General features: G+C 30.2%; 1 protein-coding gene across 1 annotated transcript; it reads right to left on the bottom strand.

The window, feature by feature from the left end:
* Nucleotides 1-15524: 15524 nt before the first annotated feature.
* LOC130441274 (probable inactive serine/threonine-protein kinase scy2) lies at nt 15525-50151 on the bottom strand. Its single transcript, XM_056774874.1, has 4 exons — nt 50116-50151; nt 49606-50043; nt 48478-49152; nt 15525-15599 (listed from the first exon to the last, which is right to left on the bottom strand). The coding sequence occupies exons 1-4, from the start codon at nt 50149-50151 to the stop codon at nt 15525-15527; spliced, it is 1224 nt and encodes a 407-aa protein (XP_056630852.1).
* Between the last annotated feature and the right edge of the window lie 21938 nt (nt 50152-72089).

Genomic DNA, 72089 nt, shown 5'->3' with positions numbered 1-72089 from the left:
GTTCCTTCACGTATTATTGGTCAATAATAATAATAGTAACAATATAAAATAATTTATAAAAAAAAAGGAATATTACCTATACTTACGTTGACAATGGATAAAATTCCTTATTTGTGAGGTTAAGATTCCTTTTCCGTAGAAGTAATATGAATTGTGTAGTATAATTAAATTTTGTTCAATGTATCATATGTAATCCTTCCACAGAAATAGAACTTCTTGATTATATCATATAAAATTGACATAATTTTTTAGTATTTTCCTTATATTGTACATCTAAATAATAGAATATTCATCTGAGTCGATTTATAACAGAGAACTCTGTAGAATTATCAAATTAGAGGAACGGCTAACTTCAGGTTAGACTCATAGGCGTACTCAACTACATTTTATTAAACTTTATTTGAATTAAAAATAATACAATTAACTTTCAACATAAAACTTTTATTGATTTGTTAAAAGGAAAAACATCCATAAGTTATTTATTTATGCCAGAACTCAAAGAGAGAATCAGTTTCATGCCCGGCAAATAACGTGCTAGCGACAACAATAGAAAAATAAAAACAATAATAAAAACAATAATAGAGGTAGAAATAAATAATTACAATATATATATATATATATATATATATATATATATATATATATATATATAAATTTCTTCAATTTATTTCCTAGACCTTTTGATAAATTAATGCATCTAAATATTCTTGATTTTAGGTGTTTTCTGTTTAAATTAAAAATTTTATAATAATTTATAATAATTTTTGGAATTTCACACATTGACATTGACAATTTGAGTATTTATAATGAATGTACTGTGAAACTATAAATTGTTCAAGTTCTTATAACTGTTGCTCAACATTGCAGTAAGTGAAGCAATAGACGAAATTTTTTGGATGCAGCTCTATCCACACTGTTGAGTCTACTTCACGTTTATCAGAATAGTTGGTTTCTAATAGGTAACACATAGAAGTTGGTTTATTATGTTTTAGTAACAACACTGTTTAGTTTAACTACATAATTTCTGTTTTTACTCTAACGATAATATTATGTGTTGATATTATGTAAGAGAAAATAATGCCACGAAAACATCTTTCTGGGCTGAAAGGTATATGCACAAAAATATTCTGAACGAGGCTATTCGTAAGAGATAAATTTTAAAACGGTACTTGCAAGATTTCGTGCTATAGGTAGTATTTTTACACGAAACAAAAGAAAACGATGACAATTACCACCGACGAAGACAATGAATTCTTGGTGTTATATTTACAGCGATGACGCTTACCACAGACGAATCTATTTGCCACAACAATGTTTAATAAATAGTAATAACTTTTACTAATACTACACTTAAAATAGGCACTTTCCATACTGTGGAGAGATCCTGCACGAAGATACGAAATTGCCGAATTAGGAACGTTTTTGCTGCAGTTACGCCTGACACATTAGACGTTAGACGTTAGACTATAGTTTGAGTGCAGGGTTACGCTTTGTATTACAGCAAATGATGTTCACAAACAACTGTTGTAATGTTTTTTATTTACCTATTTTATTACTTAAAAATTGAGTTCTCTCACGAATTTGATTAAAGAACAAAAAAAACGACAAAAAAATTCGCATACCAAAAAATGTTTTTAATCATTATGTACAATTTTCAAGTATTGATTGAAATTTTACCCTCTAATTTCTTAGATTCACCAATGAAACAGGGAATCTCACGTTTTTGTGTAATTAGAGTGTGAAATTTCGATGAAAATTGTACATAATGATTAAAAACTTCTTTTTTCACCTTTTCTGTGAAAATTTACCATACTGATACTGATACACCATCAGAAAGTAGAGGTATCAACGAACAAAAAACTCACTTTTTAAAAAAAGGTGATATTTTGATGGGAGAGATTTCGATTAAAAATTACGCTGCTCTTTCGATATTGTTATAAATTAAATAAGTTTAAAAAATAAATATTTTAAACAAATAAATTACAGTGTATTTGGGACGTGAAAAGTAACTTCTTACCATTATTCGTGAAAAAAAAAAATGTTTTTTGGAAAAAAAAGAAGAATTCAAAAACTTGGTTTTTCAATTTTTCACATAAAATTTGAAGTTATGTGTGAAAAATCATGATAAAGCGTTTTTTACCGTTAAAAATTCACCTCCCTCCCTTTTCCGTCCTCAGATCGCCTCTAAATTATTATTTCGTTCCTTTCTATCATATTCTCCAACCTAACCAAAAGAGTTTTTCCATACTATTATTTTTTATGTTTTAAAAATTATCCACCCTGGTCTATATCGGAAGTATATTAGTATAAGATGCATTACTGTATAAATTAAAAGTTGTAAATTTTTGAGCATCTACCAAAATTAGTGTACAACCAATTGCAAAAATGAAGAGTGAAGATGTGGCCAAAGTTATTCTGACAACGATAATTGAACAGAAAAAGTGGAATGGTAAAAAGCAGTACTAGTTATATAAATTTTATTTAAGAAAAGATGGGATCGCAAAAAGTAAACCTCAAACGGTTAAGAATAAGTAATGAAAAAGTAAACCAAAATAATCTTAATGTGTATAGACATAGAAATCTACATAAAAATAATATGTAGTAGTAACGATATTGTGCTATTAACTTCTGATGGAGATATGTGTTCACTTTATTACTAAAAGGAAAGTACTGGGTAACTAAGCTCCTCTCCTACAATCTCCGCTATTTTTTTATTCCCTGTAAGTGCAGCCATAACCTGATCATCGCTTCATTATGTATTTCTTTACTGTTTTCTATTTCTTTACTGTCCCTATTCACATTATCCATTAGATTTTATTTGTTAATTTATAGTAACAAATCTATCCAAGTTAGTGCGTTAGTATTTGTTATACCAATATGGTAACAATTGTTTGTTCAACACTCAAACATAATTAAGAATATATGTTATACAAAAAAGGAGGGTCAATATTGAACTATGAATATTTATACAATAAAAGAGAGTCAATGGAAGAAAGAATGGAAGGCATGGAACAGTTGCTTAGAGAAAGGGCAAATGGAAGGAAATGAATCGAGAAATGAAATGTCGAACAAGAAAAATTTAACATATTTCTAATAATCTTGCGACTTCATATTTTAATGGACTTCAATTAATTGCGTATTGAGAATACTCAAATGAAAATTAAGTTAATTATTTCTTTAGCTATTTATTAAATACTTTAACGTACTGTGAGGGCTGTAAAGTTACACAAATATATAAATAAATACTAGAATTCCGAGTTGATCCTCTTAAAAAGCAATAAAATTCTATTTTCGTTACATAAAACTGAAATGGTTGCTTTACTTAACGATTTATAGAAACTGGAAACAGTGCAACACCTTTATATTAAACAGACGCCATCTGCTTACGGTTTACACACGTGGTAATTTGAGAAATCCATTATTTAAGAGAAAAATATTGCCATTAATGGTTTATTTCGATTTTCTCCATTTCTGGTGAGAGATTTATAACTAAGAAAACGTGGTAAATGATTGTTTAACGACGACATTTCCACAAATAGTAATTAACAAACAAATACTTCAGATAAAGCTATTTCTGCAGAAATTAAATAACAAAAAACCACCAAGCCTTGAATACAAAATATGAAATTCTCCAGTTAATACTTCTTTCATTAAGTAATTTTATTTTTGTGAAGAGAAAAAATCGGCTGGAGTTACATACGCCGCTTATCAAGGAAACTTAAAAGCGCAGCAGAAACACTATACTTTCTGAGAAATTGTTATTTAACAACATATGCAGATAAATCTTACTTTCTTGTAATATCATTTAATAAAATTCATTCTCTGTTCAGATCTCTAACAATAAACTTGTAATTGCTAGAATAAATATATTTTTTAAAAACGAATTTTTCGTAAAGAAAACCAAAATTGGCGCAGTCAGTAGGATCGCGCAAGTCGTCGAAATCAAAAATCACTAAAACGTTTACGGGCATACAGTGCGTAACAAAATTTCGGATCGTGCGAAATAATTTAGTGACTTCACGGCTTTAACGTTTCAACGTTTTAAGTGCGAATCCAACGAACAATATTAGACTAGCAATTATCGTGCAATAGCCCTTTAGTGGTGAACATTGGAGGCAGCAGGGAATCATCGAGGGAGAAGATTTTAAAAGCCTGTTCTTCAGAAACGTAAGTGCCTTATTGTCCTCTTCTTGCCTTTCCTACCTTTTTTTTGGATTTTGGAAAGATAGTATTGATTATTGAGTTTTAAAGTTTCAAAAACGTATACAATTAATAAAAAAGAAATTATCAATTTATGAGTGAATTAAACTCTAGTAATCTCGATAACATAGTTCAATTGTTCAATAATATTTCTTTAGTCGAAAATAACGTAGAACAAACTGGTACTAACAAAATGGCTCCTCCTGCAATGAATTGGGATCTTTTCAAATCCAAATTATCAAATATTAAACCTTTTAACGGTGACAGTGAATATTTGAATAAATTCATTACAAGGTGTGAGCATTTAATAGAGTCATATAGAATTTATAATGATGCAGAATTAAATTTACACATTATAGAATGTATTCAAGAGAAATTAGAAGGTAGAGCAGCCTTCATGGTCGGTAACAGAGTTGAATTAAATACTTGGCCAAAATTAAAAACGGCCTTATTACAGTGTTTTGCTGATAGAAGGGATTTAAATTGTCTTGTGCAAGAGTTGATTAGAGCCAAACCATTAAAAAACGAGCATCTTATTGATTTTGGAAGTAGACTTCAATTAATTCGTAGTAGTGTAATTCAAAGAATTAGCAATGACCCTAATATAACTGCCGAAGAAAGAAATTGTCAAATAAATCAATACGATAAAACTGCTTTAAATACGTTTATTGCAGGGTGCGACGGTACTCTGAAAAATAATATGCATTTACGAAAACCACATTCTTTAGAAGACGCGATGGCCTATGTGGCCGAATTCGAAAATTTTGAAAGACTGTACGGTTCTTTAAACGATAAAAATAATCGACAAAATACACCTAATAATATTAATATACAGCATGCGAATAGCCAAAATTCTCAAAGATCCAAATCAAATTTTTATAAAAATCCTAATACGTATCAAAATTTTGTACCAAATAACAGACCTGTTAACAATTACCCGAATTATTATAGCAATCGACAAAACTACCAACCAAATTTCGTACAAAATAGAGAAAGTTGGCCAAATCAGCCGATACCTATTCAATCCATACCACAAAATAAAAGATATTTTACTAATCGACAAGTATTCGGCCCTCCCAAAAATGTATTCAAACCTAACCAAATTCCACAAAATCAATTACCAACACCTGAACCGATGTCCACGACATCACGTAATTTTACTGAACGTACTCGAAAACCTATTAATAATAATAATAATAATAGATTTTTCCGATCAAATCCAAACGCTAAACCAAACTTCGTTTCCGAAGAGTTATACTTAAATCAATATGCTAATTCAGACTATAATCACGATAATCAATATGACGAATATGACGAAATAGAATTTGACGAAAACGACGAAGCCAATCGCGATGAAAATTTTCAAGCAGCTCGTCCATCAGACGGGAAAACATAGAAATAAATATACTTTCAGTTAATCCGCTACCATATATAGAAATTGCAAATCCAAAAATTAAATTGCTAATCGATACTGGTAGCTCTAAATCAATAATAAGACCTTCTATTGCCGAAAAATACTTTCCAGATACAATTTATCATTCTGATACTACTATATCTACTAGTCTTGGAAGTAAAAACGTTAGGTATCGAGCGCTTATTCCTGCATTTCCTGAACTAAAAAATAAAAACTATCAAATCGATTTTATACTATATGATTTTCACAATTATTTTGATGGAATTCTCGGTATTAAAGATTTAATAGGTATGAATATAAATATTGATCTAACTAATCGAGAACTATTAGGACCTCACCTAAGATTGCCTTTTAAGTATAGAAAAGTAAACGATATTGAGTTTTCTTTTTCAATAGACCCCGGAGAAAAAACGATAAAGAAATTACCCGTAAATATAGATAATGGGGATATTATTGTAGACGCTCGAAAAATAGAAAATATAATAATTCCACAAATTTTATCTACAGCGAGAAACGGTTTCGCACCAATAGAAATTCAAAATCACACAAATAATTCGATAACGATAACATTACGAGAACCAATTCAAGTTACTCCATTTAAAAATTCACAATATGAACTCTTTAAATTTGAAAGCTTTGCTAATGATTTTGATGAAAATAATTTCATAAAACCTAATGACAATATTACCGAATTAATTCGTACAAATCACATGAATAAAGAAGAAAAACAAAAAATTATTTCATTGTGTAAAGAATATTCTGATTTATTTTTAAAACCAGGGGACAAATTGACTTTCACTTCAAATGTTAAACATATTATAAGAACCAAAGACGAGGTACCGGTTCACACTAAATCTTACAGATATCCCTACGTCCACAGAGAGGAAATTAGGAGACAAATTCAAGAGATGTTAGATAAAAACATAATTAGACCGTCCTGTTCCCCTTGGAGCTCCCCGATATGGATTGTTAAAAAGAAAATGGACGCATCAAATACCCAAAAATGGAGACTGGTAGTTGATTACCGGAAAATTAATGAAAAGACAATTGATGACAGGTACCCGCTTCCCAATATATCCGATATATTGGATAAATTAGGTCGAGCTCAGTATTTTACTACCCTCGACTTGGCAAGCGGCTTCCATCAAATACAAATGAGCGAATGTTCTATAGAAAAAACGGCTTTCAACGTAGATGGAGGACATTACGAGTACCTTAGAATGCCTTTCGGTCTTAAAAATGCCCCTTCTACATTTCAAAGAGCTGTAAATGAAGTCCTTAAAGACATCCAAAACAAAATATGCATGGTATACATGGATGACATTATCATATTCAGTACTAGCCTTCAGGAGCACATACAAAATCTGAAATTAGTATTTTCAAAACTACGCCACGCAGAGCTTAAGATACAACTAGACAAGTGCGAGTTTCTTCGCAAGGAAGTAGAGTATCTAGGTCACGTTGTAACTCCTCATGGGATAAAACCTAATCCGAATAAAATCAAAGCAATTCAAAATTTCCCTATCCCAAAAACCGCTAAAGATATTAAATCCTTTTTAGGACTAGTAGGTTACTATAGAAAGTTTATAAAAAACTTTGCTCAAATTACGAAACCGATGACGATATGTCTAAAGAAGGATCACATAATTAAACATACCGAAGAATTTATTAATTGCTTCAATACTTGTAAAAACATTTTAATTGCAGAACCAGTCCTTGCGTATCCCGATTTCAGTAAACCTTTCGAATTAACTACTGACGCTTCTAAATATGCCATAGGTGCTATTCTATCTCAAAATAATCATCCTATTTGTTATGCTAGTAGAACACTTAATTCCGCAGAAATAAATTATTCTACAATTGAGAAAGAGTTACTTTCGATAGTCTGGTCGTGTAAGTATTTTCGACCGTATTTATTTGGTCAAAAATTCACAATTTTTTCAGATCATAAACCATTGCAATGGCTCATGTCATTAAAAGAGCCCAATTCACGTCTTGTACGCTGGCGCCTTAAACTTGAGGAATTTGAATACGATATAAAATATTTGAAAGGTAAAAGTAACAAAGCAGCTGATGCATTATCTCGATATCCCGATATAAATGCATTAGAAACTGCATCAATGGATGTCAATTTAAGTGACATCGATGAAATAATGAATGAAGAATTTGAAAGAATTAATTCCAGTACTCTCCCGAATTTAGATAATTTAGATCTTACAAATATATTAGATTTAAATAAATTTAACCAAAACGATTCAAACATAGAAAATCTCGCAAACAATAATTTACCAATATTACCTATAACGGAAGAACCAAATCCTAATAATAACGAAGACATTGAAACAGTACATACATCTGTTGAAAATCCTATTCTATCAATTCCAATTACCGAAAAACCATTAAATATGTATAAAAATCAAATATATCTTACTAATGGTCAAATAAATACCTTTAAGGTTAGAAGAGAGAAAGTATTCGAAAATATTCGTCTATACGTTACATTACCGGTAATTGACATCGAAAATAATATAATAAACTTCATTAAAGAATATATTGACCCCAGGAAAAATTATGCACTTTATTTCCAGAACGAACCCTTATCGAGAATATTTATTGTAACTGCACAGAATATGTTTAAGAATTCTGCATTTAAATTTACAATGTGTACCAAATCAGTAACAGATATTGAAACAAAAGAAGAGCAATTAGAAAAAATTAAATATCATCATATATATAAATCAGGTCATAGGGGCATAAACGAAGTTAAAACATCTCTTAGTTGTAGATACTACTGGCCGAAGATGATCGAAGATGTAGAAAACTTTATCAATAATTGCGATACATGCTTGAAAAATAAATATGATAGGAATCCCCCTGTCGTCAAATTTAGCCTAACACCCACAGCGTCTAAGCCTTTTGAACATGTACATATGGATGTTTTTAAAATTGCAAATAAAATTTATTTAACAGTAATTGATTCCTTTTCGCGTTACGGACAAGCTTACCCCATAGTAAGTGTTACAGGATTTTCCACAGTAGACTCTTTACTAAATTTCATAACTCACCATGGACTACCTCAAAAGATAACAACAGATAGTGGTTCTGAATTTAAGAATTTCGATTTAGAAGACTTTTGCAAACTTCACCATATAGAATTGCATCATACCACAGCGAAAAATAGCAATTCCAACTCGCCAGTTGAACGATTTCATTCAAGTATTTTAGAACATTATCGATGTATACAGGAAGATAATAAGAATTTGACACCGGATCAAATAATGAAACACGCGATTCTTAGTTATAACAATTCAGTTCATACAGTAACAAAATTCACGCCTTTCGAAATTATAAAAGGACATATAAACAATCCTGACCCGTTTGACCTGAATGATCATTTAGTTATATCTCAATACGTTCAAAATCACAAAGAAACCAGTAAACGCTTATATGAAAAAATTAAACAACAAAACGAACAAACTAAACAAAAGGTTATAGAGAAATTAAATAGAAAAAGGTCCGAACCTTTAGACTATTCAAATCAAAAAACCGCCTACGTAAAAACTAAATTAAGAAATAAGAAACTCCCTAAATTTAAACAAACTAAAATAATCAGAGATAAAGGTATTCTGCTTAAAACCGATAAAGGTACGTATCATAAAAGTATTGTCCGAAAACCAAGAAGTAATGTTCGGAAATTGTTACAGGATGTCGACGAGCACGCGAATCCTGATGCTTTACCTGATTCTTCGCGTATTTCAAGCGACCTGTAGTGTAGAAGACATACAGGTTACGAAAATTCAAAACTTCCTTCTTCCTATCCAATTAGGAAACGCTAGATTAGTATATAGTAAACATACGTTTTTACATTATTTAGATTTAAGCCAACTTATTAAGCAAATAGATAGTCTAGTTACGCATTTCAATTACATAAAAAATAGTATTACAACTGTAACCACTACAAACACTATATCCTATCACGCTTTAGCACAGAACATGTTAATAAGAACCGAGTATTTGATCAACACTGTACAGAAAAAATTCGAAAATTTGAATCCTCATATCAGAAATCGAAGAGGTTTGCTAAATGGCGTTGGTAAAATAAACAAATGGCTATTTGGAAACCTCGATTCAGATGACGAGATAAAATACGATAACGCAATTACTTTATTACAACAAAATCAAAAGAACATTATCCATGAAACTAACCTTCAAATTTCTCTCTATAAGAAACTCATTGATCATTACAATAAGTCAATTACTACTTTAAATAAAAATCAAGCAAACTTTAATAATGGGTTACAACTATTTTCAGCCTCTGTATATAACAAAATTGAAACACTAGAAAGTTATCTAACGTTTCAAGGTATGTTGTATCAGATTAATTTAGACTGTCAGTCAACAATAACGTTTATAGATAATATTGAGAACGCAGTTGTATTTTCGAAACTTAATTCTGTACATACGTCTATAATTTCTAGTTACGAGATACTGGACATAATGCAACATTTAGGAAAACTATATTCAGAAAAACAGATTCCTAAATTTTCTAACATTTTAACATACTACCAATTTCTTGGAACTCAAGTATCAATCATTGATTCGAAATTAGTCTTTGCTATCCACGTACCTATACTCATCTCCGAAACATTTGAATTTTACCACCTTTTTCCCATAATCCAAAATAATAAAATGTGCACTCCTAAATTCCCTTACCTGGCACGAACGCAAAATGAAACGCAATCAGAAAAAGAAGAATGTCCACCACTCGAAGGTACCTACTATTGCCGTCAAAATTTTGTCCAAAGGGATAATTGCACCCTTAGTCTACTTGAAGGGAACACTCTCGATGATTGCCAAATTCTAGAAGTCAATATCGAAGAAACAATCATTCAACAAGTTACAACAACAGAAGTCCTGATAATGCCGATTCAACGAGAAAAAATACTTTCAAAATGTCAATCCGATCAATACCTCGAAATAGAAGAACCATCACTTGTCAAAATCCCAAAAAACTGTGAACTATGGATCAATAATCAACGATACATCAATGACGACGAAATCAGTTACGGTAAACCATTTGTCCTGCCAAAATTAGAAACAAACAAATTATCAACTTCAAAACACTACGAAAAATATAACATAACAAATCTCAATCTCGATGATCTTTTCCAAATCAACGAATTGTCAAGAAAATTGAAGCCGATCCAAGAAACTTCCAATACACAGAGTCATGTAACAATAATCGAAAGCCTTTTAGCGATAATATTCATTATTTTAATAGCAGGTGTTTTGTTCAAATTCAAATCAAAAATTTTAGTATGCCGAAAACACACAAAAGAAAAAAGTCAAGAAAACCTGGAAAGGGCCCAAAAATCGAAAAGTCAATCCATACTTTTCGAGACTTAAGGAGGGAGGAGTTACATACGCCGCTTATCAAGGAAACTTAAAAGCGCAGCAGAAACACTATACTTTCTGAGAAATTGTTATTTAACAACATATGCAGATAAATCTTACTTTCTTGTAATATCATTTAATAAAATTCATTCTCTGTTCAGATCTCTAACAATAAACTTGTAATTGCTAGAATAAATATATTTTTTAAAAACGAATTTTTCGTAAAGAAAACCAAAATTCTGGCCTAGTGATAGTCAAACAAGCATTAAAAAAGGTACAAGTTATTTCTTGCAACGATAATCTCTCTAATTTACATACAAAGATTTTGCATTTTAACGCACGTCAATAAAGTCTACACGGACTATGGTAACCTTTAATTGTATACGGATTGGAAACAGTAATTTTCTTTTCGTTACTTTGCATTATAATCTAGTATTGGCGAAGTAAATTTTTGATTTCTACTAAAAACAGTTTCTGCTGTTGAACTGGACTACTATACCCTACATTTTCTATTACTCCCTTCTGTATGATTTCAGGTAATTATATAAATGAGCAATTATATATCGTTTGCTATACCATCGTATTCATATGAACAGGTCAAGATTATATTATATATTCTTGACTCGGCCATTATTGATAGTAAGTCAGTAACATCAGTCTAAGTTTTCTCTCCAACAATGTCACAGTTCGAATTGAAGTTCCCTACCTATTTAAATATATATTCTGGCGTGTGGCAATTGCTAGTTCTGTGAGTCTAGCCACTCTTAATAGTTCATTGTATATTTTTGAAATGTTGCCTCCAAATGAACACAAAAATAGCAAGAAATCAATGGAATAATATATTCCCATAATTCTTATTATTTATGTAATCTCATCTTAGATTATAATTATCCAATTGAAATACGGTGAATAGTTTTATTAAAAACACATCGAGAAGGTAGAATGAACTTTGAATTATTTTCCTTCAAAGCACTGCCATTAGATGCATTTATCCCAATGTGAAATGTGTTACTGAATACCATTTACTCCAGTGCTGTGTTGTAGCTTTCGTAAAGTTAGTAATAGTGTCAAAAGCGCCAGAAGTCATATCGTTCCAAATCTATTGAGTAAAGTAGAGGTTGACAAACAGAAAGACTTTTAGTGGGCGAAAATTCATGATTCAAATAAGTTGTGGTACGATTACTTTGTAACAAGCCATTCGGCTTGTTATGTTTGTCTTCAAATATTTTCAATATTCTTTTGTTCACGTATTGTGGCTCAGTAGTGACTTCTATTTTTATTCTAATATTCGAGTTTTTGAAGAAATTAATTTGTTATCCACCTCCCACTCCATTCAAAGCATTCCATAAAACTGCAGCTTTTATGCTAAATCGTCCTCTATATATCTACACACTAAGTATTCAAAGTAAATTTAATGAAGTTTATGATGATATTATACTTAATATTCGTTGATAAATTTTTCTCAGTTGTTTTTAATTCATAACTACTTTCTATTCGTTGTGCTCTTTTGGATGAACAGTTGATGGGAATTTATTTTGTTTAATAAATTCATTTGTTCCAAAACTTTTTTTATTGTCAAAGTAAGGTTACAACTTATCATGATAAAAAAGTCATTAGTCTATTCTCCAGGTTTCTTCACTTTCTTGTCCTTTGTTTGTTTAGTTTTTAGTTGTACCCATTGGAACGAAGTGAGTTCGCTCTAATCTGTCATAACCAAAGAAAGCAATGATCAAAACCTTGATGTTTGACTTTGATTAACGGGCCGTTTAAGGCCACTTTAATATCGCTCATACTACTTCAAAGTGACTACATCATTACAACAGATAAATTCTAAGGTCCTGATTTCTCACTACTTGTCTCTGCGCATGAAGAGCATATAGAAGAAATTAGGTATAATGAAAAACAAATGAAGGGAAAGGCAGATTTAACCTTTGCTAACTGGAATTTCTTATATCCATATTCTGCAATGGTATATAAACTGTAATTTATTATCTTATCTAATGAATAACTATTCATTTCCTATCAATATACGTAACTCATCCATTGCTATTTGGAAATGTATATTTAATAAACCAGACATAACTAATCATGCTAGGTAATCATAGTACTTATAATATTATCAAATATAATCAAAGCCATAGGTACAATAAAAAGATAAAAATAGCATTAAATAACCAAGAAATAACAAAAAAAAATTTGTTTAATAATAAGTTTGTTCCAGCATTATACTCTGATTTTATTTCGAACTCTTGAGCACTACCCATGACTTAACTATAATTTATAACGAACATGTATCCAACAATTGCTGCTGGAACACCACCACCACCTTTAACCCAGGTAGGGAAAAGAAGCAAATCATCATTTTTGTCTTTATATAGTTACACTGGTCTATTCCTTTTCATCTCCACTACACTAAATACTCTATCTCCATCTTAAACATATTTTACAACCTGATAAAGCAGAATACACAATCTAAAGTATGTTTTGACAAACGCGGATCGTATGTTCCAAAATTTATTAAAAACATTTTTGCTAGTCTCGAACTAGTACGGAACAAGTTAAATTTGTACAAAATGAACAAAATGTTTTACGTTCATAAAACATTTTGTTCATTACTTAAACATGATGCTGTTTTCATATTGCGCTTTAAGTAGTTGCAGACAACCTGCTGGAACAAATATAATAGAACTACATAAATCTTTGAAACAAATACAAAAATGGGAATTATTTCTTTGAAATTTTTTTATGAGTAATATGAACTGTTCTTTGTCTTTGTCTACTATGTCTTCAAAATATGCGTTTACGTTTAAAATAGTGTCTCGTCTAATGAAAGTCTCTCACCTGTAAGTAAGACTTTAAGATTAGGAAACAGTAACAAGTCGCTGGAAGCGATAGGTGACTAACCAATTCGAAGTGCAATCATTAGGTTTAGCGATGGCGATAACCGAAGTGAGACAAGGTGCGTTGACCTGATGGAAAAGCACTTTCGTTTTCTTCAAGTACGGTCGCTTTTTACGAATCCCCCTTTAACCTTATTAAACAATAGTGTTTAATATTATCCTGTTTAATGGTTTCTAAGATTACCACAATAAGAAAACTATCTCATAAAACAGTGGCCATCACTTTTCCGGCCAGTGAAGCCTTTTTCGGAGCAAAATAACCCATTGCAATCCACTAGCCTGTCTTTTTTCGTTTCAGGAGTGTGGTTGTTGCTTCAGTTTTCATCTACAGTAAAATTCGACTCATTTGGCTCAAAACGCCTCAATAAGACCTGGGATGTGATCATTCGATTGCGCTTTTCAATTTCCAAAAATATTTTCACAACCATTTACTTATACAATTATCATACAGAAGTTTAGCGTCTAAAATAAATGAAATTAGTCATTTTAAATGTTAATAGGCGTTATTTTGTTACTAACTACATTTGATGAAAAGTGACAAGAAAATTGGTTAACGATACGAGATCGCTACTCGTTTTTTAAATTCAACAACATCGAGTTGAATTTTTGAGAGCCGCGCCCTAACTTATCTCTTTTCCATGGGTTTGGTTTATGATTCATAATACATAATTATAATTTTTCAGTTGTTGTAACCAACGAAGAAATCCACGAAAATTTCATTCAGCTTGACACTACATTAATTAGTCATATTAGTTGACGTTCAGATTTGTTAACTAAGCGCATAGCATTCCAATGATACGGAGAATTAATCGAACATATTTTAAAAATAAAATCGAAAGTCGGCTTACAATGTCTGTCTGCTATTCTTGATGCATGTATGCATTGGCATACCTAGAATTTAGTAGAGAGCACTGCGTCCGGAATAAGTTGGACTTTTTGTTGCTGTGCTGCCGTCATTTATCAACGTCGACCGTGCCAGCGAGATGCCGTTCTCGTTCTCCATCTCACCATTGCATTCATCAGAAGAATACAAAATTTTTAGATTCATACAGAAACGTACCGCAAAAGAAATTTACAGGATAACTGAAGAAGATATATATTGGGTTTAGATTGTATTATAATAAACTATTCATATTATATGATACATTGGAATTTTGAAAAAATTGAGGTTTGTGGGAAATTGTAATATCATTATCCTATATATTTCAAACAACCTAGTATAGTGGTCGGCAAGGTTTTGTAGAGTCAAAAATAACAATTCACAAAATTTCAAAGTTTTCAAAGAGCTACAAATTTTTTTGTTACCCATAATAAATAATACTCCCATGATTCAAGTTTTTTGGTAAAAAACCAATATTGTTTTCAGAAGAAAAAATATATTTTTATTCATTTGTAGTGTTTTTAAGAAGATTTACTATGAAGGATAGTTGGTTTTGAATTGCTCAATTCTGCCAACAAATTTATCTTCTAATTTTTTATGTGTGCTGAAGTAATTCGTGTCAACAATTACACTGGTTTTACCACGTTATTGCTTTAAAAACTGAAAATGAAATAATTTACCGCTCTGAATATCTTCTGCAAAAATGATTAATTTTTTTTAAAACAAACCAATTATTCTACCAAAACATAGGATGGGTTTCCTCTCCTTGTAATTTTAGATTGGGATCTTTTAATTTGGCTGTGATATCCACCTTAAAGTAACATTTTTGCAACCATTTGTCGCTCTTTAATTCGAGGTGTTTAATGCTTTCTGCATTTAGAAATGAATGTATTTATTTCATTTAAGCACAAAGTAAGATTTTTCAACACCTTACCTTTGGAGAGCCATTGCATTTTATTATGATGAGCTCGGAATATTGAGTCTCCATTTCCAATCACAATTCATCAAACTGAAGATGTGCTTTTGACAAGATGTTATTAACAATTTTCTTTTTGCACAAAGCGCTTCTTGGTTTATTTTGCTCTGGAAAATTGTTGTTGTCCCTCTATTTTTTCATGTCATACTTCTGACTCCATCTGTTCCTATTGAAACGATTTAATTTAAATATATCTAACGAAACTAGCAGCTGTGCCGTAACTTTTATGCCGCATGACTCTGCGATACCAATGATAATACAGAAGAAAGTTGTGTACCTTTCACCTGCAAATATGTTACATTAGAAGACATTTTAGCTATTCTATCCTGTTTTAGCGGATATATGCAACTCTGTGTTCTTTATCAAATTTCCTGGTTTGTTTTTAAAATCACGAAACAGATGCACGTATGAAGCAATTCTTGACGTGTTTCACGAGGAAGGTGGCGAAAAAAGAGATGGAAAGAGCCGTAGTTTCACATCCAAAGAGCAGCATGTGGCTCGCGAGCCGTAGATTGCCCTGACCAAGTAAGATGTTGCAGCTTCATTTTTCGAATTGTTGTGAAAATTATCATAAGAAAAAATCTTGAGAACACTTATTTTCCACATATTCAACATTGCTTCTTTACATTGAAAAATATTTTTATATTTTCTGTGTGTGAGAACACAACGTATTGTCTCTATTTCTTACTATTCTTTTGGTTTTTTTGGAAAATTTATTATGTATATTTCGGATTTAGTAAAAAAAGTTTTATTGCAGCTTCTACAAATATTTTATACTTATTATTAATATTCAATTTCATGTTCCAGACTTACGTTGATAGCATTAAAAAGACCAATACTGATCTCTAAAAACTATGAGGAGCACTATTAGGCTGCCTGAAAAGTTTTTTGAATACGATTATTTTGACACTTCTCAAAGTCTGATTGATATAAGTACCACGTTTAAAAAAAGTCGGTATATCATCAATAGTGCATGTATAAATTTATATTTCACACTTCTCGTAAAGAACTGCGGAGAAGATGTGTTTTAATGTAAATAGTTGAAGGATATTTTCTATTTTTAACCTTTTTTCTTTATAGTAATTTTCTCTGTTGTCAAAATGAAGATAATATTGATAAAAAAAAAGTTTTTCGACATACTTCGCTTACAAATTCTACATTTTACTATTTGAACTGAACCATACAGAACTATTATAGTAAGCAGCAGCCTTAAAAGTGAGAATCGATTTGCTTACAAAAGTCAATGTATTCGAAAGATGCCTTAATTTATAGCAAAACACCTAAAATTACCAAATTATGATGTCTACACTGATCATTCTTATCGAAAAATTAAAAAGAGTAGGGGGGTAGAAAGTAAACATGAAAAACCAATAAAAACGTTATAAGCCAAAAATTACTTGTCTTAACACAAAACTGAATATTGCATTAGAATTAACGTATCTAAATAAAAAAATGTTCAGAAAAAGCTGTTAAGAAGGCCACATACAGAACAGATATGTTGAATATTCATTCAAAAAATGGCTACATGTTTTTTAACGTGGTGTAACCGACTATATTTGTATAATTGGTCTTCTTCTTCCTTTTTTTGGCGGTTATATCTTTTCTATTTAACCACCATTAATTAATCATCGTCCTTAGTACCGAATTTCTATTGTTTTGATATCTTGGTGGAAACTTTTACCCTGTCCATTGCTCAAATTCTAAGGAAAAATGAGAGTTAAGACATTCGGCAGCAAAGCGATTCACAGAAATCTAAAAGTTAATTAACTAGCTGTTTGTACATTGCATTCAAATTTTGGGCCAAAAACAAAAATACCCTCCTTAAAGTTGATGTCACATAACTGGGTTAAGGTTTGTCTTGGGTATTTGATTGCTTTAACCTATTTATTAATAGTCTCCATGAAGTTTTTCATTAGAACATGTGAAACGTAAAACGGTGGCAAAAAGGCATTTTTGGATCTACAATAATAATTATTCAGCATTTTGAGGTCTCTGTTGAAATTCTCACTTTCCGCCAAATTTGCCTGGTATCGTCTTTATTCACTGCACAACTTTTCCACAAATAAAGAAACCAGCTGTTACATAAAACCTTCATGAATTTTCACTAAAATTATCTGCCGTTTGTAGAAGTTGTATTCCATGATTGGCATAGATGCTTTTGAAATTGCATTATGTAATAAAACAACTTTTAAACTATATTTTGATGAATATATGAACAAGCCCCATTCAAAAGAAGTATGCGAGATATCGAGTTCCTGTATTAAACCATCGATATAAGTATAGGCATATAACGAGTTTTACACAATGTAAAAGACAAGGCATTTCTTTTAATTTTCGTTTCTTTGACAAGTAAGTTCCACTTGTCACTAAATCATTTAATTATTTTTGACTATCAGATGTCGCTGGCCGGAACTAAGACCAGGCGTGAATGTGGTATCGGCATACTTATCCATGGAGTTTCATGAAGAACCATTATAATTACTTCCCACAAAAATATCTTGCAAATACGAAGGTGCCGACGAGATGGTAGGCAGTTTGGGAATCTGAATGTTGTTCAATCACGTTTCTGTTTTGAAATAAACGTTAGTCGTTGTTATACAAAAAAAGTAGAAATTTAAACGACCACCAAACTCACCGACATTTTAAAAAAAGCTGATTTTAAACGAGAGAATATTTGATTGAAAATTAGGGTGATTCTTCGATATTAAGTCAAAATAAGGCGAAAAAATAAATATTTTCAATCAAATAGTCTACAGTGTGTTTGGGGAATGTAGAGATGAATTTTAACCAAATTTCGTAAAAAAAAATGTTTTTTGTGGCAGATAAAAATAAAAAAACAAAAACTTTAATTTTCCACAAAAATTTTGAGGTTATGTTAAAAAAGTATGATTACAAAAGTTGTAGATCTTGTAGTTTTGCAGGAAACGAGGTAAACCGGTTTTTACTTGGAAATAATTTTTTCTTTCATTTTTATTATATGCTCCTCTTCCATTGAGTTTTATCCTACAATTCTTCTTCTTTCACAGGTTTTAAAGGCTTCTACCCTGGTCTACTTGGTTTTAATTTTTTCTCTCTAATTAAACAATGGTTTAATTTTTGAGATTTCACCAAAACCATCTAAATAATCACTATAGGATAAATATTCACATGAAATCAGAAATTAAATAATTCATATTATTGCAGTTTACTTTTTTTACGCTTATATTGATGTTTACCCGACATAATGACATCCCAGTGGATTTCATATTTAGAGCCAACATGATATATTTTATGAGTTCTTTAATAACTGTATTAAAGCCGCAAGTTAAATAATGAAATAGTTCGTTTAGGAGTATAAAAAATAATTTTTTGACAAACAAAATAAATATAACAAGAATTTATCTCACTTCGATTAAAATCTGATATTTTTCCAACAAATATATGAAAATTATAAGAAATAGATTTGTATTTAATAATATATGGAAGTTTTTGATTTTATGACTGTTTGTTGATATTTAACAAGTTCGTTGCATTTCTAGGAAAATTCCACGCTGCTGCTTTCAAGATCACTTGCAGTTATCAATAAATTCCAGTAAATAAACCTAAAAATTCTAAATTCTCTCATACATTTATCATTGAGGATGTAATTATTGATTATTTTATAAAAATATGCGTTATTGCGCCTAGAAGATTTCAATGAAAAACCATTATTTATAAAATATAGTACAGGCTCTCCACAAAAGGAGAAATGTATCTAGAAAAGTTTCTACTTATTTTAAACTAGAATGCAAATCAATTTACAGGATATTGCTTGAGAATAATGTCAGCTACATTACAGGTCGATGCAGAAGCTTATTTGATTTGTGTGAAGCACAACGAATATATAGAGGTATCAACCAATAATAAACAAAATATTGGGAATAATTTTCTTCAGTCGACTACCCTTGTAGAAGTTGTTAACAATGAGGAGAATAATGGAGCAAGTACCAGTTAAATTAATAATAATATGTAAAAAGCTTTATTTTAGGGTGGGAATTATTTTTAACAAGACAACACAATAAATAATTATATTCTTTAACATTTCATATTCACATTATGTATGAATAATTTTTCATGCAATAAGAAACAAACGATTAAAATCCATTTCAATTATACAGAAATTGAAAAATGTGAATAGCAATAATAAACACCTTCGAGCAGTAATAGCTTCTAATAGCAAAGAAACATGATTTGGGGAAAGCTGTTTTGTACTGGTATGTTTTTTTACCAATTGTGTGATAAAATTGGTAATTACGGTGATGTGGGAATATACATTTAAAACCAGTTGTATTGCTTATTGTAATCGAAACCTTCCTATGAATGCCTTCAATTTCATAATCTGGTTATCGTATAAAAAAAGAGTGACATGAATTACCTGGGTCTATTAGATTTTACTGTTATTAGATTTAAAATATAATTTTCATAATGATACCTTTATCAATCCTAAACCGGTTGTGGTTACAAATTCAATTTTTTGAAATGTTCATTAATACATTCAACATTGGGTAATAGTTAATATCAAATATCTATCCTATCTTGGGAATCCGGAATTTTCTTCCATAACGAATAGCGCCATAAATTCACTCGTCACAGTGATGTAGAAATATTTTACTATTTTAAAATTTTAATGTATTATTTCTGCTTCGTTATTAGAATAGAATGGACTCCATTTCTAAGCGATTTCTAGTAATTTTCTGTAGTGGGTTGGTGCCCCTAAATAATAGTTTCACACTGACTGGTCGATGCATTATTAGATCCTGTGTTAGTGTGGTGTGAGGTTATTTCAATTTTGAGATATTAATTACAATAAATTATTATTTTAGGCAAATATGGACAAAACATACAAATCTACAGAAGAAATTTCTTGGAAAGACACTAAAAGTGAATGGATATAATTGAATATATATATATATATATATATATATATATATATATATATATATATATATATATATATATATATATATATATACATATAACCATTCATGGAAATCAACGTAAACCTAGATGTCCGTTACAGATTCAAATTGATTGAAATTTTAATATAATAGATCCACTATTCCCTACTATAATCTTCCTGATTATGGGAATGGCCATTCCCAATAAATTGGATTAATCTGAAAAATGATTTCTTTTTCCGTTGCTGCATGCCACAATATTCCGGAACTCTCTTCCTCAATAGCCATATGCTATAATTTGGCATAGGTTTCTTGAGGACTTGATAAATGATTCATTACGGTTACTACATATCCAAAAAAATTTTAATTTCGGTTTGTCGATCAATGATTCCATAAAAAGCTTCCTATATGTTCTAAATCAATTTAACTTCAAAAAAGAATATATTCAAAATCTATCGAGTTATATATTAACATTTTAGATTATGTGTAGTTTTCTATGGATTTAGGTATTTTCTAATGTTTGTGCATATAAAATAAATACTAAAGATGTCAATAAAATATTGATAATAGATGATAAATAAGATTTATGTCTATGCCACATATTCCTAATAATACGATCACCGTATGTTTATAAGTACAATTAACGCAGCATAAAATCTTACGCTTGGTTGTGTTTGATTGTAAATACGAGCTTTTTTGACCTTCTTTCAACTATATGACAGTTCCTTGAAATATAGATATATATGTAAACTTGCTAGTCCTAAAATTCCTGTATATTCTATTTGCTAAATAGAAAATAGAGCTCAGAGTCGAATGAAGTTTATAGATTGTAGGATGTGCTGAAATAATATCTGTTGACGATGGATATTTACAATATAAAAAGTTTCATTTTTCAACATATTTATGCCAGAAACGTGAAGTTGTGGTTCCACTAGATACTTTACTAGTGCAACAATACGTTTGTTGAACTATAAATGGGATAAAAATGATTTGCGAGCTTCATTTTTATATGTAACCATTATTGTAACCAATGCAGATGTTAAAATTTGTTGTTATAAGTATATCCACAAGTTACCGTTATTTATCGTGTTAGGTTTTACTATTTGTCTCATTACGTCACATGTAGCAAAATAAAATCTCCACTACTTTCACTGTTTTCACAAGTTTGAATCGCGAACGAATCAGATGGAAATCTCAACGGAAATGGGTGTAAGACTAGATAGTGTCACCGAATATTCGGTGATAGTGTGTAGAAATGATCAATAAGCCTATAATCGATTAATGATAGAATTGCATAATTAATATCCAAATTTCTATAAGAATTTTCTATTCCTGGACAGAGATGATGTTAATTATTTATTGAAACCAGTCTCGGTGAAAATGAAAACATGTTTAACGAATAAGCATTTCTCATTAAAAACGACTTGGTGTACCTTCGCAATAATTAGAAACTGGTAAGATAATTTTCAGAATTAAACTTCCATAACTTCTCATATATATTATAGAAATATGTGAGAGCTATGAATAGTTAATTTTCATCTTGGTAATGTATTTGAACTTGAACTATGAAACAAACTATCCTATTACAAGAAAAAATCCCATTTACTAATGCAATTACAACAAACAACTCTCTGTGTTTAGAAAGTCACTAAATGTCATGCATGACAATTATCATCCGAATCATACCTATTACACTTTGCTTGTCTTCGAAATAATTAACAATCGAATAATGGAAGAATTTTTATGAGGAAGGATTATAACACAGAAAACAAAATCAGTCAACAGTAAGCGAAATATTGATTTTTATCGTTTGGCGTTTCCGCACCGTGCCTACTAAATAGCTACTAAATATTTCAAACATGGTAAAATGTTGCTTTGTAATTAGCTTGATTTCTCTTGATTGCCCTCTTAATTAGCCTTATTAATTAAATTTATAATTACTAATTAGATGTTTTCATTGGATTTTAGTAACGTTTTTTGTAGCTTATTATATAAAAAATTTACTATTTATATATTTCCATATTTTGTCATGTCGTTGAATTCTGTAATATTTTTTTTTGTTTTCATCTCATTAGGAATCTCACTACCAACCAAGGTTTGGTGTTATGGTAATTTGTGTGGGTTTTGAAGGATTTTCATCAGTTACAGTTGAACATGATGAAAAAGTGACTATTATCAACAAAAAAATAAATGTGTTTCAATGTTGCCGTTGTTGATATTTTCAAAAATAGTTAATAAGTAATAGTTGTATCAGGTTGATCCCACTAATTATAATTATCAGTATTAAATAATAACAACATGATAAAAACTCCCAAAAAACTATTTAGCACTTGAAAAATACTATCAATTTCTGAAAAAACACTAAATTCAAATTGCAGCCTTTCCCTATTAATTTTGACAGTTCTAATATACTTCATTTGATCAAATTAGATATAATATTTGAGGTTGAATTGAGTATTTGAATCAATACAACATTTTACTCCAGTTTATTAAAACTAAACAGATTTCGTTATCCTTTCGTTGAAAATTATACCAATAAAGGTATATTCTCATAAATACTGATAATATATACTCTCGGGTGCCAGACCCCCAACCCCCATCGAGGGCGCGAAAGCCGCAGGGCCCCCAGAGCGACCCCTCAACGACAGAACTTTTTTTCTGCAAAATAGGGGGCACTAAGAGGGGAGTTAATTTTTCCTTATAAGACGGAAAACGCTATAATATTTGCACATTCCATATTGTTACAACGTATTTTCTAGGACGTATTTAATTGGTGCGCGCCAGAATATAATTTTGAACATTAGAAATGCCGACAGAGCTTCGAGAAAATGACTTATTACACATTAGGGGGGAAAATTAAATGGTTATTCTATGAAAATTGTTGCAACAGATTTTTAAAATATCATTTTAGTTATTGTTCGTGATTTTATCGACCTGATTATCCGCGAAAATAGTTTCTGCCTTCGGGAAAATCGACAACTTGAGACAACAATTCGTAAAAAGCAACTCTTAGGGTAAATCATATTCTCACAGGTTCTCACGACTCTGTACTGTTTGAGAATGAAAACCATTTTTGGCACTGGCCGAAACGACAATTGGTGACCAAGAATATATATTGCAAATATTTTTAGAAAGTGATCATTTGATTTTCACTCCCTTATGAGTGAGGGGATGAGTAATGGTATTTTGTGAATTATCTGCGCCCTAGAAAATCATTGCAACAATTTGCAGTGTGCAAATATTTGACTGGTCACCAGCACCCTCTATTTTGTAGAGAGAAAGTTTAAGTTTAACAATGTGGGTAGCTCTCAGTCCATATTTCAGCATTTGGGCTTTAATAGAAAGCGTATTACTTTGTTATAAGTTGCAATAACTATTAGTTTATACTTCAGATTCAGTTAACTACCAAAACGGGTTCTAAAATTTAAGTTAAACTTAGAATCATATCTAATGAACTGAAAATCACAAACAAGTAACAATTAGGAATTATAGAAGGTGTATAAGACCCTAATACTTGTTAACTACCTGTCTTATTTCTGTTTTCTCTGTGGGTTTTTATGATTACTAAGAGGTAGCAGATATATTCAAAATTATGTCAAGCTCATGATAGCTGAAGCTCAATATATTTAAACAATTGGGGAAGTGTTTATTGTTGAGAACATTTCTAATTCTAGTGCTATTAGTTAAATTCTGATAACATATAGTTATGATTCATCTTTAGAAACAATATCCAAATATAAATAGCTTGAGAGATGATCAGAAAATATGGTAATTAAAAAAGATGTTGTTAAGAATATAGTATTTAGGGCCATTTTTAATGGCTAAGTTAAAACTTGAGATTAAACTAAAGTTTAAACTATATCCTTGGACTCTAGTTTAAACTAAAAATGAACAAAATTTATCTATTTTAGAGGTCACAGATAAACAGACATTTTTCTGTCAGTTGTCAGTCGCGCGAAAATATAACCAACATTTTTCGGATATTTGTATTAAAGTTGATTTGTAACTTGTCTAGACAAAAATAAACAAAGATCAAAAAACATCGTACAATTTGTCTGAAGTACTGCATGGAACGAGAAGGGAAAAGATCGGGAGTAGTTGACAAAGGAATTAAATGATGAAAATAAGAAAAACGGTCATGTTTTTGATAGAATCACAACAAATTTCAAAATAAGTGAAACATTTTATAAATTTGCTCTAGAACGAATAACTTTTTGTTTTCTCGGCGTATTGACAATGTTAATAATTTCATCATCATCATCGTCTAGTTTACCAAATATAAAGTGTAAATCTCCAATCATTTTATAATATCATAAAAATGTAAACAATTTGAAAAAGTTAGGTTAGGATCCTCCTTTTCATGTTAAACTGAAGTTTAAACTACCCCCAGCCCGCAGGTAACGTTTAAACCGAAGTTGGTCAGTAAACGTCATCTATAAAACGTGAAAAAAAATGATATCTGTAGTTTGAACTGACCACTGTGGTTTAAACTTTACTTAAAAAGTGTGCATTAGGAAGTTATAGTTATCGATATATTTAGGAGCAAACATCAACATCACATTAAAAATTGATAGTACGAATAAGTTCAAATTTAGTGTTTTATTAAAAATTAGTGATTTATTAAGTGCTTAATATGGTACAAAAATTTAACGAATGAAGTCTAGGAATCAACGTTTCCTTACAACGTATATTTTACAAAAAAACATTTCAACTAAAGAAATTGTACGTCTATGAATGCTTTTCATGGTTTTCTTGAAGAACAACTGACAGTCAACGTTTTGCAAATATCACGTGAATATGCTGCGCTTCTTTTTAAGGGAACACAATGAAAATTGAAACAATGGTGATACGCCGGCTGTTGGATACCCGGTTGAATGGTGAAAAATGATGCCGTTTTTCAATTATTCGCTGTGCTATTATGCAAAGGGTGAATAGAGATTGCGAATGCTGACCAAGCGTGGGTTCTTTCTCTATATATTTAACAGTAAAATGAATGGTGGTATAATGGTGACTTTTGTTGCTTGTCTAAATGTGCATTAGATATAAAAATATCATTGTGTCTTAGAAGCATATTAATTTATGTAAAGGAAAATTCAGAAAAATATTTTTTTAAATGAAAGTGTCGAATCTACTATACCTATGATTACCAAAAAATGTACTTAATATTTATCTATGATATACTTTTGATTAAACATTAGTTAGTTTTTTCCCAAATATTGATATTAATCAATTAATTAATTAAGTGATGCTATTTTTAAAAACAAAATATGATATAAAATAAAGTCATGTTAAACAAGTTAAAAAATATCTATTTTTTTTAGAAAAGGACAAATTTTTCATCACAACTTCTAGGATAGTATCTTAATTATAAATTACGTTTAGTATTGTTTCATTTACTTTCTCAATGACTTTGACTTGACCAGGTGAGACAGTTTAATTGATTTCCATATCTTGGATCATTTTAGCTATAAATGTCAACTAATGTTTTAACATTTTATATTTTACAAAATTGCGAGTATGTGTTAATCAGTATTTTAATTAAAAACAAAGAAAAATCTTTTCAACTTTGCTCTTTTATTATTATGTTCAGAAAAAAATTACAGTTATCTTTATCAATTTCCTTTTGTTTTGAGCATTTTGTATAATAGTCTTCGTGTAAATTCGTATTTTTTATTTATTTGGGGAACAGAACGAATAGAATAGAAAAGATTTTGTTAGGTTATATTTAAAAAAAATGTATAAATTCAGTTTAATTTCTTATTTCTTAGACCTTTTATATATTTTCATGTTTCTAAAACTCCTGTTATAAAAGTAGTGTTTATTTATTTATTTTGATAATTCTTGAAACATAAATATTCCGACGTTTTGACTACATCACCTACATCATGATTATCAAAAGAAAAAGAAAATCATAAAAGAAATTTGTTTTAACAAGAATAATTTTTCCTTAGTTTTTACATCTCAGAAATATGTAGCAGTCATCAATTAAATTATTTGTAGTTTTATTAGAATTTACAAGATAGAGCTCTCTATGAATTTTACTTAAATTATTGAATCATTTCTAAAAATTCTGTTTTTCCTATATCAGATTCCGTTCCAAGAATGTTTGAATCTTTATAATTGAAATTATGTTTTTTTGATATTCTCTATGCCGAGAATTCCAAGAAGAGAAGAACAAGAACAAAATCTTCAGTGTAGTGGAAAAAAATCTAATAACTCTAGAACTAATACAAAGAACCATACAATAAGTGAAAGACATTAAACTATGAAATAATATGTAGTGAATATTAAAGGTGAAACAAGACTGTTTTAATTGTTCCAATAGTTTTTATTTTTATCTCCTATATATTCCAACTCGAAATAATTTATTTTTATCACAAAATTAAAGAAATTTATGAAAGAACGATCTGAATTAACAATTATGTTTGAATAGGTTGTTAAAAATATTGTGTTATACGTTTGAGTACCTACAAAAACAATTTTTCAACTTTAGTTCACTTGCATGACCATTAAGCAGAGGAATCACGAATATGAATAAATTTATTATAGCTTGAGGAAAAAGAGTAAAAAAACAGGAGCGAATCGCGCCCAATAACAAAAATGATCCCAATTTAAGTTGAACGGAACCGTGAGATAACTTTTCTATTTTTCTGACAAAATATGAGATGGATTTCAGTATTGAAATATTTACGTGGGAAAAATGGGAATGGTATATAAACCTTGGTAATTATATTTAATAATACTGAATTCAACTGAGATGTTCGAATAGTTATAGCATGATAAATAATTAATAGGATATTGAATGTATATATTCGTGGAATAATGAGCCAAACACAGTGTAAAGAATTAACATTGAATGTCTTTGGATTACGATATTGCCATAGAGAAGAGTCATTATGATTCGTCTCAAATTTGTCATACTTGTTTACCACTACCTACAACGAATGTGAGAAAGAAATCAATCTAAAATATGGGACAGAAATCAATCTAAAACATGGGTGGCCAAGCTTTTTAGCAGGTTGGCATATTTCTGAAGAAGCATTTCGTATGGAGCCGTTCAATTAATTTAAAACAGCGTGGTATCGTGAATTTTATTTTTTGGAGAAAATTAAAGTTACAAAATGCGGCTGTTAGTTGGATTCTTAGTAAAAACATTCGAATTTTGTTAAAATTTTAGTCCTCAGTCCATAATATTGCAATAGACGGCTGACTACTATCTGTTATCCAAAAATAAGTAAGTGATCGAATTAGAATAAAAAATATGTGAAAATTCTGTTCTTAGACAATCGGAATTATTATAAAACTTGGGAAGTTTATTTAGCATCTTTGCATGAGTGAATTATCAGCGTCATTGAATAAATTCTTTAGAAGTGTCGAATTGGGATTTACTAAAATGAAAAAGAAAATTGTGGAAACATGGAGTTGCCGTTTCGTAACATAAGAATAACTCGAATTCGTCAGTAACATTATTCTAGAATTTTATTCAACTCAAGACAAACCGACAAAATCGATTACGAAGTCGTCGTCTACGACATGGACTGTGAAGCCGGTTATAATTGAAGAGTCGAAATTACGCGAATACGCTGGCTCACGCAATGCCAACGTCTATGATACTGTTTTTGTTTAAATGTTTTCATCACAGCGGCATTTGCTTATATTGATTTTGAACCAATTTTTAAAAAGGCCTTTTCATTTATTTGTTCGTTTGTTTATTTTCTAGAATCGCGCGAGAACTTCGTTTGTATATAAATTCGAACTTGTTCAGCAGCTAGAGACAGTTTATAATTCTAAGTAATAGTGAACGAAACGAAATAGTGGAAAGTAACAGGTAAATTTGAATAAATGATAAAAGTAGTGAATATCTAATTATTATTAAGTAGTCATAAGTTAATTATTATTGTGTCTAGTGTAAGTGTATCAATAAAATAAGAAAGTAAGAGCCAGTGTGTGTATAAATTCACTTTACCTTATCTAGATGTTTGTATATGCTTTTAAGTTTTGATTTACGCCTATTCTACTTCATACATCTTTTATATAACTATTTTTGAGAAGGGCGATAGTTCTTACTCCGATTCTGATAAAAGGGAAGGCCGGAATAAACTACAGGTGAAAATTCAACGCGAATGCGTCGGAATTTTATCACTAATTTAATGCAAGTAACCCACTTACGCCAACGACCTCATTTGACCTGGAAGCTACAAAAAATATTTATAACTCTAATGAAAATTGAAATGAATGTTGTCGGGGATTTATGGGGATACCTGGCAAGTAAATGAGATATGTTGTACGTATGTAGATTAATATGTAATCTCTGCTATGGTGGCTAATGTACTCATGAGTAGAAAAGCGAGTTATGTCTTTTCCAGAAATTTGAATAGAGTGGTAAAAGTTTGACTAGTACATTCAGGCACGGCTGTATTTTAATGAATAATCTCAAAATAAGTTATACGAAGATTAATTTAAAAAAATGTTACTAGAGTCAGTATAGTTATTAATAATGGTCTGGATGACCTTTCTACAGAAGCTTGTGTATCTGAGGTTGAATTGGTTGATAATAATATTTATTCACTAGTGTTCCAGGTGAAACGAAGTGTTTGAATTCGAAGTGCGCACTTGTAAAATATTACATAATGTTTTTAGATGGACTAAACAATCAACGATCGTTAGGGTAGTTTGTGTTTCTGTATGTAACAATAGTCGCCGATATTCTCATATGAAAGATCCAACCAGGAAATAAATTTAATCTATAGATGAATGCTAGATTATCTTCTAGAAACAGGGCTACAAGACCACCGCTTTACAAATGTGACTAATTTTTTACACTTTATATCACAGCTTGATTTTAAAACGAGTAGTCGAGGACAACATCAAGGACATCTTGATTGAAAATATCATCCATTTTAATGGAGCATGTCTGTAATCATATTGGTAAATGTTTACGAAGACTCGTCAACAAATTTCACAGAATCTGATCCAGAATCTAAATAAAAGAATTTTTTTTCTAGTGGTTATAACTGTGTGAGCAGGAAGCACTTGTCACTAAAGTCTTTGAATTTATTATTAAAAATTGAAATTTTCATTAATGACAATAAACAAGAACCACATTAAAATAAATTTTAGAACTTGCTTTTCTTTCAATACGTTAGTTAAATTCGTTTCAAAGTAAAACTTATCCTAAACATATCAAATATATCGAATGCCAAATGTAAAAAGATTAATATCAAGCCTCAAAATTATAATTAGAAATGATTATTGTGGTAGAAGGTGAGCTTTGTTAACCAAAATAGAATATCAGGAACTAAAACTACATTTATTTCAAGTGAGTGTTTCACGTTTGAAAAGGATTTAAAGTGTTTAATCAACATAATGGAGATTTAATCACTAGATTGCAGAATCACTGAAAAACAAACAAAGAAGCGAAGTCGAGAAAAGAGCGGTATGAAAAAATCTATTATGAACTACGCTATAAACGAAAAACATATTATTTTTAGAAATAGCTACGGCCTAGCAATAAATAAATAAAAAGGATCTCAGCAAACTTATTTAATATTCATGCGTAGTTCCATCAAGTCGAATTCAATTATATGGTATTTTTGAATTCAGTATGAGTTTTATCAACAATTTTGTTTGGCACATACCCATGTGTATAGTAAAAGAAATGCAAACTTCAGAATCCTTCTTTGAAGATGGATTATTATGTATAAGAGATTTTGTTTCAAGAATTAATGGGATTCATTCAGACTCAATACACTAGAATTCTCAGCAACTGCTAATATTATATCTACTGGAAACTATTTTTGTTGTTTACGAATAATGATCATGACTATTTTATCATTATTATGATGTACTGTTCATCAAAAGCATGATATTTCCGTGACTGATTTTAAGATACTGAAAATGATATTTTCCTCGTTCACTGCTCGTATTGTAATACACTGATAATTTAACATTGTTTGTTAATAGAAACCAAGGATTTCACATAAAACTGAGTTTATAACTTTTTAATTGAAATTTTGACATATTTTCAAAATTAATCTAATACTCGCCATTCTCATATCTGTCATAATTAATCAAAAACAATGTCGATCGAGCTGTTTCTTATCTAAATTTCATAGAAGAATACGATTGGACATTTAATTCACATATCAGTATACCATTATTATACATAAAAATCCGAAGCATCAGAGTTTTAGTACTGTTAGTTCTAGATTCGAATTATTCCCAAATTTCTGAATCATTTTCATAAGACGTTTTGACGACTATAATAATGCTGATAGCATTGGGAACATTTGGAATAGGATTACGTCATATCATGTTTCTCCGTATATTATGAGTAATTTATTTAACAGATGAAATGAAAAAGGTCCAATCATGAACATCTATCACCTTGCCACAATGCTACCAAGTCTCAGCAAGCAAAAACGAACTTATTTTTCTTTTAATAAACAATACAATCTAACCACTTTCAAAATAGAACATAGAAAACGCTGCTAAGGAGTCGATAGGTACATACATAGTTTTAACCAAAAAAAAAACTAACACAACTCCATGGTTCCGTCGAGAAGAAATAAATGTAAGCAGAAACGAGAAGCTTTCTTAGCGTATAAGCCGTTACAAACACCAGAAACTTACAACATGTACAAATTGATTGGGAACGAGACTAATTCAGTAGTTAGACTGAAAAATTGGAGGAAGACTTCTACAGTGGCCAAAAATGAATATGGAAAGTGATAAGACAACAATGAAAAGAAATAACTGAACTTTGCGAATCAGAAAACAAGAGACGAGGTAAAAGGACAAGTAGCTAACGCAAATAAGGTCGCAGGATGTCTTCAGAACGTAGTATGATGGAACAAACCAACACCTAAGATAAGAAAGAAAGGCACGTATTTACAAAGCGACAATCAGACCTATAATGACCGATTATGTGACATACTCGTAGATAATATTACCGAATGGGTTTCACAGTGTAAGAAATAATAGAACCACCATAGAAATCGAATGACAGACGAAAGATTGGAAAAATAACAAGGAATTAATCTTCAATTGGAACACAGAACAAGAAGTGACATTCTAGAGCCAGGATGAGGAAACATATCGAAGAAGGAACAGGCGTCAAACCGACCTATTATGGGAGAAAGAAGAAGAACTGTTGAAGTGAGTTCTGTGAGATATGTTATGTTGAAGCGGACGAAAAGCTAAAGCCCTTATGAATCTCGATAAATAGACTACCATGATTTTGCTGCATTACCCAGCGTGTTCAAAGCACACCCACAATTACGAGCCTAGAATTGACTTCTACATAATCGAGTGATATCAGAGCTATCTGGCTATATGCCTTTTAAGCTATCTTTAGTTTTAGTGCCACTAGTCTTACTCATATGGCTCCCGACGTCTTTGGACCATCCGTATAACAGGTGACTTTTAACAATATGGATTCACTTCCTTTCCAATTTTCTTACATAGTTTAGTTATTTTAAATTTGTTGTTAGAGAGTTGTGAATCTTATAACAATTGGTTGACTTATTACATTGTCAGCTTTCGATAATCAGCACTATACGTCTCACTTATCTGCGATGTATGTCTATGATTTAACATATGTATTATTATGTATATTACTATGTATAAATCTGTGTATTGGTGATAAGAATGTCAACGAATGAATAACAATTGTTTAAAAGTTGAAATGAAAAAAACAGAATTATTCACACATAATAAATCTGAAAATTATAGAGCTTGTGGTGGATGTGAAAATTTTTTTTATAGAAATGTGAAGAAACACTTGCGGTTCGCCAATTATTTCACAAAGAATGAATCAGCTTGTTAGTGATGCAGAACCAACTTTGAAATCATTAAATTACATACAGAGAACACTGTCCGTCAAGATAGTCGAAGAAGGTATGGCATTACCGCAAACTTTAATTTATAAACATGTTCGAAACTAAATTGTACTATAGTAACCATAATAAGACGGTATTAAAGCAAGTACTTTTTGGGTGGATATGGATGTATTTATGAAATCATAATTTATTTTATTCTTGTTACCAGGTGTCCTGACGATCTATATTGGTATTGTTATTGTATTATAATTGAACCGAAATAACGGTATAATTAATATACATTTGACGTACAGGTTCTGTAATTTTTTCTCCCCAATATTAAATTAGACTATTAACACTCCAATAATTTCGTTCTTGAGATTTTTCTTAATTTTTTCTATAATCCACTGGACTTTTTCCAACTTACGATTTAATTGACCTTAATGGAATTTGCTTATGGGACTGATGGGTGAGACAGCAAAAATCTCTTTTTATGCATTGCATTGAAGTGGTATAAATATCTTTTTGTCGACTTACAAATCAATAATCATTTTATTCACTCATCTCTTATATTTTTCTGTTTGTTTATCCTAATTTTTCGTAGGACAATTATTACATTAGCATATCTACAATTTTCTGACAGACTTAGAACAACTTACAAAAATACCCTCGATATTTGTACCAAATATTTGTTTTATAAAACACATATCATTATACCTCCCACACTAGCATGTTCGCAAATTTGTTTAATAATTCCGTGAGCACAATATGAATTCCAAGCTTAATGATGGCGTCGTTCGTAGGTTGGTGATTCCCCTAGCGATTTGGGTATTTCACATACCACACACTACATCGCCTCCACCGCTAATAGACAATAGAAGTAACTGTCTTGACATTGATCAATTCGGATTTCCTGAACTTTCAATATCCTGGTGAATATTCTGTATGGAATCACTGTACGAAAAACCCTAGCGGAAATTGTCTCCTTTTAAATAGGTATAACAAAAATATTCTCCTAATTTTTTCAACGAAAATGTTGCAATATGTAATTATGAAAAAAAAACTAGTCTGTTGATTTGCTAGTTTCATAAAATGAAATTATATGGCTTTCTTGCAATGCGATTTCTACTGCTCCACCAAACATCATTAAAGGAATGAGTACTTCCAGGATAAATTTTCATTGTCGCTCACACTAGCCTCAAGAGATTAAGATCGGGATAATGAGTAGACAATCTTGTGGCTATCATCAGAAAAATTTTGTGATTTTGAAATTCTATACCACTGTTTATTTGTCTGGATGGATCTGCATAATTCAGGTTTTACCATATCTATCAAAAAGCATATATTTCTGCTCAATAGGTACTGTTTCATCATACTTTTGGATGTTGCATATGTAGGACTTCCAGCTTCCAACGGAAACCTACTTACTTCACATTCTTTCCAAGTCTTCCAATAATAACCTGTATCTTCCACAAACCTTTTGTCAGTTTTTTTCTACGTCGGTATTTGTTTTCGGGTGACATGAAAATTGTAAACTTTCCTTCTCTGTATACATTCGTCATCATCGTCTAAAATAACCATTTTTCTATTGATCTCCCTTTTTTTGGTATTTCAAATTACCATAAGACTCCTTTATCACCTTTATCTTTTTCTATTCTAATTAAGCTTCTACTGCTAATATATTCGAGCTAATATTACCACACTTGATAGAAAGGATGGAGATTCCAAAATTATTCGCTAAATATTTCTTTCCAAAGGAGGAACTTTGAGGGAATAATCTAGTTAACACGATGAAAACACAAAGAAAAAGATGGGGGGATATACGTAGAATATTTTAAGTGGATGAAATGTAGAGCACATAAGAAGCTGGTCAAATAATCTCTTTATTGATAAAGATACAATCTATTCTTGAACTTCTAATTTTCGCTATTCACTATCATGATAAAAATTTATAAATCTCAGTAAGTCGTAAAACAGTTAACAATATTCACCGCACATTCGATATATGTACAGAAGGATCAATTTTATTAGCAAATTAGTTATATAGCATTTGTTTACCATAAAGTTACTCTTCTATAACTATACTTCCAATAATTGTCATAAAATACAATGATTCTCCTACAGACGTGAAAGAATTTCCAAAGGATACATAGATTACGCTATATCGCCAATCCCCGTTCGCTGCCAGTTTTTATCCATTTTGTTGAAAAGCAACATAAATCTGTTGAGAAAACTGCCACCAGACACGCGAGTATTGGATCACATTCATTTTTATAATGGGTTTATTAGTTTATAGAGATAACTAAAAAATGAAGTTAACATCAATGCGAGAATTTTTTTTAGTTTTATTTTTTGAAATATTCAGTTAATTGCACATGAAGTTGGGAACGTAGTGGAATCTGTTGGTGGTCCCGACTAAATGAGGAAAATAAGTTATGCTTCAATTGGTTCATTAAATATGAAATTGGTTGGCAATCCAATAAAAAACATATACAATAATTTGATTTAAGTACATTTGTTGAACTAATACTTTATAAGTTTCAACACAAAAAGAAATATTATAGCCATTTTTAAAATTCAATTTTAGTCAAAAAAATTAGTTCCCGTTTAACAAATATTTTACTAACTATATATATTTTTTATTATACCATACCGAAGCTGTGGGAAAACATTAACCAGGGAGAACTCACTTTCTCTCACCTGCAGACTTTGATTGAAAGGACGGTTTTTGAAAGAACTGGCACTAAGTTTGATAAAACATCACCTTATTACCAGATGGGTTGACCAAAATGTGAAACCACAAGATCGTACTGCTATGAAAAGAATTACGGGTGTTGACTTGAATACTGAAAAAAAAATACCAGTCAGGTGGGAGACAAATGTGCTTTTTGTTCAAGAAAGAAGAACAAAAAAACAAAAAAGGGTGTGGTAATTGGAACACACCCATTTGTTCGTCCCACAATGTATACAGTTACGTAAAATGTGCTGATATTAATTAACAAGCTTTTTCTAGTAGAACAAATTTTTGTTTGCACATTTATTATTTTTTGTAAAAAAGATAAGTGTTAAGATATTACATTTTTGTTTTTTGTAATTTTTCAACTATATTTAAACAATTTATACATTTGGATTAAAAAAATTTTGTTAGTATATAAACTATATCACATTCTTTTTATAGATGAACATCACAAAATGGAATAAAATGTTGTAATGAATTCAAAAATATAGGAAATAGAATACTTAAAAATGTAACAACTATATTTTGTAATTCTCGAGAACTAATTACAAATAGGGACAAGCAAGATCAGTTATTGATGCTTTATACGGTGGTCAAAAACGGTTGGTTGAAAAACTTAAAGCATTTTATAGATAGAAACACATGTCACGTTATGTTGCCAACTTTTGTAAAATATGTCATAAACAACACACAGTACTTATCACAATTATACACCGTTTGAACTAGTATGAACTAGTTTGAACTATGTTACTGGAAATTTGAAGTGGTGCTTACTTTGGACCTATTTATAATATTGAATAATATGACCAAGAAGTAAGATACAGACTACAAATCGCGTAAAAAAAACTTAATACTTAAACAAAAACCGCGTGGAATTTTATACAATGTAAGTAAACTTTCTAGACAGGTCTATGAATCTAATAAGTAAATACGAACTTTTAAAAAGTGAAATATTTTATGTCAATGTGTCAATTCTAAATGGTGCACTTGCATTTGTTTCTCAGTAATATTCCAAAAAATCAGGGAAACCAATTGAAGAAAACGAATCATTCTCCACCACGACAATGCGAGCTCACAAATCAGTTCAAATGAAAACATCTAAATAGTTGAAGCATCGAATTGATGTATTTCATTCGCCGTAGAGTTCTTGTTTGGCACCCAACGAATCCTTCTTATTCTCGCATAGCAGAAATAAATTGCGGGGTCAACGTTTTTCTACACTTGAAGAGGCAGTACATTCGTTTAAATCACATGGTATGAAGGTTCCTCAATCGGAATGGAAAAAATGCTCCGACAATTGGTTCAAACGCATGCAAAAGTGTACCGGTCTTAATGGAGAATATTTTGAAAAATGATAAAGCCATATTCAATTATAAATATTTGTTTTTATTTGTCTACCTCAAAACTTGTGAAATAATTTGGGCACAAAGCTAGAATGATAAGTGGGAGACCATTTCAAACTATGTTAGAACCACGATAAAATAACTTATGGAAGAGAATGAAAGACTTGTTTATACCGTATTTATTAATTTATATCCATTATTATATGGTAATCTAAACTAGGTCCTATTTGTTAGTGAGTTAGACTTGTTATGATTACGCAGTACCTTTGTTAATAGATAATCGGAGCGTGACGTCACGGCCGTCATATTGTTATAGTTCACTTTCCAAACAAAGTTTGATAGAACTGATAAAGAATGGCACAAATCATTAGCATGAATGATTATACAGAGTGAGTTTTATGTATGGAAAGCCTCAATAATATCGGAAACGGCTTGTACGATTTTGTTATTCCAAATGAATCACCCTATATATTTTGTGTTTTTAGAAATACTGATTTTCTTCATGTTTTATTATTTATACCTAAATGCTATAATTTAGCTACTATAGCTACATTTACAGTGTCTCCACCAAAGTTACAATAAATATTGTACATTTAGATGGCTACGATTGAATAAACTACTTTAATTTGATTATCCTTTAATAATTTATGTGCTAATACAAATCTCGTAACAAGGTCTAGTGTCAGTAAGTTAGTCAAAAGTTTAACGAAACTGGTGCAGTAAAATATTTATCCAAATCATGGCGCAGAAAATCTACAACAGCTGAAGACAAATCTTTAAATGTTTGTGTCATGTTAGAAGTCGATCCACATTTGTGAAATAAAAAAATTATGAATATTAGGAAACATACAGTAAAGGCGATTGGAGCAGATGCTCAAAATCCATTGTCCATTTACTTCAATACAACAAGCCATGCGGTTTTTAAAACTTTGCAAAAAATTTTGCAGCATCCTTGACTGCTCGATTCTTCTCATCTCTGTGGTAATCCTATCTTTTGATTCCTGAATATTGGCAGGTTTTGTTTTAAAAACGATGTTTTTTAAGTGACCCCACAAAAAATAATCTTATTTAAGCAACCCCACAAAAAATAATTCGATAGAACCACGTCTTCCGCATAGTGAGGTGTGGCACCATCTTGTAGCCTAATATTGTCGTTTGGGACATTTTTATTGTCTGAAAATGTCTAATAATGTTTTTTTTTAAATGGTATTGGAAATACCAACACAGATATAAGACTATTTTCAAATAATTCTAAATACGCCAGGCCATTTAAGTTAACCTCAATGAAAAAGGGACCAATTATTTTGTCGCCAATTATTTCAGCCCATACATCCAGTTTTTCGGAATATTGGATGTAGGATTCATGCAACCAACGTGACCAGTTTCTACAATTATGCCGATTTACGTTTCCATTAATACAAAAAGTGGCCTGAAAGCAAAACATAAAATTATTTGTAAAATTGGGATCGTTTTCATCGTAATGTTTTTCCATCATTAGGTCTGGAAACTCTTCACTTCTATCAAAATCTTTATCTGACAACTCTTGAACCAACGTTACTTTATATGGATGGCATTTATTATCACTTAAGATTTTTATTACGGATGTTTGAGAAACATCAAGTTCCCTGGATATTTCTCTAGTACTCAAGTGTGGATCGTCTTCTAACAGGACAGAAACATCTAAAGATTTGTTTTCAATTGATGCAGTTTTTCTGTGCTCTGATTTGGATAAATCTTTTATTGAACCAGTTTCGTTAAACTTTTATACTCATTTACTGACAGAAGATTTTGTTATGGGATTTCGGTTAGGATATATATTATTAAACATATCATACGTTTCTTGTTGACTTCTACGCCTATCACCATATCTTAATATCATTAAAATATCAATTCGTTCTTTTTCAATTAAACGATTCATTGTGACATCAATAAATATCAACAATAATAATTTATTCTATTTATATCTTCAATTTTGGCTTTTTCATCTACTACTGGTTCTTGAATGATACTGAATCAAAATAACTCATTACTTGTTACTGGTATTGTAATAAGTAACATGTATATCTGTCAATTCCTATGTGTGATTTTCCTCATTTCATCTACCACGATGTTTTAATTGAAGTAAACCAAAAATGAGCTTACTCGGATTTTGTTTGCGAGCCGAAAGACTTACATAGAGAGGCATATATGAGTATACTTTGAGTATACTCAAAGCAGTCTAGACTCTCTATAACTATTACCTTGTATAACATATGAAACTGTTCAATGGTAATTGAATTTTTTATGGGAAATTAAGCAATTTTTATTAAAAAATGAAAATTTAGAGACGCATTCGTATCATTAACAAAGTTGCAATGTATCTATCTAACATTTACAAATTAAATGTAGATTTAGTGTAATGTACTTAACTACTTTTTACGTTGATCGTGACAATAAGAAATTTGCATAACTTCATTAGTCGACTGGAAATTTGAATATAGGACAAATGAAAAGGTTATCGTTTAACCTTTCCAACCAAAATTCGAATTATAAATTTTAGAGAGCGAATGAGAAGCTCGCTTATTCTGCTACGCACTGGTTTGTGGGAGGAGCATACCTGTTCGCTGTAACCTCTCAACATTATAAATTATTCGAATAAAATTTCTTAAGTAATGAATTCATTAGCATTAACCAGACGAAATATTAAACAACCATATCGATTAAGTTTTTATTTCATTTCAGTAGATAGTTATAAATTAGTTTTGTGAAAACGATTATAAAAAATTTGAATTTCAAATTAGTTCTTCTTAATTTATCAGAGAGAGGAAAATATTTTAATATTATATAGTGGCATGAAAAATTTTATGTCCCACAATGAGAAGTATAACAAACTGATACGCATGATTTATTAAAATTTTGTTCTGCTTATTTGAATTATTCAATTAAATAGTTATTCAAATTTATTTTCTAACATTGGTATACATATAATCCCGACTAGAATTTTTTCCTCATATCCTTGAAACATCATAAGCACCTTATTAGATTTAAACAAGATTAACCTTATTAGGGCAAACCAAAAGAGGTCCATGCTAAGTACGCATCAGGATAACCCTATTAGAAATAGGGTTATTAGAAATAAATTAATCACCTTATTAAAAAGAACACTAGGTTCACGTCAGGTTGAACCGTTTCCAGGTCATATTCATGCAGGGAATCTCTCAGGATCGCCTCACTAAAATGAAGACTATTTCTTATTAGGTTATCCTGACGAGGTCTACACTAGGATAACAGTAGGTTGACCCTATTTAAAATAAATTATTTTTCATCATGTTCTTTTAATCATGTCCATACATGGAATCTTTCAGCTTTACTTTACTGAAAAAATAATAAGTCAATACTTTCCGAAGATTTCTATTATGAAATTACTCGTTTTTAACTTCCTATAAATTTCAATACAAGAGTACTCTTTTAGAAATTACTTATTCAGTTGGCTGTTGAAATGGATATCAAACTAAAAAGTAAACTTCTCCGAGAAAGGCAGTTCGTGAAGAATATAAAGAAGTTGATATCAATCTAAGCTAGATCTAAATTTTTGCGTGAATAGAATTGAATAAAGTTAACTTCATAATATTATATGATATATCGCTCTTATTATTTTATCAGTGTTCATATTGGAAGTGTTCGGACCTAACAAACGTTATCTCTCATTGGTTTACATCCAGATCTATGACATTACTAATGTCAAATGTTATCGCTGCTAATATATATTCCTATTTATTTGGGAGAGATCGTGTTTTATAAATCCAACTGTGCAGAATATTGCTTTACGAATAAAAGTAGCATCATAGGCAAAAGAATATTTCCAATCACTTGATTTCTCGTAGCCTCTCTGTTTTCCCACCTTCTCCACCTTTCACACTTATTCTCACAACTCTCTGCTGTGGCATTCTGGGGATATGTCCTAATCGTCTTGCTCTTTGTACTACTATTATTTTCGGCTTCTCACACATTATTGTTTGTTCTCTGTTTGTGCATCATCTTCAGATACCTCTTAATATTTCGACAGCGCCACATATTTTCCTGAAGGTTTCTACGGACTATAGAAAAGCTTTGTATTAAGAAAGCGAAATGCTAGAATATCACATTCTTGTGTGAGCTTCCAAGCTAACCCATAATAATAGTACATTAAAACGTCTTATTTACGGGTTGCGTGCATATCATCAGTAAAATTAGATTCTAGAAAAACATATAAATATATACGACGGCCGATCCACAGACTTGTATAATAATGGAATTACGATCGAGATCCAAAAAACTTTGATTCGTGAACGTGTGAATGAATGATTTTGTAAGTTATTCACAATTTCAAATAGATAATTCAAATTGTGATTTTAAATTCATTCCACACATTAGTTAAAAGTAGATAAATTTTAAACAATAATTGAGAGGTTATCACAATATCGCAGAGTTTCTACAAAAGCTAGAAAATGCGATTAAAATAAAGTACTCACACATTATGACATTATGTACCGATAATTGCTTTTATCTGGTCCGTATATCATCTGGACGATAAATCTAATGATCTCTTTCCTTCAATATACTCTTTATCTTCTTTAATAATTTTCGTTAAGCCACTCGGTTTAAAGAAAAAGAAAATCACGAAGTGCAAACGAACAATATAATAACACAAGTTAATATTATATTAAAATTTTAGTTAGGGACTGCAAACCAGTAAGACTGTCATAATTGCAAACATCAACGCAATACTTTAATTTTCAGTTACGTTAGAAACAATAAGAACACTTTGCAATCATCCAAATGTATGTGGCATCATTGAGAATAACATAAATATAATATCTAATTACTCAGAATTTGTTTTGGCTTTCCGGAGAAAAAAATATGAAGTCGTAAATTATGAGATAAATATATATAAAATTGTTCTATACATAAATATTGTGTTTTGTAGCTTAAAACATTCATAATAGTTGTTGTAGTTGAATATTAACTCCCTTTTTTTGTTCCATTGTCTCCATTCTCATTCATATCTTTGTTTATTAGATGAACAGGGAGTACTTCATATACTGTGACGTACTATTTTCTTCTGTTATCTTTTTTATATATGAACTCTCGAAGAAGAACTGTTATTATACTATTTTTGAAATAAAGTCTTCTTTTGTCTAAAATTTGAAGTGTAGGAAATATGTTTTGAGATCTATCATTAGATTTTGTGTGATACTGAGATAAAAAATTTGCTAATTACTAGAATTGTGATAAACATGTATATATGATAATACATATGCCTCATTCACTTTTTCTTCTACGACATTGTTTAGAATGAAAATTTGGATTATGAACCAGAAATGATCTTACATGTATTTGTCTGTATGCTGAAAGGTAAAGACAGACATAAACCTAGTCAAATCAGACAGAACAATATTCTGGATTTGTTATTACCAAGTAGAATATCGAATGTGGAAACCAAAACTATACGTAAGTCAAGACAAAAAAAAAATGTCAAAATTCACAACTTGTGTTTAAAAATCAAAAAAATAATTGAGCTTTTAAAAAATAGGTGGCTGAATATTTTCTTCAAAGTATAATTACAGAAAACGCGGTTGTCATAATAAACTCAACTAATTACTACCATCATTTTTCACATTTGACTGTGAGTGATGGATTATGTGAATTGAGCAGGTGAGGCACCCATTTTAATTCCTACAATATTGTCGAATTACATACGAAAGACGTTAAGCATTGAATGGAACTATTCAACTTGACTCATAATTACAGTAATTCATAATAATAAAATGTTGAAACAAATTATAAAAAATGACTAAGCCAATAATTTTATAACAACATTTAAGAGTAAGTGTATAACATACGGTGCTTATATTGTGAAGTAGTTTGATGAAGATTCACAGTTTGATTTGATGATTGTATGTAATCGAAGTAGACATATTGATTTCTTCATAATGTTATTGAATCCGCTTAAAGTGAATCAAATTTCATTATAAATGGAAAGGAAACATTGAAAAATTTAGCGACACCAGCGAAGTATTGCAAAATAAGGATCGTATTATTTAGTGGTCGAGTTGACTTAAAATTTTAAATATGTTGTTGATGATTTTTGGTAAACACGGTTTTCTACATAATCGAGATAAATATTTTTAGTAATTGCATTGATCGAGCTGGCCTAGCAGAGGTTTTTGCTCATCCAATATCCAAGAACAAAAAACTGGAATAACATTGGATGAAAATCGATCATTTGAATGAGGGGAACAATTTAAAATGGTAGTAGCAAAGCATTACTTTGCAATCCGCAAAGTAATGCGGTCCAAAATCTGATACCACCCCAAGATTTATGAACTATATTTTCGTATTATGTATAGGTTACTCGTGAAGTAATACTGCTAGAAAAATTTATTATTGATGGATTTAATATTTTGGGATTTTAGACTAATGTTTGGATGCCAGTAAACAATTTCTTATACTTTCTGCTAATACCCAAATTATACTTGTTTGTACAACTATGGAAAATTCATATGTAAAACTACAGTTTTCTATTACAGAAATAGTTGAATATTAGTTGAATAAATGATGATATACTATAACAACATGTCATTTATCTATTTATACAAATAGTTGAACATTAGTTGAATAAATGATGATATACCATAACAACTGTCATTTATCATCATTATCTATCTGTTAACGTTTCGGCTTCCACTTTAAACAAATTATTCAAAGAGGGGGTTAGAATTCCACCTACGCCATATTTATGACGTACATAGAAGAGGTGGAGGAAAGCTCTTCTATGCCATTTTTAGACGTAATGACAAAAAACTTTCTTTGTACAGTTTCTCCCACATCTATTACTAGTCCCATTACCGTACGATCCAATTTAATTCATGACTATGACAAATCCTAAATCATAAGGAGCATCTACAAATTTTCAACTCCACCACCCTTCTCCAATTATTTGGTCAATCAATAAAAAACATCCTTTCTTTGTATTGAAGGTGTGACTTTCATAATTCTTAAGATCTTCAAACCCTACGGTATTCGTACAATCTTCTAACACCAAAGAAAACATATCACCTAATCTATCATGGATAAGATTCCTAATGCACATCATTGAGTATATAGAATTCATTACTTGTATAATCAAGTGTTTCTACAAAACTCAAACTAGTCGACGTATGTCGATCAGGTCAGAGGTCTGTCTAAAATTTCGTAACTTTTCCCACATCGTATCCATACCAGACACACAATCAATTTCAATAAAACCAAAACCATAGCCCCACTTCGCTCCTTCACGTCTAAAATAATTCAAAAACGTACAAAACGTTTTTAACGCAAGGGATTACTAAATATATTCATCAATCCAGAAACATCTTTTTCGTTTACCTATTTCTGATAGCACCTCGACTGTTTACAATAGAACCAATAATAATAATACTAATAACTTTTGCTTTAAAAGACGAGCTCGATATATTAATTTCCTCTCCCGCCAATAACACACTTCCCATAAAGAAGAAAATAAAAGACAGAACCCTCCCATAGATGCCTTATATTCAGAGATACAAACAATTTTCTCTGTTGGTTAAAACCGGCAGTGATTATGTTGGCGTTATCAATAGTAAGCATGTTTTCTTTTCTTTTTATTCTAGTAATAATTTTATTCAGTGGTCCAAATTCCACTTGATTCGGATCTCTTCAATTGATGCAACATTTCTGTTTTATTCTCTCAGAGATGTTGATATTCGCATAATAGTCATTCAGCGTCAGACTCTTCGAAAGAAAAATAAGAAAATATTTGTGGCTGCATTAGCCAGGAAATTAGTTTTCTCCTGTCTTCGAAATATATCATCCGCAACTCATATACCAATATCATGTAAACAGTATAGACAAAAATCATTTTGGAAATTATATAGCACCAGCTATATTTTACCGGATATTAATCCCAAAAAATGATTTTTATCCAGTAACCGAGTCCTTTATCATGGATTTTGCCAATAACACCTATTATCGGCGGCGAAACCCCGTTGTTACGTCGCCAATATATAGCCCCATAAATCCCACCCCCTCGCAGTGCCGTCGGTGGTCAAATTATCTATTTGACCATCCAACACGGACCACGGCTGCCTACCGGCAGATTACCGGGTACAGATATTTAGTAAGAGCAGAGAATTATGGTCATCCCGTATCGTTTTGCGGTGCAAATCGGACATTAAGGGACCATTATCGGTTAATTTACGATTAGTTTTGGTGTTTGTCATCCGATAAAACGTTTAAAAATCAATAAATTTATGTTTGGATGCATAAATTTCATCAACAATGTGAAGCGGCTTCATTTAGCTTATGTTTACAAGTGTGTTGAGTCGTTAACATCATGCAAATGAGTATTGTATATCGAAACTAGATATTTGTAGTAGACAAGAAAATACAAAAAATACAAGAAAATACAAATCCGTGTTATTTGGAAAATGTACATTTTTTCTATATAAGCGCTACTGAAACTATCGGTCAATAAGTACTTTGCTATTTACAATGTATTACATAACTAAAAATATAAATGCACTTCTAGGAAGAAATTTACAACTTACATATTCCAAGCCAAAAATAACTAAATTGAACCTCAGTACAAAAAACTGATTTGCATTGTCTTATTGACAATGACCATCTGATATTCTTAAAAAGTACTAGTATTGATAATAAAATATATGTGGCTGTACTAAAGAAACTATCATGTGATTTCAATCATACCCAAGTACTTAACCTCCAAATTGTTTACTACTTCAATTAGACCTATCTTATATGGAACCAATAACTTTGATGAGAACTGGATATTTTAAACCAAAAAATTAGGTCACATCTTTTTAATCATTGGGTAATATCGTTATGGATTTTTTATGAAAGTTAATAGAATGCATGACTATTGAAACAATGCTAGCAGTCTTGAGAAATTTGTTGAATCAATCAAGCCTCATCATAAGTTAAGCACTTCTACAAAAACTCAATTGTTAAAAAAATAATAATACTATTAACTGTGATGGAAATGAATAAAATCTTTAAATTGTAACATTCGCATAATATGCAAGCCATAACACTAAAAATTTTATCCTATCAGTTGTTATCTTACCATCAGTCCACTCACAAATTATATTTACATAACTTTGCATCGGTTTCTTAAATTTTTGTCAAAATAGTAGCAAGTGCGTAAAGTGACTGCAGTTGTCCCGAACGACGCGGAGCAGTGTTCGGGCAAGCGGTCAAGTGCGGGAAAGGCACTTTACGCATGAGTTAGGAACATTATTTTTTCTACTACCGTATATACAAAAAAGTATACCAACCCATTTTTCTAAAATTATTTTATTCAAACAAACATAATAATATACAAAAAATTAACTAAAAACTACTAATTATTATAAATATTAATATTGAAAACACAATTTGTTGTATTCTGTAGACTAGTAAGAATTGCCGGTCCAGTGGAGTTATTTGGTTTCAACTGGAAGGTAGATGACATCGATGAGGATGGCATCGGTTGCATGTCGCATAAAGATGACGATGACGGTGACGGCAACGGTCATTTGGCAGATAACAGCTCGGAATTAGTTTCATTTGCAGCCTTCAAAATGGCTTCAAATTCAACAGTGCCTTTAGTAAATCCCCAAATAATCAGTCAAGTTTACCTTCTTCAAAAACTTTCAGAATGTTATTAGTAAAATGAAATATGACTTCCTGTTGTCTAAATCCGGAAATATATTAAGACGAGAGATCCAAGAGAATGCGGGTATATCTAAGCCGATCTGGACAGATCCAAGAAAATAAGTGAAGGGAGGCATATATTTGCTCCCAAGAACATCCAGTGATTACCTCTCGACTTTAGGTGACTACAGCATAAGCCCTTTCTAAATTAAAAAAAATTTTGCTACGAAAGTACTGACTTACATTGTTTCTACAGTTCTGGCAATTCCAATTAATTTTCGGGAGAATTGGTCCCAATGAGGCCATTTTCATGGTAACAAAAAATATGAAGGTCACTAGATTTTGTCTTAGAATGATGTTTTTCATATTATTTAAAACAATATGTTTATCGCCAATGCTTCGAAAAATCTATAACTTTTGAGAAATATATTAAGTTGGTATTTATTAGGATAATATTTTTTCAAATATTAGTTTTTATCTTTATTTTCATATCTTCATATCCATTTCTGTGAATTATCTCTTTTTCGACTTTTTAGTCGAATTTTTAATTATATTATATATATATATATATATATATATATATATATATATATATATATATATATATTGTAATTATTTATTTCTACCTCTATTATTGTTTTTATTTTTCTATTGTTGTCGCTAGCACGTTATTCGCCGGGCATGAAACTCATTCTCTCTTTGAGTTCTGGCATAAATAAATAACCTATGGATGTTTTTCCTTTTAACAAATCAATAAAAGTTTTATGTTAAAAGTTAATTGTATTATTTTTAATTCAAATAAAGTTTAATAAAATGTAGTTGAGTACGCCTATGAGTCTAACCTGAAGTTAGCCGTTCCTCTAATTTGATAATTCTACACAGTTCTCTGTTATAAATCGACTCAGATGAATATTCTATTATTTAGATGTACAATATAAGGAAAATACTAAAAAAATATGTCAATTTTATATGATATAATCAAGAAGTTCTATTTCTGTGGAAGGATTACATATGATACATTGAACAAAATTTAATTATACTACACAATTCATATTATTTCTACGGAAAAGGAATCTTAACCTCACAAATAAGGAATTTTATCCATTGTCAACGTAAGTATAGGTAATATTCCTCTTTTTTTTTATAAATTATTTTATATTGTTACTATTATTATTATTGGCCAATAATACGTGAAGGAACTGACCTGAGATGATAATATCTTGCAATATCAGATCTAAAACTTGCATTTACTTCTGTGAATTGTCAGTAACAAATCTTCAACTCATTGGATTAGTAACAAATCTTCAACTCATTGGATTTTCTTCAGTCCAGATATTTATCTTCCATTCATCTTTAATAATTCGCAATTATTTTGTATTTTGATTCAAATTTAACTTCTATTTCTTATAACTTTGCACTCCCCATTCTCTTTTCTGCTGATACTCTTTTTCCAAAATAATGATCCTCCCTTTTTTTTTCCTTAGCAACCATATAATATGACTGACTAGACTTCTGCCCTTGTCTCCTCACAATGTCCTTCACTTTTCAAACACTTGTCAGTTCTTATATTTATGTTTTTAAATAAACTTTTATTTCATTAATAGTTTATGAATTTTTCACTATTATGGGTCATTTTGGCAACAGTTTCATATATTTTTGTAAAAAAAATCAATCACTAAGTTTTATCTTTTTCCTACTTTATACTATTCTCCCTATTCCTATAATTATCGTTTATTTCGCCATATTATTATAACAATAATCTTCATATTTCTCCCCCCATTTCTATAATTTCCCCTTTTATTTAATAATTCGCATTTTTCAATATTATCATCATATTCTTATTTCTCTCTTTTCAATTCTATAATTATTCATATATGTTTATTTTCTTTTTTATAATATTATATCATTAATAACAATATAACTCAATCATCCTACAATTAACCTATATCATATTTCGTCAGTTTCTTCATTTACTTTTCATAATATCTCATTAATTATCACAGTATGTTAAATAAAATCATCATAATACCCATTCATACAATTTTAATTTAACATTAATCTAATTCTACTGATAACTCATTATTTATGAATTCGCGTGGATGTTCATATCTAGAATAGATAACATTATGTATAAGGGAGCGATTTATGCAAAATTTCTATCCTCATCTTGTTGAACAAGTTCCTTTCCTTATGTATCATAACATTTACTTGTCTCACACTTTCCCTTTCATTTGAACTGTTGGCATTATTATCCCTGATATTATCAGATCTTTGATCCCTATAAAAATTGTACTCATCTCTTCTGAAATTACCCCTATCTTGTTGCTGCAAATTCCTACCTCTATTTCCATTATAAACTCCCCTGTCATATTGTCTATTGAAATCATCCCTGTTTGTGTGACTACTATTCCTGAAATTATTCTGTCCATTATATCTTCCTCTGTCTCCATTTCCAAAATTCCTGTCCACATTTCCTTGATATCTTCTGTTTTCGAAATTCCTGTTTCCATAATTTGTATTTCCATATCTATCGTAATGATCTGTTCTAAAAATTCCATTTCCATTTTCACCCTGTCTATCATTTCGTATATCTTCATATCTATTTTCACTTTGATATCTATTAATTCCGTTTCCATTTTGTATACTCCTTTCAACTCTTTGTAAATAACTTGACATATTATCCATAGTCTTTATATTATGTAGAACTATCGTTTCAGACATCTCAGCATTAAAATGTCTTCCTACATATAAAACTAATTCTTCCTCCTTCATTGCTGGTTCTAGATATTGTGCTATATTATAAAGTTGCATAGCATAAGAATTTAAATTTTTATTTTTATTGTAGTCAAATTTTCCGAAATACAACCATTCTCGAAAATTGGCCTGTTGAATTTCACCCCAGAAATACATTAAAAATTGTGTTTCAAAACCTTCCATATCTATAATCTGCTCTTCTTTATTGCAAAACCACATTAGTGCCTGTCCTGATAACATTCCCCTAATTATAATTTTCATCTCCATCAAATCCTTTATTCCTTTCATTTTACTCTTCACTATTTTCATAAAAACTTTAGGGTGAATTGTATTTATATTTCCATCAAATTTTACCCCTATTTCCACATTTCCTGTACACATTATGCCTCCTCCATTTCGTCTTATTTTATCTTCTATATCTTCCACAGTTTCCCGCAATTTCTTATTCATCTCCTCCAATTCCCTATTAAATTGCTTGCCTATAGTCTCATTTCTTTTAGCGCATGTCCCTGTTTTTTCTTCTACTCTAACATCTAAGTCTTTAATTTTTTTATTGAAATTTTCTTGATATTCCTGCATTACTTCTTCATTTTGTCTTGTAACTTCCATTAGTATTGTTTCTGGTAAATTTTCTTCTATGCATTTTCCTAATGCTTGAACCTCTTCCACTACCTTTTTTTCAATTTCTTCTCTGATTTTGATCCCATTTTCTTGCACCTTATCAATTCTTTTTTTAAAATCTTCATTTTCTTGTCTAAGTTTCTTAATTTCCTTCAAACCTTCAATTTTAACCTCTTCAATTTTCCTCACTAATCTATTCATATTTTCATTAATATTATCCATCTTTTCATTAAAATCTCCCATCATATTATTCATATCTTGTTTAATTTCTCCCCTCATACTAATCAAAAATTCCATTAATTGATCATTATTGTTTCTTTGTGGTCTCCTATCCTCCTGTTCTTCCAATTCATCCCCTGTCACATTTCCATCTGATTGTTCTCTTCCTTGTTCTAAATACTGCACCTCAAAATCACCACTTCTATGCCTTCGTTCTTCCTATTCCTCTTCTGATCTTTCTTCTGTACCTACCTGTTTTCCATTTCTTAAGTTCATTTTCCTTTCCATGATTTCTTTGTTTATTTTTATTTTTAGTGATGTGTTATTATTATTTAAGAGCCCACGATTTTCGTTTTATGTGAGCCCCACGTTTTTCGTTTTATGTGAGCCCCACGTTTTTCGTTTTATATGAGCCCCACGTTTTTCGTTTTATGTGAGCCCCACGTTTTTCGTTTTATGTGAGCCCCACGTTTTTCGTTTTATTCGAGCCCCACGTTTTCCGTTTTATGTGAGCCCCACGTTTTTCGTTTTATGTCGAGCCCCACGTTTTTCGTTTTATTCGAGCCCCACGTTGGGCGCCAATTTGTAATTATTTATTTCTACCTCTATTATTGTTTTTATTTTTCTATTGTTGTCGCTAGCACGTTTTTGCCGGGCATGAAACTCATTCTCTCTTTGAGTTCTGGCACAAATAAATAACTTATGGATGTTTTTCCTTTTAACAAATCAATAAAAGTTTTATGTTAAAAGTTAATTGTATTATTTTTAATTCAAATAAAGTTTAATAAAATGTAGTTGAGTACGCCTATGAGTCTAACCTGAAGTTAGACCTAACCTAATTTGATAATTCTACACAGTTCTCTTTTATAAATCGACTCAGATGAATATTCTATTATTTAGATGTACAATATAAGGAAAATACTAAAAAAATTATTATATAAAATATCATCATATAAAATTATGTCAATTGTATATGATATAATCAAGAAGTTCTATTTCTGTGGAAGGATTACATATGATACATTGAACAAAATTTAATTATACTACACAATTCATATTATTTCTACGGAAAAGGAATCTTAACCTCACAAATAATGAATTTTATCCATTGTCAACGTAAGTATAGGTAATATTCCTCTTTTTTTTATAAATTATTTTATATTGTTACTATTATTATTATTGGCCAATAATACGTGAAGGAACTGACCTGAGATGATAATATCTTGCAATATCAGATCTAAAACTTGCATTTACTTCTGTGAATTGTCAGTAACAAATCTTCAACTCATTGGATTTTCTTCAGTCCAGATATTTATCTTCCATTCATCTTTAATAATTCGCAATTATTTTGTATTTTGATTCAAATTTAACTTCTATTTCTTATAACTTTGCACTCCCCATTCTCTTTTCTGCTGATACTCTTTTTCCAAAATAATGATCCTCCCTTTTTTCTCCTTAGCAACCATATAATATGACTGACTAGACTTTTGCTCTTGTCTCCTCACAATGTCCTTCACTTTTCAAACACTTGTCAGTTCTTATATTTATATTTTTAAATAAACTTTTATTTCATTAATAGTTTATGAATTTTCACTATTATGGGTCATTTTGGCAACAGTTTCATATATATATGTTTCATATTAATAACATTATTCTATGATACAAATTATGATTTGTACATATGCAATCCTTTTAGAATATATCATTTTTAATAAATAATTCCTTATATATAAAATAACTATAATTAATTAACTTACAAATATCAATTCAATTTCTTTTATTTTTTTTATCGATTTTCTGCCTTTAGTTTAATTATTATCTTTAGTAAAACTAATCTCAATAAATTATAAATTTTCATTATGTAGCACTTGCTTTTAGATTTCTAATCATTTCAATATATATATATATATATATATATATATATATATATATATATATATATATATATATATAAATATATATATATATAAATATATATATATATATATATATATATATATATATATATATATATATATCTGTTTAAGCTACAATTCTTAGTTTCGTCTCTCGAGCAATTGCTATGGGTCCGATTTGGTTCAAAACTAGCATACATGGCTTTTTTGGCGGCGGATTGATGTTATTAGAGTTGGTTGAAAACAAATTAATATTTCGAGGGGTCGCAGTGCAAAAAGAGTGGTTTTTGACCTTTGCTCACCTCTGCAGGTAAAACGAAAAGCGGCTGAAAAATGAAATTTCACATGTAGGTTCCATTAGTAGCGATATGATTTCCTGTCTAAGGTCGAAACTTTCCATCTCCACCCCTCTCCATTTTATGGTCATTTTTGTTATATTTTCTTATTTTTTGGCCAGAAAAAGTTTAACTAGAGGGTTCGAACTTCGCATGCAAGTAGGGGTGATGTTGAAGAATTGTCTTTCTCAAGTTCAAAGTTTTCTCTAGCACAAAACGCCCGAAATCATTTTGATCGTTGTAATTGTTGAACTGGACCACCTCCTATTTAATGAATAATACGAGTATGATCGTTGCTAGGGTAATTTTTTTTACTTCGACTTTACTACATTTTCGAAATTTCTTGTCATTATGACACTTTTTTCTTTGTTGTCAATTGAAATTGAAAAATTCGACTTTCGTGATGGAGCTCTGCTGCTCACGGCTTTTTTAATTTTGGAATCTACTTCATTTACCAACAATTATAAAAATCCTAAAGATTTTTTGAGTTGTATTTTAGTTTCGAAATGTCATTACACGAATAATCTTTTCAATTCGATAAAAGATAGTTCAAAAACTCTTGTTTTTGTGTACTCAACGTAGACCCCCCCGCACTTTTTTGGTCCTAATCGATTTCAGTTCTTATAATTATAGTAGGTACTAGAATTACGCTGTGGCAATACAGTACAACAGATAAAATGATTTCACTTGAGATCGACGTTCTAATGAAATTTGCACTAGTAGATTAGTAGAAATTGATCCAAGTGTTCTCAATGTAATTTGTATATTCCGGCTCAAAATCATCAAGGTTGCGAATTTCAAGATTAGCTTTATAAAAAAAAATGATGCTATAATGATGACTCTTAATTTATACTGTTGTGAAATTTGTATATTGATATATTTTAGCAGGGCAGGATTCTATTAATTTATATATATATATATATATATATATAAATATATATATATATATATATATATATATATATATATATATATATATATATATATATATATATATATATATTAATGCACCTTGATTTTAGGTCTCTTCTGTTTCAAAATTAGTTTTTAAAAGAAAGATAAATTTTGACGTTTTAACTTTTCTTTAAGTCTTAATCAAAATATGATATTGACAGTGGGTACATAAATCAAACATTGTTTAATAACATATTTTTATTATATAAGAAATGATGTGAAAAAACCAAAATAATACGTTAAAAAATTGAAGAAGTATTTCAAAATATTCAATAATCGAATTATAATCGAATAACATGAATGAGTAAGGAAATATTCAAATTATAATCAAGGTTTAATGAGAAAGTATATATATATATATATATATATATATATATATATATATATATATATATATATATATATATATATACATGATTTGTATACGGATTCATAAATGCTTACTCTATTTGATAAAATGTAACATATTGTATTCCCGCAAAGTGCTTTTCCTGATACATTTATAAAAAACTTCTCTCACCTTTGAATTTTTGAAAAAACATTAGCGTTCTCTGCAATTGCTTAGTCAATACAAGGCCATAAAGAAGCTGTTTGCTAATTTCAAAAGGCACGTGAATATCTTCAATGAACTTGGACTTCATTGATAGAACTTGGAAAAGTATTCATTCTTGCATTTCTCCTTTGTAGTTTATTGTATTGTATTCAATTTTCTGCATCATTTGAACCATAGTTATTTTCTGCTTTTCCCTACTGATTTTCCCTACTTATCTGCTCTCTGGAGGTATTGAGGCTAAGTCATCATCTGATTGTAACGGCGTATTACTTATTAGATTTTTATAAACCTTTTTTTTATGCTTCTTATCTATTTTTCCTCTGCTTTCTTTCTCTCGTTCGGTCATGAGTAATTTTTTTCATTGTATTTCCTACTATTGTCTTTTTATAATATTCCCTATCCTTAGCCTGTTTAATTTGTTTCTGTTGTTCAATTAACTTATCAGAAAACTTCCTGGAATTTGCCTTTTCTTTTTGGCGCAAGTAAGCTGAATGATCCTTTTTACGCTTTATAACGTTTTATTTTTCTTTATCAGAAGTCTCTATTACGCTGTAATTTAAAAGCAAGGAATTTGTAAAATAAATTAATGAAAAATTCAAAGTAAATCGCCCATGGAAGCATTTATTATCATTACAAGAATATTAACGAAATAATAATTTTACAGAACTTTTATTACTATTAGAATTCTTTCGCCCCAACAGATCTCCATTTTTGAATTTATCTTATATTGTAGTCATAACAAAATATGCACCAAAAAAAAGGGTGTTTCAATTAAAAAATGTAACTTTGATTTGGCACAGTATTCTGGAACACCCTGTAAGATTGTGAATAATTTTAAAATTTGACTAATTTGGCAAAAATCGTTCAAATTTTCGTATTGATATCTCAAAGGACAAACAAGGCACCGAACTTTATCACACTAATCAATCAATGAATGTTACCGATAAAGTAAGAAATAGTAGGTATTGGATATGAATTGTTTCAATTTTCTCCATAGACAAAGAGCCGTTTAATCAGAGATAAACTGAAAACCCGATTTACTTTCTTAGTTGCTCTACCCTCTGATATCCAAGTGAAAAATAAATAATGTTTTTTCATTTTCATGCCTTAAAACTTCTCCATTTCTGGGACTGTAATAGAATGAGTTTTTTTGAACATAGTTGAAATACCATATTAGAAAAATAAAACATATTTTAGTCGTACAGTTCTCTCAGTGTATTGAATCGAATTATTAAAAGTAACGTCCCACTTTTGTTCTCTTCCATATATCGGAATGTTAACGTATATCATTAAAGGGGCGGAGGAAGTTAATATTTTTTATTTCGTCCATATCTTCAACAGATCTAACCGTGTAGTTTTCATATAAATTTAATAGTCAAGCATAAACAAGATTTTATCGAAACCACGTTTCCGTTACGAAAATATTAAATAGACTATTTAGTTTCGGCACATGTTGAAATCGTTAAAAAATATCTTTGATTACTTGATATTTTCTCTCTTAGAAACAAAATGAGAAATTTAATATCAAATTTCAAAAGATGAGTTCAACAAAGTTTGTCTTTGAAAAGATATAGATGTCCTACGGTTGTATACAATATACGAGTATAACAAAAAAATATATATCCTTGAGGAGTAAAAGTTGACTTAGAACAGAAACCAATCAACTTTTTCTGGTCAGATGCAACTACACACACATAAATTAAATTGTAATATGATAGTTACATAGAAAAAGTCAAAAATTTTGAAATTACGAATAACAAAAGAAGTAATAGTCTCAGGTTTTAAAACGACATAACATTATTGAAGTTTTCAGTGATACTGAAGTAGTCTCTGAACGCATATTAATTGAAATTCAACATGTATTTCCTTATTCTACTATGAGTAGTTATTAGCAGGCAATGTACATTAACAGAATAGTGAGGAAAAGAACTTAATTTAATATTATAGATTAGTATCTTCCAGTTATTGTATCAGTTTTCCATATGTGCTAGTGAATATATTTTATAAGCTGTTGTTAAACTGGTTTACTCTTTGGCGATCGACCAAAAGGTGTTTTACCGTTATTTAAACAGCAGCGTGATTTTCAGTCTCGGATCTGGTATTTTTTTGAGGTGAGCAAAATCTCCCAGTCATTTATCATTTTTGCTTAATTATCCTTATTTCATTAATCGGTGCTGCTTTTTGTGGGTAAAATCTAGAATTCGTTTAGAAATATACAAAAAGTTAATCTAAAATGAATGAAGCAATAACAACTCAAACAAAGAAAACATTTTTTCGTGTTTTTCATATTTTCTGATTGTTAACAAGCAAACGTAAGCAGAGATTCCATTCATGTTTGTTTTTGTACATTTTACAATGAAAAATATATATTTGAAACTTTTAGTGGACAAATTGAGGAGCAACAATTTTAACATGTTAGGCAGGTAGCTCGGTAATATGCGCGAAACTTAGATTTACCCAGGTATTAAAAGAACGTTTCATTTGAAGTTCAAATAAAATATGCGTACTTAAATTCACAGTAACAGCAGAAACACACTAGAAGATAAGAGAGTACATAATAACTTTCATGTTTACTAATTGCATAAAAAGCGATATGTATGTAATAATATTCCTTGTATTTAGGAAAAAAATATGAAGTGTACTTAGTAAATTTCCATCTCTACTTTGTCTCATTATGTGATGCTCAGAAATTATTATAACTTCAAACTTCCAAGTATCCTTGGTCAGTTTTAGGGAACTTCAAAATAGTAGGTTTTCTAGTAGGAATACGAGGCGGATACACGAAATAACACGTATGTAAAGCTAGATGGTTAAAGTCTGCAGAATCACTCTTTTTATGGATAAAAAATTATAAATAAATAGTGCTCATTTTGTTCTAATTTAGTGCTAAAAATAGATATTTGTTGATTTTTTTGTTGATGTGATCGCTATTTAATCGATTAGTACTGCCAATGTAGCAAGAAAATTATGGGAACATTTTTCAATTTTTTGTATTTATCACCACTAATATAATGACGCAAGCAGTCTTCGGGTAGAATAAGACGATATAATCGGAACGGAGATAATTAAATTTTTTATTATTATTATTATTAATATTTTTGTAGGAAATTTCATTTTTTCATCAATCGTTCGTGAGATGTGAACGAAAAAAATGGAAAATGAAAAAAGAAAGGTTTTTTATGAGAATAACTTGGAGATTTGTCGACAAATCGGTTTTGCACTCAATATAACATTTGCCCTCTTAACATCAAAATAGAACTTCGCGTTTGAAAGTTTTAGTTTTCAAAAATTTTCAAAAACAATTTTGTCAACATAACTTAAAAATGTTGAGACTTGATTTGTTTTCTTCACAACATTTTTAGTTCTGGAAAAACTGCGTAAAACTGCGTCTAATGACATTTCCAAAATTAAAGTTGGCTGTTGTTACATTTTTTCTGACTTAAATGAGATTTTCCATCTCTCGTAGAAAATAAAAACATAAATAATTTTTTTGATGAAGTTTAATAAATAAACACAATATATTTGTTAATAAAACAATAGCGTGCCGATTTTAGTCTTTCCTTTCAGGTCTTAAGATTTCTTGCGTCGTTATATTAGCAATAGTTAATTTGTAACAAAAGAAAATTTTTTTTCTAAACTCCTTGGCTACAACGGTAGCACTAATTGAGCACTAAATCGTGACGTCTTCAATTCTATCAATTCATAACCATAATACTGCTTTAAGTTAACACTGAAAGATATAAAAAAATTGAAGGAAATATTCATCCAAAAATTTTTCTGGCTTTATCGGCAGCTTTAATTGAGTACTAATTATTCATTTTTTTCAATTTCACCACTACCGATTTCCAAGTCGTCTTTCAGTTTTTCGAGAAAAATGCTTATACAGGCAGCACTAATTGAGCACTACATCAATAGCTCATGTGCATCTGGAAATTCATTATAGCGCGTTGACGGGCAATACACTGCTAGCTTAACTAAAAGTTAGCGGTGACGGGCAATACACTGCTAGCTTAACTAAAAGTTAGCGGCACTAATTAGAACAAAAATTTGATCCATAAAACGAGTTATTCTACCGACTTCACCTATCTAGTATTACAGACATTCTAAATATCCATGCTATCGTTGCTTATACTGTAGTATGGCCGACGCAATTTACTACAAGCAACACTCATGCTCTATATAAATCGAGTTTCAGATAGGAAAACACAATGTGAAGAATGAACCGATTGCGAAAACCTGAACATATTGTAATGCCTCCATTGTCAAAGGCTACAGTTGAAGCTTGTAATTCCGTCGGTTCACAAATAAAGAGAATAATTGCCCATGAAAAATCCAAGAACTACTGACGGCATACGCAGAACGATCGTAGTTGAGCCCAATAACAGCGACCCATGACTTTCTTGGCAAAAAATTAGCTGCAAATTATAAAGATCTCGTTTCTAGTATACTTTCGTATATAAACCTCTGAACACCCAATAATTATATACGAAGTTTTAATTGCCTAATGCGAATGGGCCATCTACTTACGCTTGCCTCCTTTTCTTAGTTCTTTTTTTTGCTGACACTGCAGTTATATTTTATTATTGGAGTGACTAAGAATATAATAATACATTCTTAAACAGAAATATATATCTGGGATTTACTCCATAGTTTAAATTACTTATCGTCAATAAAAAGTTGAAATAAATTACAAATAAAGTTAATGAGAAACAATTATTGAATTAATGTATGAGAAAAAGTATTCGAATCCTGCTACCTGTATTTTATGATGTGAATGATTGAGGTGAACATCAAATACTGACTTGGGTTTTTGTAAAAATAATATCTCAATCAAAACTTCATTAAAGTGGTTGTTGATTTTTTAATAAACCACTGAATATTGATGTATGCTAAGTTATTCATTGAATTTGCATAATTGAGAAATATATTTGCAGCTGAACTATGAGATTTTGAATTCTTTTACTTAATTGTTAATTATATTAAAATACTCGTGATGCGAGAATTCTCAACCTGTTGAAAATATGCAAATTATAAAACATTAATTTTAATTTTCTATTTTGTAATATATTTTCTACGAACAGTTGAGAAATGTAATAAACTGATAAAGAGCGTTGGATAAGCAAACCTATCGTCAGACAGTCTAATAATATCATTTGAAATTATATACAAATAAACCAAAAAATAGTTTATTTCTATTTATTATGGATAAATAATACACCAGGATGAAAACAAAATCGATAAATGAGTGAAAATTCCATATGAAATAATGTTTAAATTACATTAATTGAACAAATGGAAACTCGGCGTGAAGCAATTATTAAGAAACTTATATCGCACTGAATTATAGTTTTCAATTATTGTTGCCAAAAAATAACATTCATAAGTAGATACGAGTATAAAAGAAATTTCAAACATTAAGACAGTGAGGAGAAAATAAATCTTATTATTCAAAATCGTTTTAAATATAAAATGAAATATATTAATATCATCTACCATAAGCGAAGATTATGGATCTACCTCTTTTGGCATCCTTTGAAATTATTTATTTTCTTTCAAAAGTAGTGCAATGGATTGCTCTTAGAGATAATGTTAATAGGAGTACGAATATAGAGTAAAAAATTATATCATATAAAGCACTAATTGTCTACAAATTATCTATTGGCCTTACATTTCGGATGATAGCTACCTTCTTGGACTGAGTGGATTCATCTTTTGCGGTGAATAACTCCGCTTCAAGTATTCTTGGTTTAGTTTCCAACCTGTTACAGCTCCTTGCTCGCTTCTCTAACTATCCTCTTCCACTTCTCTCTTTACTCCACGACTTGTCTCCAGTTCCTATAGTACTTCAATTGCATATTATAAAAACCCTTGCCGACAATTTCATTTGATCTACCGTAGGCGTAGATACCTCATTTTATAAATTTATTATTCTTAGGAATACTTTCAAAAATATGTACATCTTATGCGAGAAAGTATTCGTTCAAAGGCAATTGAATCATTATTAATTAGACGGCATTATACGCCGTTATTTAGATAGATGCATTGTAGTCGTATTTGGAAAAAAAGAGAAAGAAAAAATATTAACTCCGGTAGTTTTTTAACTGACGCAAATAATCTTGTCGCCATCGAATTATCCTTGACGATTCAGTTATTGCCATCCGATTATTCAGTTTTTTGTCTTTAAAACCACATGCTGATAAAACCCAATCTTTCTAAACTGGTATAATTGTATTCTGGATAATTTGCTGTATTACTTCTAATGTCGCAACCTTGTCTTATATAAACTATAAATTGTCCTACGTATAAAATCTTGAGTAGCTTTGTCAACAGATTACAGTTTTTCTTTACATGTTTTTCGGTTCTGTTTATAATCCACAGCAACCCTTTTCGTGACTACTCCATAAAAGAAAATTTATTTACTTCAGTTAATTCAGCAACTCTTATTATGATTGCATTATCAAAATGCTGAATATTTTCCATTTTAAACATTCGATATATATATATATTCAAAATAACTTGCTGTGTTTGTATATCTCAATCAATTATTAAATTCATATCTGTCTTTATTCTCACAACACTGTGCAATTTCATTGTCTTCATTCGCCCATTGTCTAAAAAACGCCATATCTCTATTTATTTGAAGAAATTTATAAATTAAATAAATCTCACCGACCCACGCCACTGCTTATAGCAGACTGTCTAACAGGAATATTTCAAAGAAATTGTGTATATACTCCTTCCGACAGCTTCAGTCAATAGAAATGCATTTATGTTTACCATTTCATATTTTCATTGGTAAACAGTGTAGACGGTAAGTCCACGTGAAGTACCGTGCGTATTTATGAAATATTGATTGTTCCTCGCATAATTGTCTTCTGCAATTGATATTGGAAGAACTATAACCCCTACCGCTATATATCCTGTATTTGTAAGAACAGATAACTTATAATTACAAGAAAAAATAGATGTATCCAAGAAAAATAGGAGTCTATCAAACATTAAACCATCAACTTCAAATGATGCGGACTAATTGACTACTACCTTTGGAAAGGAGGTATTTAACTATGTTTAATAAACGTATTTGTGCAACTAGCATTTATTTTAAGCATTATGAAACTAAATTGAAAACAACAGCTATGTTCTCGAAGTAATATGGAGCAATAACTTTTCGACTGAAAACAAACACGATGATATGCAATTATGACTTATGTAATAGAGTCCAAAACAGAGGTAGTGACTACTGTACAGCTTTTAAGATCTGAATCTTTTCATATTATCGATCGAGATCAATAAATTGAAAACTTTCAGTTTATTCACACGTAAAACGGTTAAGACAGAATAATGAGTAATAATATCAGAATGAGGTTTCCAAAATCTTTATTTATCCAAAAAAAATATTGAAATAATTACACAAATTAACAAATTTAAAACTAATAATACCCGAAGTTAAAACCAAACCGCCACTACCCAAAAAAAGGAAAGTACAACTAGTCCTTAATCGTCTAATAATTGGACACATGCGCATAACACAAACATACCAAACCAGACTCACAGTGAAACATCTAATAATCGAATGTCTTCACAATGAAGAACACAGAAGACGCTACAAACTAGCAAAAAATCCGAAATCAATTCTCTTTTCATCCGGAAACGAAGTGCTATGTTATCTTAATGACACAAATTTGATATCTAAAATCTAATGTTTCATTATTACAAATTATACTACTATGTTGAAAATGTCTTCCCTGCCAATAACTCTTAGTAGTTGATGCAGTGTTATGTATGTTTTAATAAAAAAGAAAATACCCAAATTATTACTATTATTGAAAATAGTCCAATTGACATATAGCTTTGTGGATTTTGTATTTCATGAATCGGTTTTATGTTTTTTGCAATTTTATTTATTTCATAAAGTCTATTTTACTTAAATTTGGCGACTTATAAATTTCACTGTTTACAAACTTAGAATTTAATTTTAATAAGATTATCAATTAGTGTAATAAAGTTTTGACAATCCAGATTAATTTGTGAAATTGTACTATAAAATCTAAATCATCATCCAAATCCAGAGTTTCAACAAGCCATTTATCCATTTTTCCTACAGCATTTATTAAATCTTTTTTTAATCTAATATATGGATAAATATTTTCTGTTTATGTCTCTAAAGTCTTAATTAAAATTTTGTTCAGCCAGTTTATGGTATGAAATGGGATTTGTTGCATTCGTTTGTATTAAACTATTTCTTAAAGTATAAAAATATTGTATATGTAGGAATCACTATAAATATCGAGAAAACTAAATTCTTGGTTATAAGTAAAAGCCAAAATATTAATATTAAACCTAGTCTCACACTGAATGGATAAAAAATAAAATGGGTGCAAAAATACAAGTATCTTAGTTCCGTCATAAACGCTCAAATGGATCCAGACGAAGAAATGAGGATCAGAATTGAAATGGCTCGAAAGGTATTTGTCAAGTACTCCTCAATGTTTGCAAACAGAAATCTAAACCTCCGCGTCAGAATATGATTCATGGAATGTTATGTGTGGTCAGTACTGCTATCCAGAGTGGAAACCTGGACCTCGAAAACTCAAATGATCAAAAAACTTGAAACATTTGAGATGTGGCTCTATAGACGCATCTTGAAGATACCCTACTCAGTAACATAAAAGAATGGAAAACAAAAATCAACTTCTGACTGCAATCTTAGTACACCCGTCCCGAAATTGGAATAGATTACATCATAAATACTGGATCAACACACACATTTTTTGAAAAAATAGTATATCAGATGATAGAAATTTTAATCATAAGTAACACACAACCAAATTTATATCAACTACAAAAAGTACTCTGTATTCCGGATACTATCCTCATAGAATGTGTCGCCGTATAAGTGAAACGACTCTTTTAGAGATAAAAAACTTTCGATTCCAATTTTCATTTATTTAGCGTTATGTAGCCAAATACTAATTATTAACATAATTTAAGTTTTGAAAAATCAAGTATGCCTAGGGAATTTTCTGGAAAATTGATTTTTTGTTGTCTTTTATGTAGCAAATATGGAGAAAAGTTGTTCAACACAACAAAAATCAACACCAAATTTCAAAATACGTTATCAACTACAATTTTCAATTATTATTATGACACAGCTTATACCACCTGCTCAAAACTAATTAGTGATAATTAAAAAGAATGTAAGTTGTAAATATCAAAATAAATGTTAGGCTTCACTAATCCTCTTTTGAAAACTACAGTTTTTCGATTCGTTTTCAGATTTGTCCAAAACCTGTCTGTACATGTTGTTTCGTAGTGATTGATCGAACTGCAGAAGCTATTCTGTTTTGGAATATTTCATTATAACTAGGAATGTATACTTGATAAACTATTTATTTTGCCTCTTCTTATATAAATAAAACCATTATTGTAAGGTATGAGGATCTAGCATATTCTACCAAATTCATCAGTTATCAGTAAACCTTCGTGTAAAATGAGCAGGGCAGCCGTTATGTTGAAAGAAATGAGTCTCTCGAATATTAGAAGGAATTTTGTAAATAAGTATTCTGATTTAACGTGTCTTTAATAAAGAAAATTCCGATAATTTCTGCCTCATATAACATGGCGCACACAAATAAAAATTGATAATTTATGACAATTTTTTTTGGAAATTGGCTCCCTCTAAGACAGTTATAACGCCTTGCTTTCTCACCATCTACTAAAGTGTGACAAATTTTGCCTTTGTACGAATAAATTGTGTTAATAATGAACACACTGTTCACATTACCACTCACAATTACAATGTTTGACGTGCGTTTCGATAACCAAGTAATCGTCTTTAGAGACTGAAGGTGAACTGGTTGCCAAAGCAGTATTTTTGGTCATTACAGTATCGAACAATTTCTATTGAACAGAGCAATTACCATATTAAACGATATTTCGTCAGTTCCAGAACAATGAATTACATAAACTTTTTCTTGTAATGTTTCAGTCCGCGCTTTTTTACTATTTTATCAATACTGTACTTATCAATTTATGAATAACGTTGTTTACATAACTGCGATATCTCTTTTTTGAGTAATTCGGAAAATACGTTATCAACAAATCTTGAAGCTGATGATGTTGGACGCCTGCTATATATCAGTGACGTAACGTTGATGTTCCGTAGAATACAAATTGACCTTTAGGGCCGTTTGCCGTTGCCCTTCGTTAATGAAGTTTGTCGTTCCTATAAAATTCTACACTCTATTCATGAACTTAACATTGCCGCCGCTAACGTAAAAATTTTGTTATTCTTTTTGGCGTGTTCACTGTTTTTTGCTTTCGTGATATTTTTGTGTTTTTGTTTGCAATCCGGTATTTAGAGACGATATTATGGAAAATAACGAGGAATTTTTTTATTGGGAGCATTAGGTCTATCATGTGTGCAATAACAATAACAAAACTTGAGAATATGAGAAGGCTCAAAGTGAGACCAATAAACAGAGGTCAAAATGTGGACAAACAATTCGTTTCAAATAACCGTAAAGAAGTAAATAATTTGCAGATCTGTGGTTTTTGAACTCACCACGTGAAGTTATAATTCTACCATTAAAAGTATGTATTCTCAGATTAATTTTGAACCGTAAGTTTATTGCGTGTAGGACAATATTTTTCTGGTACCAAAGTCTTCAAACTTTCAAAATATTCCGGCCAGCTCTGGAGGTTTTGATAATGGTAGATTTCGTTTCCAATTTAGTGAAGTATTCAAAAATTGTAATGGAAATATATGTTAATTTTTTTGGTATAATAAAAAGTTGGTTGGACTACAAAACAAAAATTTTAAGTTTTAATCGGTCATAAACTAACTTCCCATTCGCTTCCCACGCTCGGTAAAAACATACAATTTAATAGTTTTTTTTTCTTTTATTGTTGTTTGTGTTAATCACCCAACCACTTAACAAAAAAAATGTGAATGTTTCGATTCCAGTAATTCATGAAAATTACTGTCGATTATTGTTTTATGTTTTTATACTGTACATAAATACAGAGCTGAATTTCAATTATATCCATTATAGCTACATTAATATTTCAAAATGTATGTGATGTATAAGGCTATATTTAACTTTTACGAGAAATTTTATTTTGAAAAATGTTTACATATGCAATTGATTTTAAACGATAATTTTCCTTCAAAAATCCATTATTCCGAAATTAATAGGATACGAGAGCCGCTATCGAGAGTGTATGTATATAAACACCATTTATATTATAGCTGCAAAAGACTTTTTTACAATTCACATACAATTATGGGATACTTCCAAACCATCTCAAAAACTTATGGTCTTATATATATATATATATATATATATATATATATATATATATATATATATATATATAATTGACCATAAGTTTTTGAGATGTTTTGTCATCTTTCAAAAATTATTTAAAAGAACTAATTTTGAAACAGAAGAGACCTTAAATCAAGAATATTTAGTAAGCGTTTGAACCGATTGTCGAAGCATTTTTCCTAATCCGATTGAGGTATCACCAAAACATGTAATGTGCACGCATCAATCGCTTCTTTTGGCTTCGAAAAACGTTGACATTGCAATTTATTTTCGACCTGCGGCAATAACAAAAAAATCATTGGATTCAATGAAGGACTGTACGGCGGATGATCTATCAATTTGATGTTTTAGCTTGTCAAAAACTTTTTTGTTTGAACTGATGTGTGAGAACTAGCTTAGCGTGGTGGAAAATGATTCGTCTTCTGCTACTGGTTACCCTGATTTTTCGAACACTTCTGACAAACAAATGCTGGTATCTCATTCAGAATTGACGGTACTATGTTACCTTAATTGAACCGCCGCAACATGTCTAGTTCTTACGAAAAACAGGCGACCATTTTCTTTGAAGTGCTTCATACGCGAAAAACTACTACAGTCAGTTTGTTTATTAAGTTTCGGGTTTATATGCATAGATCCATGATTTGTTGCCAATTACTATCTCAAAAACATCTGAAGCACGGCGATTGAATTTTTTAAGCAATTATTTGCACCAATTGATACGAGCTTTTTTTAGCCATTGTCAAATTATGTGAGTGGAAGCCCAAAATATACCTCAAATTCACGATATGCTAAATGACGATCTTACAATATCAGTTTAAGTTTTCTGGCACAACAGCAGATTGTGGACGACCTTTACGAAATTCATCCTGTAGCGAAGTGCAACAACGATTGAATTCGCAAAACCAGCGAAACACGGTGGCTCTGCTTCACCACCAAATGTCGAAGTGAGTTTATCCATCACACAGAAAAGCGCACGAAAATCTTCTGAGTACATTCATCATTAAAAATATCAAAGTTCATGATGGCATGTTAGCTTCGACATTCACATATCTGATATTGTTACGTCGATTGGAACAACTAGGAAAAAAATAATTGTTCCGAAAATAAGATAAATGAAAAAAATTGAATCTAAATTTGAAATACTCACCTTCCTGTACAAAATAGGAATATATAAGGCTGAAATGAATCAAAAAGTAAAATGATGATGTTTTAATAGTATAAATAATTAACAGAAACAAAATAGGCATAAAACAATGTGTAAAATATTCAGAGAATTATTGACGTTTTGCTTTCACTCTTAGATATTGAAGAAAAGATAATAAATTACAATAAATACAATGAAAATGGGATACTGAACAAAATAATAATTATCACTACCACTACTCCAAAACTTACAATTACACTGTCTGCGCGCCTTTTATGACCGATTTATCGTCTTTGGTAAACTAAAACCTACTTATTTGCTCTACCTGTATATTCTAAACTTTTCAGCCAAAGACCATTTTTTAAAAATTTTACAATAATTATTTTATTAGTATAATTAATAGTTTAATTAGCAATACCCAATTTTTTTGGCAGTCCATATTTGAAATGAGCTGGTTGCCACAATTTGGATTATTAGGAATTCTGAAATTTCATTCCGAAATGGTATTGCCAGACGAATTGATTCTTGGAACAAGAGGTTCATTGCTTCAGTATTATATCAGTATATCAAAAATTTCAACAATAAATATGGGAGTACCAACGAGTGTTTGGTTTTAAAAATAAATATAAAATGAATTATGTTAAAATGACAAGGAAATTGGAAATATAATTATGTTTAGAGTGTACAGAACACAGCTAGCAGAAATACTGGACACGTCATCCTAAAAATTAGAAGAAAATTAGCCAAAAAAGCTTAAAAGTATCACTTAATAAATTAAAAATACTAACTTTTGGAACATTACGCTGTATCTTATCAGAGAAAATTTACACAGCAATAAAAATTAGATTTAAAATGAATAGTTTCTATTACATCTGGATAATTGAAGTTTTTCATACAACAATTACTTTCCTATCCATATTACCTCACACAGAAAATCGTTTTTAATCATTCTAATCGAGTAGTAGTGCAACTTACTGTTTTTCAATCAAAACCACCAAAATTACCTAATTAAACAATTAAGATGCCACTTAAAAGTTGGACAGAAGTAGTTAAAGTCAATGGCTCCTATATCTTTTAGTGAATTCTTTTGATTTATTTGATTATGTTCAAAATTGTGTTGGGAAACGATATTACTTATCACTATACCATACATTCGTCGGATTGTTTCGTATTTATTTCTTCTCTATTTAGAATGTTCGTAACTTCCCCAAGTTCTTTATGAATTTATTTGGTTGCCCTAACAAATAATAAATTATGGTATGATATGCTTCCATATTGTCAGTAAAACAATTCTTAAAAATAACCTATCATGAACTGATCGCTTCGTAATTAATCATTGTTAGAATATCTTAATAAAGAAATAATAAAGTTCACCAAGTGAGATTCTATTGAACAGACAAGTGAGGCACCAGCACCTACTGATATAATTATTTGACAACATTTCTTTCGTCAGTTTAATTAAATGAGCTGTTTATTATCTGCGTCATAAATTTGAACTATTTGCAAGTTTTTAAGAATTTATTTAAAACATGTGTCTTTTTGGTAATAGTAAACTTTAAAAACCCTGTATAATTGCGTATTTATACTAGCCTATGTACGGTAATGTATCCGCAAGATAATATAGAACAAATTAAATTGAACTTTGTTTAATCGTTTCCAATGCAACTGGCAAAAAACTAACCGTACACAACTAGAATGTTCTTGTGCCATCTAATTGCCAAGATTATCTAATCTCGCTTAGCATCTGCATGGCTATTTAAAAACTTGTTGGAAGTTCAAAGCACAACAAAAAATATATATAAATAATAAAAAGTGGATAATTTCAAATTTAATTGGATAAGTTTTTCTTACAGTCAAATGTAATTGAAAAGACGCAATTAGTGATCACATAAAAGATTTTAATCTCTTATCTTAGTTTAGTATTTTTGATATTGTAGGTATTCTCCGTTTTCCATAAATGTATTTATAAAGAAATGTGTCGATATTTATAAATAACTCTAAAACTTGATTAATAAATATGTACCAACGGGATTTTTTGTTTGTAACTTTTATAAGCGAGGATGGTGAAGAGGTAGAGCACTTACTTAAGCTTACTATATGCACATATCTGCTCGCTTCGTTCGTACGGAAAAAGAGTGAACTTACAGTTCGAGCCAACGTTTTGCCTGGGTTCGTGTACTAGAAGGGGGAGTCATGAAACAATGTGAAAGGTAGAAGTATGTTGATATGCTGGTTTTTCATAAAACATGATTCCAAATATATTGGAGAAGATTAAATTATTTGCTCGCTATTAGAACATTAAGAAGATTATAAAAGAAAGGTAGCTGGGAATTACCTGGGTCAGGTATCGGTAAGTAAGGGATCGATAGATTGTTTTATGAAGGGAGATATTCGTGCAAACAGCGAAAAGAGAAAGGTGGTGAATGAAAATGTACCTGTCTCCTGTATTTTTGAACGTGACAGCACCTGACGTATTCAATACACTTTGATATGACAAAGAATTATAAAACATTAATAATTGAATAAGTGATATGAGTTTCTTCGAATTAAAGATAATTGAAAATTCTGCACTTTTAAGGCAAAAATTTTTGTTGAAAATATCTCGAAGATCTCGACTTTTGAAATATATAATTGAGCTAATATCACTATAAAAAGTATTTTCTTTCGAAATAAGTTTTATATTGCTCAAATTCAATACAAATATATTGAGACAATCAACTAAAAATATTTTGCTTTTACATTATATATAATTACAATTAATGGAATGTTTATCAGTTGCAAGAGTACACAAGAAACATTATAATTTGGTGCAACGAAAAAGTCCGAGAATATAAAGGTAAGTAGTTTGGTATCCAATCAGTTAATAATTAAAGCAGTGATCATATTTTTTCCTCAAAATTTCGAGATGCAGTTCTGCTATCTGACCAAATAATAATCATAATATTCATAGTTATGACGTGGGCGGCCATGAACCTTTGCGCTTATATGCCTCCTGATAATCCCGTCGTGTCCCACTCAAAACTAGCAAAGGCCGATGTCCTTTCAAAAGCTAGGTAAATCTAATTAGGCACCTTATATGACTGTGTTTAAGTAAAAGGACAGTCGATTTGCATGTCCAAATTCTTGTGAGCCGTTTTTCACTCCAGTACAATCCTAAATCACACCGATTCAGCTGTTATGGCTTTTACATCTGAACTGCCTGAGCAGATTGAGATTACTACGTCGATTGAGTATCAGCCGACTACATTCTATCAAATCACTTATTTTGAAGTGTCCTGCGCAGAAATCTGCTGCGTCTAACCGTTTCATCGTGGAGAAATATCTATATTAAGTGGCTCTATATACAGGGTCCCATGACGAGTTAAAATTATCTGTATATGGCAAAATACTTATAGTAAAATCATGAAAATTTTCTTAGTTTGTATAAATTTTATTCTTTTTTTGTGTAGATTATATTATGCAAAAAATTATAACAACGTCATTTGATTATTTGTAAAAAAGTTATCAACAATTATACGTGAATCTATAACATACTATACTTGCACAATATATGGTAGATTATGGAATTAAAGAATATTGTTCAATAATAACATTTTCTGACTGATTTCATGTGCAAATTTTAGGCACTCAAACTTTTTCACATTGGACATGTATATATTTATATCCAAAGTCTAGAACGACTACCATATACTTGAAGATTTTTTTCACTGCTCGGAACTTTATCATCTACTCAAATGGTCGCCAAAAAGTCATTAATCTTAATGAATTTAATTGGTCTACAATATTAAAAACTAAAAAACTAAACTAAGGTCCTGAAACAAATCAAAATATTTATAGCATGCGTTAAATACATAACTAAGAACCGCCATTATTCACAGTTGAAACTAACCAAAAAAAATATTTTATGTAATATCAATAATGGGGTAGTTCGTTTGAAATAAGCAGCCTGCTATTTCTATCTGAGCGCACGTGTTCCTTGGTGGCGCTTCGATTTCTTATCGGTGTAACTAAGAATACAAACTAGTAAAGCTCACTACTTTTGTCATGCAAATGGGTATTATAATTGCCACTTTAAAACTCGCACGTCTATTTAAGTTTTGCGGTCAGAATTCCTCAATATTTGTTATAGTCGTTCAAGTAAAAATACAAAAAGTATAACAAAGTTTACTTTCAGGTGTGCGGCTTTTTGAATAGGAGTTCTCTTTTATCCGTGTGTTCCGATATTGTGTTTGATCTTTTTTTATTCCTATTTTATACACTTAGACTCTGCTTATTTCAAAATTTCAATCCATCTGTATTACGAAGCAATATGTCTAAAAATTAAGAGAATTGTATAAAATGAATTATAAAAAGTTTTGCATCCGATCCACTGTCATCATTTGAATGGTTTATTTAATAAATTGCACCCATTAACCATTTATAACCTGTGGTTGATAAAAAAGATATCAGTCATGCATCATTTGTACATTCGATCCGATCACTTCCATCTGAAAAGCAATCAATTAAAAGACATCGCAGTATAATCATATCCATATTTGTAAGAGTGACGCTCGTTAACTCGGAATTATTAAATCCGTTAATGAAGTTGGAGGTTATATATTTTTGAAAGTGGGTTTTTAAAGGCGACTCTTCAGTTTTACATTTTATCTCTCATATAATCGATATTTTATACGGGTCATGTTGGTATTCATGACATTCTCAAACGTTGAACTTATTTTAGACTAACTGACTCTTGTATTTTACCTATATTGATATTGTTAGGTATTATTTAATAATCACAGAAGAATATTAATGTGAAAAATAATTTTATTCGAGGAATTATTCGGTACTTTGATATACTATAATTATCATTTTCATCATGTCGATTGATTAAAAATTGCGAACGCCGTTCAGAATTTAAACATTTTATGAATAAATATGAGAATAAAAACGATATTATCTACTTTGATAACTTGAAAAAGAATCATGATGAAACAACAGTAAAGGGCGTTTGGAACAAAAGATGACCCCTTTCATATGGGGAGAATACTGAAAAATAATCGATATTTGCTTTGTAAAAAAATTTGGTAACACCATTGAAAAATTATACAAATTTTTTACGATTTTTCGGAAACTACTGGCAACACTGTGATGAAATTTTAAATAAGTAGTATTGAATATAACTTTTCGATTTATTAATTAACGTTTTATGAACTTGCACATCATTAAATTTTACACCAAAAAGGTACTCTTGGTGGAATTTGATAACCGTTTTTGGAATATTTTATAAAGTAATAACCGATAATATAAGTATGATAAAGTTAATAATTGGTATTGTGTGATTTGAAAACTTTCTGTTGCGTAAATGAGATCTCATCGATAAAACGGACACATATTAAAAAATTGGGCTTTTCTTTCTAGAAACGTTTCCCAAAAATTTAGTAATCAATATAACTTGATTTTTTTCCATTTGTTATTTATTGATAGTCAATAATTGTTATTTTGTAAAATTATATATTTTTAATCAAAATTTACTCAAATATTGAATACACCGACGTGTTAATAACCCTAGGATATAAGAAGTACTTAAGAAATTCTAGTAAAGCTGTTATGCTTTATGCAGAAAAATTTCCTAGAAGAAACTTATGAAATAAAAATACATTAGAGCTATTGAACGACGTTGTCAAGAAATATTATAAAGAAAATATCATTTCGGATTTTGATCGAGATCCATCAGTAAGCGTAAGGAATATGGCAAGACAAACAAATATCTTTTCTCCAAGTATTTATAGGATAATAAAAGAGCAGCAGCTACATCCTTATCATTAGAGTGCAGTCTAGAACAGCCCACAATCTAAATTTATTTTCTAATGATGCCACCTCCATAAGATAAAGCATTTATAACACATCTAACGTACACTACTGACAATACAGAAGTCAAAAGTCAACACTCATTTAAAGTTACTGTTTGGGTAACAGTCTTAGGCAACAAATTGATATTCTACCTGGAAATTTAAATGAAACTAGGAGATTTAA

Source organism: Diorhabda sublineata, chromosome 3 (assembly GCF_026230105.1).
Source record: "Diorhabda sublineata isolate icDioSubl1.1 chromosome 3, icDioSubl1.1, whole genome shotgun sequence".
Lineage (NCBI taxonomy): Eukaryota > Metazoa > Arthropoda > Insecta > Coleoptera > Chrysomelidae > Diorhabda > Diorhabda sublineata.
The sequence above is the reverse complement of the archived record's forward strand: the minus strand, read 5'-3'. Positions and strand labels throughout refer to the sequence as shown.

Coding starts and splice junctions, on each gene's coding strand:
- LOC130441274 (XM_056774874.1), bottom strand. CDS start 50,151: ATGGAAAGGAAAATGAACTTAAGAAATGGAAAACAG. Junction 50,044..50,115: donor ACTTAAGAAATGGAAAACAG/GTAGGTACAGAA, acceptor TTTGAGGTGCAG/TATTTAGAACAAGGAAGAGA. Junction 49,153..49,605: donor TTACAAGACAAAATGAAGAA/GTAATGCAGGAA, acceptor GAAATTCAACAG/GCCAATTTTCGAGAATGGTT.